At 49.8% G+C, this 71,351-nt stretch overlaps 5 protein-coding genes across 5 annotated transcripts in view; 1 reads left to right on the top strand and 4 right to left on the bottom strand.

Annotated features, from left to right (window-relative positions):
• EIF3E (eukaryotic translation initiation factor 3 subunit E) overlaps window positions 1–9,327 on the bottom strand; it is a 28,360-nt gene extending 19,033 nt beyond the window's left edge. The window contains exons 1-7 of the mRNA XM_078604821.1: window positions 9,180–9,327; window positions 8,026–8,143; window positions 7,210–7,327; window positions 6,359–6,401; window positions 5,014–5,118; window positions 3,870–3,995; window positions 3,230–3,354 (exon numbers count right to left, since the gene is read on the bottom strand). Of these exons, the coding sequence (XP_078460947.1) occupies window positions 3,230–3,354; window positions 3,870–3,995; window positions 5,014–5,118; window positions 6,359–6,401; window positions 7,210–7,327; window positions 8,026–8,143; window positions 9,180–9,269 (725 nt within the window). The 5' untranslated portion in view covers window positions 9,270–9,327. The remainder of the gene's footprint in view (window positions 1–3,229; window positions 3,355–3,869; window positions 3,996–5,013; window positions 5,119–6,358; window positions 6,402–7,209; window positions 7,328–8,025; window positions 8,144–9,179) is intronic.
• A 14,472-nt stretch (window positions 9,328–23,799) lies between these two features.
• Window positions 23,800–29,397, bottom strand: LOC144726510 (growth/differentiation factor 6-B-like). Its single transcript, XM_078605307.1, has 3 exons — window positions 29,154–29,397; window positions 28,207–28,530; window positions 23,800–26,340 (listed from the first exon to the last, which is right to left on the bottom strand). The coding sequence occupies exons 1-3, from the start codon at window positions 29,395–29,397 to the stop codon at window positions 25,541–25,543; spliced, it is 1,368 nt and encodes a 455-aa protein (XP_078461433.1). The 3' UTR covers window positions 23,800–25,540.
• Window positions 29,398–35,757: 6,360 nt separating this feature from the next.
• Window positions 35,758–40,625, top strand: MRPL15 (mitochondrial ribosomal protein L15). The gene is made up of 5 exons (XM_078604820.1): window positions 35,758–35,917; window positions 37,423–37,583; window positions 38,161–38,320; window positions 38,733–38,856; window positions 39,581–40,625. The coding sequence occupies exons 1-5, from the start codon at window positions 35,816–35,818 to the stop codon at window positions 39,919–39,921; spliced, it is 888 nt and encodes a 295-aa protein (XP_078460946.1). The 5' UTR covers window positions 35,758–35,815; the 3' UTR covers window positions 39,922–40,625.
• Window positions 40,626–42,410: 1,785 nt separating this feature from the next.
• Window positions 42,411–48,951, bottom strand: LOC144726268 (pancreatic progenitor cell differentiation and proliferation factor-like). The gene is made up of 5 exons (XM_078604822.1): window positions 48,800–48,951; window positions 47,213–47,286; window positions 46,503–46,595; window positions 44,847–44,928; window positions 42,411–43,733 (listed from the first exon to the last, which is right to left on the bottom strand). Exons 2-5 carry the CDS (start codon window positions 47,265–47,267, stop codon window positions 43,721–43,723), a joined length of 243 nt encoding a protein of 80 aa, XP_078460948.1. The 5' UTR covers window positions 47,268–47,286; window positions 48,800–48,951; the 3' UTR covers window positions 42,411–43,720.
• Window positions 48,952–63,623: 14,672 nt separating this feature from the next.
• RMC1 (regulator of MON1-CCZ1) overlaps window positions 63,624–71,351 on the bottom strand; it is a 22,449-nt gene continuing 14,721 nt past the window's right edge. The window contains exons 13-15 of the mRNA XM_078604823.1: window positions 70,601–70,669; window positions 66,641–66,867; window positions 63,624–64,999 (exon numbers count right to left, since the gene is read on the bottom strand). Coding sequence (XP_078460949.1) covers window positions 64,996–64,999; window positions 66,641–66,867; window positions 70,601–70,669 — 300 coding nt within the window. The 3' untranslated portion in view covers window positions 63,624–64,995. The remainder of the gene's footprint in view (window positions 65,000–66,640; window positions 66,868–70,600; window positions 70,670–71,351) is intronic.

A 71,351-nucleotide genomic window follows, 5' to 3' on the forward strand; every position in this document is an offset into this window, starting at 1 on the left:
TAGGCTAATGGAATGAGACAGAACACACAAGACACCCAGTAAAAACAAAACTGAAAAGAATAAATTACTGAATAGAACCGTGACCCAGGAATTGTGACATTTCATCGAATCGCAAGGCCCTGCTAATCACTACGTGCCGATTTTAAAAACCATAGATGATATACGCACGCGCTCGCCATTCAAAAGGTTATCGCGTATTCATGTACACTTTTTTGGGGGCTGTACACAGCAAATGGAAGACGTTTCATCACCACTGATGGCACTGCCAATTTCTGCTGTGACCCACTGGCCATGTTGAGAGATTCAATTCGCCATCGACGCGCTCGATCACGTCCGACAGAGGAAGCGGTGCGAGGTCGAGCCTTGCTCGCACTCATATGGGAACGATCTGAGAGGACCAGGTGTTCGAGGCGTGGGTTGTGCCACATAGCCAGATGGCAGCAGGGCAGTGTATTCTTGCATCCATCTGTGCGGAGCTTCGAGTGATACACCCTCCTGCACCCACCCCTGTATCCATTTCTCTAGTTTACTCTCAGAAGCAGCCAAACTCGCAAAAATGGAATTTAACCAAAACTCCCAAAGCAGCAGGACCCTGCTGAAACGGCAGCGAGGCTCTTCTGGATAGGTAGAGCTCATTATTATTGCAGAGGGCTCAAAGTTGGCTCGGCACGGGCCGTCCAAGCATGGGCTTGCAGTCGCTTGGAATCCAACTCGTCACTCTAAAAGAGGTTAAGCCAGTGTTTGGAAGTGCAGGGATTGGCGAGGAGGGAGAGGGTGGTGGTAGGGAGTCAGCAAGAGAGCGCGCTGCGGAGTGGATGAGCGGTGGGGGGGGGAAGGGCGTCCCGTTACGAGCAGCCACGCGAGTAACCCTAGCCAAAGTCTCGCGTGACGCCATCTCTTCTTAAACTATTTAATGAGCTACCTCATGTTCTAATCGATTTGTATCGCTCCTCTCCATGCAGCCTCACCGAGGTGGTGGGGGAGGGGGATGCAGCAGCCTTAACCATTTGTTGCACGGACGTTGGCCTTCAGTCTCCCACTTGCAGCCAAATGAAAGCCTCGTGTTACAGGTGCGGGTGAGTGAACGTGCATCGACTTAACAGTGTACATGTGTATGTGTGTTGAACTTCTTTCGCACTAAACATGGCCAACCGCGCTAATCTGAGGTGCGTGTACCTGCTGCAGTGTGTAAGCACCAGCACTGGGGAAACAAGTGGTGGGGCGTGGTGCCGGCCACACGGCACCACCCACCATCCCGTGCACCGTCACAGTACTTGCCACAACAGTCGTTGTAGACTATTAGGGATGTCTTTGTTGAAGGGTATATGATTTTTGTGTTGGTGTGTGCATTCGTGTTTGTATATAACGTCTGTGTGAGTGCACACTATTTTTAGGTTTGTATGCGTGGGTGTGAGAATGAATGCACGCGTGTGCATGATCATGAAAACCGTCACTCCGTGTCCGAGTATGAGTGTGCATTCATTTTTGTGAGGGTAGTGTTTGTGTGTGTGTGTACACGAGTTCACGTTAGTGTTTGTACGTGTGGATCAGCATTTGTGTAACAGACTGCGCATGTGTCAACGTGTATGCATGAGGGGAACCTAGGTCGACTCAGCCATAAATTAAGACCTGGAGAAGTGTGTAAACATCAGCACCAGGGAGATAATGGTGGCTGGGCGTGATGTTGGTCACCCACCCCCGTCGTGTGCCGTACCGGCCTTCATAGCTGCTCGCTAACAGCAATTTTCCCAAGGGTGGAAAGTTACATAGGGGGGATATTTGTCCTTGTATGAGGGAGAGAGTGGTGGTGTACTGGTTATGGCATTGCGCTACAAACCCAGCAGCATAAATTCGATTCCTGGCTAAGGCTAACAATGGTGACTAATAAGGAAAGAATGGGGTAAGTGTCAGATGCATTTTTTTATTTAATCAGAATTTTATATTTCTGAATATTTAAGGGAATTGTGCACGCATGTAAAATGCCTTACGCGCTCCCAACAGTGACGTCACCCGATGCCACGCGACAACTCCTTTAGATGGGGGAAATTGTGGAAGTGATGGCACGTGTTTCCGGATCAATTGTAAATGAGCAAAACATTCTCATTATCTGCCCTTTTGTATCAAGGCCTGATATTCCAATTTGTCAGATTATCTCAAAACCGGGGGCAAATCGCTCGTGGCAAGTGATATCTGGACTTACCCTAGGCCTCACTTAAGTCAACCGATTAATATCAGTGCCCGAGTGTGGTTTGTAAATATGTAAAGTTGAACTTCTTTCGCACCGTACATAGCCAACCATGCTAATCGGAGGTGTGGGTGGGGGGGAAAAAACAGCAACCTAAAAAGCAGTTCTAAAGAAATTCGTTTTCAATCTAGATTTAAAAGTGCATAGCTGCAGTGCCTTCGAATATGGAAAGGAAGGACATTTCCAGACGGCTGCAGAAGTGCATCTGAAAGCGTGCGATGGAAGTGACCGTCTTTGTGGCCTTTGGGGAGACAAAGGCGACAAAGTTGGCCAGGCATGGTGGTGTGCATCACACCACCCCCCCTTCGTGTGCCATTCCCGCTTTAATAGAAGTCCAGGAGCCCAGACCAGATATTTCCGTAGTCAGTGCCAGATGAGGTGGCATAACTTTAGCGGTTCCAATCTCATTTAACATGGCCAATAACAGTGAATCATGCAATAACCATTTTAAAAGAGCGAGTTATCAAATCATTTCGTGAGACTCAAATGTTTCTACCTTAGGTGGTACCCATTTATGCTGGGCGGAATGTGCTCGCTAACAGCAGTTTTCTCATGCACATGCAAGACTAAATATAAAGCTTTGTGTGTGTGCTATGGGTTTTATGGATTCAATACATACTATATATATTGAACCTTATAACCGAGACGAGCGTCCTACGGTTAAAACCCAGCAAGTTGGCACAGTGGGGAGCACAGGTGGTGCATCTGCCAGTCACGTCAGTCAGTTAACTCATAACATGTGGGTCTTTCCCGTGACCTCTCACAGAGCCTTCCACATTTCACGTGATAACATCTAAATGCAAATGTCTGGCACAAACGCCGTGGTAAGGTCACCGGCATTTAGTGGTGGATAGCAGCTGTTGTTCGAAGAAAGGATTACAGTGGATCCTTGTAAGACACGACACGCCGTCCAAAAGTTTGTGCCCTCGTGTTACATCAGTCCTAGTCATTTCATTTCCCGAGTCCCGGTGTTATGCCACTCACTGTGGCTGGTAGAGGAAGAGGTCGATGATGTTGTCACGCCCCTTTGTGTGGTTGAAGAACACGAAGAGGGACCAGTGGATGAGCCACGTGCGCTGCTGCAGCGCCTGCAGCGGGGAGCTGACCGACTGCGGGCGGAACACGGCGACAACGGCGTGACAACGCGACAAGAGCGTGGCAATGACAACACGGCAACAACATTAATGCATTGTAGCAACACGACAAAAATTGACAACCACATTCAAAAGTGCAAGGGTGCCACAGCCATCTTTCAGCACATGATACAACTGCCACCTAGTGGCAAAATCTGGACACAAAAATATATTGGACACGATTACTGGGGGCAGTGGAGTTGAGATGCACTCAAGAAGGCTCAAGCAATCAACAGCTCCGTCCGTCTCTGTGGCTCCCAAGTAGCCATTACGAGCCTATGGAGACACACCAAGCCTTGGGGCTTGAACCCAAGGTTTTCGCCGTGTGTTTTCTGCGGCAACTAAATGGACAATATAGGCCTAACGAGATACACCCACGGCTTCACCCAAAGATATCGTCCGTCCGGTACCTCAACGGCATAGACACGGTCATTGTGAACCTAAGTCCCATGCCCTAAGCAAGCCGCCCCATGTCTCTCCCAGCAACGCACGTTGTTATCGATGGTGTCCTTGAGCCGGGACAGGTCCTCCATGGCCGCCTCCCAGTTCTGCATCAGGATCTCGGACGCCAGCTTTCCCCACAGCGAGTTCAGAGCATTGCGGTCGTTGGCAGGGACCTGGAAGGGGGTTGGGGGAGTAGGGGTGGGGGGTGACAACCGCAGTGGGCGGGGGCGACCGGTGGTGTCAAGGACCCCAGAGTGTAGCCAGAGTCAGGCACGCTAGGAGGAGGCTGTGTCCCTAGGCTGTGTCCCTAGGCCGTAACAGAGTATCAGAGTATTGTTTTTTGTTTGCATTTGACTGCAAGTATTGTGGTTAATGTAAGCATGATTCCTTGCAAAAGGTGTCAGTTTTGTTGCCAGAAAAAAGGGGAAAAACCCTATTAGTATCAGGACTGTTGGAGTGTTGTATCGTAATAAAGAAGTTACCTCTACAAGTGTCTCCGGAACCCATTACATTTTATGCGCAGCGACACTAAATTACCAGCTCACATGCCCATTCTACTAAACAAGCACACAGCTCATAAGCTTAAACTGTTTCGAGCTTAGGCTATCGCTTACACAAGCGCCTTTTAACACGAACGCGGTGATGCATGTGGTGATGTAAATGTAAATCCACCCCTGGATGAGGGCTTCCCCACTATGTGCTGGTTGTGGAGGTTATTTAACCATACTTCACTATACTAAACCGCGTGAATTGATGAAGCCAGGGAACAAAGACAAAAATACAAAGATCTCCCCCCATGTAGCATTAACAGATGTGTTGGAGGAAGTGCTGTTTGCGACCACCTATGGAGGCGGGCACAGCACACAATGGGGATGGGTGGCCAACACCATGCCTGGCCCGCCTTTGGACTCTCAAGTGGCGATGTTAACACATAGCACTGCATACTCATTTCAGGCCGAGTCACTCGGTGAGGCCCAGACTGGTTCAGATAATTCGTCACTGCTTTTGGTGGCCACGAGCGGGAACCGCACAAGGACAAAGATCCCCCGTATAGCCTTAACAGACTGTTGGGGAAAGTGCTGTGAACGAGCAACTTGAAGGCCAGTACGGCACACGAGGGGGTGGGTGGCCAGCACCACGCCCAGCCGCCTTTGTTTCTCACACACGTGCAATGCGAGTGGGGTGTGGTACCAGCACACGGTGGAAGTAGAGGTACTCCGCTGCTCCCGAGTAGTTCCCGCATTCGTACTGGAACTTGGCGTACTTGTAGAGCGTGTCCAGGTACTCTGCCCGGAACTGAGTCGTTGCAGGACAAAGTCCGTGACGGGGAGGAGAGGACAAGCCGTGATGAATCAACTCTCACAATCAATATTAGCTTTGGCTACAAATCACCAGCATTTTCCACTTAAGTAGAATAACTCAGTTTGTTTAATCACATTAGGATATTTAGAGCAACTTTTCCCATTTTCCCAAATTAAATTTTTTTATCGAACCACGTGGCGTCGGTTTCAAAAGCCTGTAACGGTGATTGGAGGCTACTGCCAATTCTGCCATCGACGCCGAGACTAAAGCTTACACCCTATAGCTTTACTCGTTTAAATGTGAATGCATCTCAAATCGCAGATCTAAATGCGGGAAACATAACGGCAGTGGCGAAAACACGAGAGAAAAAAACTAAACCATACACATCAAGTGACAACAGAAAAGGGAACCGCAGAAGAAGCCAGCTGACAACCCCATACACAAATGACAGGGGAACTAGAGCCGCCAATCATCCTTGCAGCGGCTTTTGGCCAACCATCGAATAAAGACGGTAACTCCATTGTGTACTTTCGGATGCGCTTCTGCGGCCATCTGAAACGCTCTTCCTTCCCATATTAGGAAGCCACTGGGGTTATGCACCTTTAAATCATCTACATTGAAAACTGATTTCTTTAAAACTGATTTTTGTGTATAGTTTGTTGTCCTTCCTCCGCACCTCCGACGAGCACGGTTGGCTATGTACGGTGCAAAAGAAGTTCAACGTCCATACATTCAGCAAGGCCAATGAGGAAACCCAGCTTGGTCACGAGGCTGCTGTTGCTAGCCAAGCGCGGTCACTAAACAGAGTTGGTCGGCACTGGGTTGATGTTGGTAGTCGTAGGTGGTCATGGATACTTAACTTCATAGTCAAATTGAGCTGGCTTTGATGGTCACTGGAATGGTGTCGGTAATCATGAGAACTGATTTGGAAATGAACAGAGTTGTAATTGGTAGTCGCTGAGCTGGGGATGTCCAATGGTGTAATGTCATAGAACCGGTTGGTATTCATGGGGCTGGTCCTGGTAGCGACACGAACGAGTTGGTGGCGACTGAGTTTGTATTGGCGGTCACTAGCAACACGAGCTCTGGTGGGCAGGGCTGGTGTTGCTAGTCACGAAGGGTGCTTAAGCATAACACCGTGGTGGTCACGTGAGCAGGGGAGAGCAATGCAGCTGCGGCGGGATCACTGTGTCCCCTGTTGCCTCAGGAAAGGGACGCGGCCGCCCTCGCTCACCCCGTGGTTCTCAGCCAGGTAATCGAAGAGCTGCCGTCCATCCCTGCACGAGACACAATCACGCGACACACCAGACATCAGCTGTGGCTGCCATTGTAGCTTGGTTCGCGATGTAGTTGGTGATATATTTCGTGATGTAGGTGAAGGTGTACATGGGCGATGTAGGTGGTTAGGTACGTGGTAATGTACGTGGTTCTCTTAGCTGAAGCAGGTGGGATGTAAGATATAAAATATGATGCACTAGTAATGCAACTACAGAGATAGTTTGTCATGATCACTGATATTGTCATCATCAAGCTCATAGTCATTTAAATGGCGATATAGCGAATGCAGCAAATAGTGTAGCTGCGATATATTTATTGACGTAGCAGACTATATAACTTGGGAACTGGCTAACAATATAATTGATGAGAGATATGCTGATATAGGCATGTGTATGTGTACATTGTGCATTTGTACATGTGTATATGTGTATATGGTGTTCACGTAAAAGTTTGTATGCATGTGTGCACACGGTGGCTCAGTGGTTATGGTTCTGCACAAGCTCAACTTCAGGTCAGCAATATCTGAGGTTGTTATGTACCTCCCCTAGGTCGACGAAGCCTTAATTGAGCACTTGGTGCATTGTGAGAACTTCAAAAGTTGAGAGACAAAAGTAGCCAGGACTTTGGTTCGGACAACAGGGCCCACTCATGTGCCATTCCGGTCTTAACAGGGACTCGCTCACAGGTTATCTGTGAACCTTATTGGACATTTGTGAAAAAAAGCTTTATAGCTCATCGGATTCCTCCAATATAAGTAAATATTCTGATTGTGATATTCTGAAGCATGCGCGTGCATGCAGACGTCACCGTGCGTTCTGGATCTGCCTCTGGACTTCCGCGTCTTCGAACATCTTCACTATGGGCTCCGTCTCCGCTTGAAGCTGCTTCAGTTGAGATACAACCTGTGCTCGTTTCTCCTTGAGAGCTGCAAGGCACAAGCAACATCACACAATGTGGATGTATGTAGTGTCTAAATGTGACCACAGCTCGAGATGCTGTACAGAAACAGAGGGAATTTATCTCATTAGGCAAAGGAAAAAAATTACTTTAGCCTGTGCTTGAATTAGGGCAGGATGTCAAGAGCAGGGATGGCTGGGGAAAATACTTTTAGACTATGGCGGCGGGAAAATTAGCAACCTCCCACTGAGCGAAGGTTGACCAGAGGCTTTCACAGAAAGTTTTGATTGCTGGGGGAACAGAGCGCGAGAGGGGGGAAATAGGTGGGAACAAATCCAGTGGGGTATTTGAAGATTGCGAGTGCAATCTTTAAGTTGATCAGAGATTGCATAGAATGGGCCGCTATTGCGGTGATGTGGTATCTTTACAGGTGTAGATCAGAAGTCTCGAAGCGGCATTTAGAGCTTATAGGCTATATGTACTACCACCACTGTGTGGTGGTAAATACAGTAACACGGTTTAGTGGTCTACGCAGTGCACTTCAATCATGGTCCACCGGCTTGGATTACTTGTTTAGGACTCCCACCATGGTCACGAGTGTTTCGTTTTTTTTGTCCTTCCCCGCACCTCCGATTGGCACGGTTGGGTACGTACCATACGAAATAAGTTTTACATATATAACAATGACCAAGTGTTGCATGGACCTGGCCGTCGTCTCTCGCTTACTCTGTGGGATGTCTTGGTTGGGGTACAGGTTCTTATTTACGTCCATGGCAAAGTCAACCATGTTCGTGTTGCTGAGTAGATCCAGCTTCCCTTGCAGCAGCTCCTTCTCATCATAAATCTAAGGACACACAAAAACGCACGTGTAAACACACGCGCACACACACGTGTGTGTAAATCCACACAGGTGTAACCACACACGCACAGGACTAACCACGTAAGTGTAAGCACGGACACGAACATGGGTATAAAGGAATCGTAGCTGTACACACCGGTGCACGGACTGAAAAAGAGAGTGGCCTCCAACAGCCACGCTAAGAAACGTATAAAAGCTTACAAGAATGTCTGGAGACACGTCCAAAGCCGTGCTGCCTGCAGTGTATAACAAAGAGTCATGTACAGTACACCCCCCCTCTTCCTTTCACAATCAACTGCTGCACGACGGAATACCCACACGGTTTTAGGGATTTGGCAATACAGTACTGTACTGTACTTCCAGGCACTGGTCAGTGTGGGGGTTGTGCAAGAGTTGGGGGGGTTCAGGTATGCTCCATCGATGTTAGCCGAGGCCGGGAATCGAACCTCACGTGGCAGGATGTATAGCGCGGTGTTCGGCTAACAATGGACTCAACAAAATGGGACCTTTTTTTTTACCGGTATCAAAGTATTTTTTCAGTGCACTAACCACTGCACCACCGCTCCACCCGGTGTTTGCCTTTGTACATAACGGCATATATTCAATGTTTAGAGCGTTACCATTCACGTTACAACTCCGTAATAACTTCTGTGGGTTAATAACCGCATCGGGGTAAACATTAAAATTATAAAAGCTTATTGATAAATTCCACACGTGCGCGGCGACCATTCACACAGAGGCCTACACAGGGCTCCCCATTCAGATTCCCTACACCACATAGGTCCGGCGGCTCAGTCCCCGGCCAATCAAAGCCGAGCAGCGGAACCCCACGTGACCCGGCTCCTCCAATGGCACGCGGCGCTCTTTAACCTTATCCGCGCTACGAAATCAAAACGCGGTTTCGGGCCGCTTCGCTTAGAGCGAAGGGAGGAGAGAGCCGAGGGAACGACGTGGGGAGGTTAAAACCTCCCGAGATGAAGGTCCATTCGCCTCGACGGCTTCCCCCGCGCGCGCGCGGTACCTCTTTGACGGACAGAAATTCGAGCAGCGGGAAGACGAGATGCCTGTCCAGGCAGCGCCCGATGTTGGTGGTCAAGTCGAACTCCGCCATCTTGGCGCGGAGGGGAGGGGGCAATGAGACCTTGCGGGGGGCGGAGTCCCCTGACGTCACTTCTGGGTGGGGGTGGGGGGAGGTATTGGGGGGAGGGGGTGTTGGTATTGGGGGGAGGGGCGGTGTTGGTATTGGGGTGAGGGGGAGTGAGGGGAGTGAGGGGGTATTGGTATTGGGGTGAGGGGGGGTGAGGGGGTATTGGGGTGAGGGGGTGTTGGTATTGGGGTGAGGGGAGTGAGGGGGTATTGGTATTGGGGTGAGGGGGGTGTTGGTATTGGGGTGAGGGGGGTGAGGGGGTATTGGTATTGGGGTGAGGGGCGGTGAGGGGGGTGTTGGTATTGGGGTGAGGGGGGGTGAGGGGGTATTGGGGTGAGGGGGTGTTGGTATTGGGGTGAGGGGAGTGAGGGGGTATTGGTATTGGGGTGAGGGGGGTGTTGGTATTGGGGTGAGGGGGGTGAGGGGGTATTGGTATTGGGGTGAGGGGCGGTGAGGGGGGTGTTGGTATTGGGGTGAGGGGGGTGAGGGGGTATTGGTATTGGGGTGAGGGGGGGTGAGGGGGGTGTTGGTATTGGGGTGAGGGGGGTGTTAGTATGGGGGTGAGGGGAGGTGAGGGGGTATTGGGGTGAGGGAGGTGAGGGGGTATTGGTATTGGGGTGAGGGGGGTGAGGGGGGTGTTAGTATGGGAGTGAGGGGAGGTGAGGGGGTATTGGGGTGAGGGGGGGTGAGGGAGTATTGGTATTGGGGTGAGGGGCGTGAGGGGAGTTGTTGGTATTGGGGTGAGGGGGTGTTGAGGTGAGGGGAGTTGTTGGTATTGGGGTGAGGGGGTGAGGGGGTGTTGGTATTAGGGTGAGGGGGGTGAGGGGTGAGGGGGGTGGTGTGAGTGGTGAGGGGGGGGTGAGTGGTGAGGGGGGGGTGAGTGGTGAGGGGGGGTGAGGGGTGAGTGGTAAGGGGGGGGGGGTGAGGGGTGGGGTGAGTGGTGAGGGGTGGGGAGTGAGGAGGCGTTCGATTCCAACTCACGGTCAACACCAGTGACGATTATTCTGAACCGGTCCTGGGCCTCCCATAGGTCGACTCAGCCTCAAATGAGTACCTGGTGCGGTGTGTAAACATCGCCACTGGGGAGACAAAGGCGGCCGGGCGTGGTGCTGGCCACCCACCCCCTCGTGTGCCGTGCCGGCCTTCATAGGTGTTCGCTAACAGCACTTGCCCCTACAGTTTATTAAGGCTATACGGAATGTCTTTGTCTTTGGGTGGAGAGGGGGGGGGGTGAGAATTTATCCCAAGGGATGATCCAGAGATACGAATTCTCTCGATAGATAATTTCGCGAGTAAAACTCAACACGTTCGTCAATGACACATTTTCGAAACGTGCGTTGAGATGATTTCGCTTATGCCCACAACATACAGCCCCACAGCCTATAGCACCTGTTTAATGCATGATGGTGGCCGCCCAACCATGCACCATCCAGGCTCGGTCCCTGCTTAGCTTCTGAAATATGACGAGAATAATTTGATGCTTTGATCTTTGGCGAGGCGACCTTTGTACTGGTTTTAATTCACCAACACTCATAATCAAGCCGTGTAGTAGCTCCACACACTATTGCCACTGGCAAATACGAACCTTGCAGAAACGCTTAGGCCAACGGAGCATTTAAAACAAATTTCATATTCCTTACTCTTTTTATTGGAACGGTTAATTTGTTTTACATTCATGAGGTAATGGAGTTAAGAAAACATTTTCTTTAAACTGGGTGACGTTTGTAGACTTGGGGGGGGGGGGAAGGGTAAACAGCGGTTGTAACTATTCTGGAAGAAAAAAAAACCCCCCACGGTTGTCCAACAAAGGATCGTGTGATTCCCAAAACCAAACGCGCAAAGCCTCACAGAACCTAGTGCCACCGACGCAAACAACAAAGACAGCCAACAACGCACGCCCAGGTGACATTTGAGCCACAAGGTTGTCGACGCAGCACCATGATACGACTGGAGTGGTGACAGGGGGGGGGGGCAAGTATGGAGTAGGTATGCAGCGTATTCGACGCATAGGGGCCCAGTCGGTCACAAGGGGGCCCGAATTAACAGATAAACAAGTAGAAAATGTGAAGGAAAATTATTCAACAAAAATATTCATTAAAAAAAAAATTGTCTCTAGTCTACCCGATTAAAGCATCTGGCTATCATATCAATAGGGCAGCATAAATTGGCACGATCCACCCCCTTTGAGTCATAGACCGATGGGGCCGGCATGCAAGTGTAGTGGTGGTGTTGACGTGCGCCGACTGTGACAGTGATGGATCACGGGGCGGCGCGGGGTGCGGGGTTGGGCACCCGTTGTGGGCGTGGTGTGGACGCGCGCGCCGGGAGTGACAGATGACGGGGCGGCGCGGCGTGGGTGGTGAGGCACGCTGAGATGTGGGAAAACGGGATCGTAGCCAGCGCCCAGTGATTGGTCGAATAAGATGGGTGCTCGCAGCGACGTCCGCAGGTGGGGTATAAAGGGGGACGCGCGAGAGCACTCGGGGAGAAGTTAACCAGTTGAAGACCAGAAGACGGAGCTGAAGACCTAGTGCCCCGAGACCCCTAGCCCCGCCGTCCTTGTAGGGACCGGGGCCCTGTGCGGCTCGGAGGCGAGACTGTGGGACCCAGGGTCCGACGCCCACGTGGGTCGGGCTGGGGACCCACAGTCAAGACGGACACCCCGGGCAGGGAGTGTCCCGAGTAGCTCAGGGGCGTTAGTCGCCGAGTAGCTAAGTGGGTGTTGGTCACCCGAGAAGCTCAGTGGGCGTTAGTCGCCGAGTAGCTAAGTGGGTGTTGGTCACCCGAGTAGCTCAGTGGGCGTTAGTCGCCAGGGTAGCTAAGTGGGTGTTTGTCACCCAAGATACTAAGTGGGTGTTTGTCACCCAAGATACTAAGTGGGTGTTTGTCACCCGAGATACTAAGTGAGTGTTTGTCACCCGAGATACTAAGTGGGTGTTTGTCACCCGAGATACAAAGTAGGTGTTAGTCACCTGTGAACGAGTTTGGTAAAATAAAGAGTGTGTTACCCGTGAAGTCGTCTCCCGCCGAGTTACTACATTACAACTGGCGTCAGAAGTAAACCTGTCTTCAAGAAGTATGGACACGAGGAAGACTACCCGTACCCACGAGCGAGGTCGGGACGACGACGGCGTACCGGGGACACCAACCTCGGGAGGAGAGGACGAGGAGTTGCCGCCGATGCAGCACTTCGCGGTGATGGCCGACGCTCCGCTCGCCTCCGACACCAGCCTCCAAGACGCACACTCCCGGTTGGCGGAGTTGCTACTCGCCGCCGCCGCTGTCTTGGCGGACATCTCCGTTCCGGCGAGCGGAAAAACGGCTGCGGGGTTGGTGGAGAAAGCGACGTTGGAGGGATCCCGCCAAAAGGCGCTTCGCGCCAAAAGTCTGGAAGTTGCCGCCGTTTTTGAGGGGCCGCCATCGATTGGCGGGAAACACGGACACCATGTGGCCGGAGACCTCCGCTCAGTGCAGCCCACGTCATCAGCGCGCGCCGGAGCTCTCCATTTTGCGCCTGACAACCGAGCCGACATTTTACACAACTACAGCGGAGCGCGGGAAAATCTCTCCGACGTCGACGACGATCGGGTCCTCCAGCAAAGATTGCCCGCGCTGTCGGCGTTCAAGGCGGATGGGGGCGACTGGGGAGCCTTCCAACGAAGGTTCCTCGCTCATCAGGAGATGTCGGGGTGGTCCGACACCACTGCCCTGCGTGCGTTGCCAGCGATGCTCGACGACGACGCGCTTGCAGCCTTCACATCTGCTGCAAGGTCGTCCCGCTCTACGCTCCAGGCCGCACTACACCTGATGGCGAAGGTGTTCGGACCGCCCTCCACGTGTCGCCACCAGTTCTACGATCGGCGGAAGGTGGCTGGAGAAACGACGCTCGCCTATCGCACGGCACTGCTCGCTTTGGCGGACGCAGCTTTTCCCCGCATGGATAAGGAGGGGAAGGACGCCATGGTGACGGAGCAGCTGCTGGCGTTGGCCCACGAGTTGGGGGTCCCCATCAATGTGGCGGACGAAATGGATATCTGCTCCCTGGCGATCGCCACGAGCATTCACGCGTACGAGGTCCTCAAACGCAAGCCGGGGGTCGTCTGCAAATGGGCGGGGAACGCGGCACTGGCCGCCACGATCGCCGAACCTCAGCCAGCTGCGGATCAGGAGCAGGCCTTCGCTGCATCGCGTCCGGAGGAGTGGAGAACGGGAGGTCGTTCGCCCACACGTTCATCCCGCAAGCTGGAGCAACCGAAACCTACGACGTCCCTCGTCGTCTGCTACAACTGCGGCCTTCGGGGTCACGTCGCAGCCGGGTGCCGGGCCCCGCGTCAGCGCGCCACAGGACCACGTCGGGACGACGACCAGGCCCACAAGTCATCCCAACAAAACCCGGCAAGTCGCGGCACCTCACACGTTCGGTCCACAAACACGGCACATTCGGGTCGCCGCTTGGCGGTGGGGGGTTCGCGGCTGGGTGCCGGGGGTTCACTTCGGCGAGGGGGGTCCGTACACGGCCCGCAAGCAGTCGAGTGGTCCGAATTGGCCCACAGGATCGTGGCTGCGTCGGCCGGGTCGTCCGTGGTAACGGGGTTTATTGACGGGGTTGAGGTCCGGGTGCTTGTGGACACGGGTGCGTCGGCCACCATCATCTCGGACCTTATTTATAACATTCTTCCCGTCCAAAGTAGACCCCTTCTGCCAGTAGACGTGCCATTTTATGCGGCGAATGGGGGATCCCTGGGGATCATCGGCCAGATTCGGGCGACTATTTGCATTGGTGACATCAAATTGGCGGGCCCTATTTTTGTATCATCATCGCTGGCCGTTCCCTGTTTGCTAGGTACGGACTTTTTGTCCAAAATGCCCATCAAAATTCTTATAGATCAGGCCTGCATTGAGCTTCCGTCAGGTCGGCGGGTTGCGTTCTTGACGAGCCCTACCAAAATACGCACGGTTTGTGCGACGGTGCAGGCGCTGGCAACTCACACTGTACGGGTGCCCCCGGGATCGCAAATGTTAGTACCCCTTCGGTTGAGGAAGCCACTCGAGGTGGGTGCGGAGGCACAGGGGGTGCTGTTGGGGCCGTCTAACAGGGCCAGAAGGGGCCTCGACTTAGCGGTTGCTCAAACCATGGTGAGAGGGGACAGTGAGCCGTTCGTAATGGTCCTGAATACAGGGTCGCGGCCGGCCGTAATTGCGCAGGGAACGGTGCTGGCTCACGCCGCGCCGCTACCCGTTGAGGAACGGCTCGTGGCTCAAGCAGATTTCACTGTCAAGTCGCATCCTCCAAGTGATGAGGGGACTGAGTGGTTGGACTCGTTGTGTGCCGGTTCTGCTAACTTGTCCAAGGTGCAATTGGGAGCATTGAGGGGTTTGCTACTCGAGTTTGCTGACGTGTTCAGCAAACATAAGTACGATATCGGCTGCACTGACCTGTTGCGCCACCACATAGCTACAGGGGACGCGGCCCCTATTCGTCAGAATCCCTTCCGGCTCAGCCCAGCCGAGAAGGAGCATGTGCAATCGGCGGTTAATGATATGTTGGCGGCCGATATCATTTCGCCCTCTTCTAGTCCGTGGGGTGCTCCTATTGTCCTAGTAAAAAAACAAGACGGGTCCTTGCGGTTTTGTGTCGATTTCCGCCGCTTAAACAAAATCTCGATGGCGGATGCGTATCCGCTCCCCAGGATGGATGAGTCGCTGGATGCCTTGGCGGGAGCACAGTTTTTTTCCACACTCGATCGGCTTTCCGGATTTTGGCAATTGCCACTCGATAACGAGTCTAAACCTAAAACCGCTTTCTGGACACCTGGTGGCCTATTTGAATTCAACCGGTTGCCCATGGGCTTACATTCCGCTCCCGCCACGTTCCAGAGACTCATGGAATTGGTTTTGTCGGGCCTCCAATGGGATACCTGTTTGATTTATCTCGACGATATCATCGTCTTCAGTCGGACTTTTGAGGAGCACCTCCAGCGACTGAGAGCGGTGTTCCTCAGGATGCGTTCCGCTAAGCTTAAATTTAAACCGGCTAAATGTTTTCTGCTTCGGGAATCGGTCAGGTATTTGGGCCATATCGTGAGTCGTTCAGGGATCTCGACGGACCCTGCTAAGACGCACTGCGTCAGCTCATGGCCAACGCCAACCTCGGTCACGGAGGTTCGCAGTTTCATTGGTTTCGCCTCCTATTACCGTCGTTTTGTCAAGCAGTTTGCCACCATAGCCAGGCCCCTGCACGCTTTGACGGCTAAGGGTGTGCGGTTTCACTGGGGGGCGGAAGAGGAGGCTGCGTTCTGCTCCCTTCGTGACGCCTTGGTGCAGGCTCCCCCCTTGTGTTACCCCGATTTCACACAACCGTTTTTGCTTGACACAGATGCCAGCAACACGGGTATCAGGGGGGTGCTCTCACAGGTGGTCGGGGGGGTTGAACGGGTGGTCGCCTACGGTAGTAGAGTTCTTTCCCCCGCCGAACAACGCTATTGCGTAACTCGTCGTGAATTGTTAGCGATTGTGTTTTTTACACAGCAATTCAGGCCGTATCTGTACGGCCGTCATTTTACGGTCCGTACGGACCATGCGGCTCTACAATACGCTATGCGCGTGGCACAGCCATCGGGCCAATTGTCCCGATGGTTGGAGGTCCTTCAGGACTACCAATTCACGACGATTTACCGCAAGGGATTGCGACACTCAAATGCGGACGCCTTGTCGCGGTTGCCACCGTGCACGGACTGCACATGTTTGTTGGGATCGACGCGGTGCAAACCCTCGGTCGCCGGCACCCCGGGAGTTGCGCTCGCCGCCACTGACACCCCGGGAGTCGACGCCCCCACGGGGAGGGATTCGCTGTTGTCGTTGCCCCTCGTTGAGTGGGGCCGTCTCCAAATGTCCGACAGCTCCCTACTTACGCTACGTCGAAAAGTTGGCGCTCCCCAGATAGGGGATGCGCGGGTCGGTTCCTGGGTGTGCAGACAGGGCCTTTTGATGAAGTGGGACAACATGTCCCGGCGTCACGTGCTCGTTGTGCCTGTTGCTATGCGGGGTAGGGTCGTTCTGGCAGCTCATGAACGGCTCATGCATCTGGGTTTTCACAAAACGCTCGCCCTAATCCAGCGAGACTATTATTGGCCGGGGATGGGTAACGACGTGGCGAATATTCTTAAGGGATGCGTAGGGTGCGCCAAAAGGAAACCGCCACCATTGGCAGCTAATCCACCGCTGCAATCCATTCAAGTTTCGCGCATAAACGAATTGGTTGCGTTGGACATCTTGGGGCCCTTTCCTGCTACACCAAGGGGAAATAGGTTCCTGCTGGTTGGCGTAGAATACTTCACCCGATGGCCCATGGCATGGCCACTCGCCAACCAGTCGGCTGCAGCGGTGGCGGACGCCTTCGTCCAGGGTTATGTTTTGGACAAGGGCGCCCCCGAACGCTTGCTGACGGATCAAGGAAAGAATTTTTCGAGCGTTTTGTTGCGCGAGGTGTGCGACCTGTTGGGTACAAAGAAAGTGCGTACTTCCCCCTACCACCCGCAGACTGACGGGATGGTTGAGCGTCTGAACAGGACGATTACGTCTATGTTGTGCCAACAGGTCTGCGACGATCAGGTTGATTGGGACTTACAGGTGCCGGGGGTACTCGCGGCCTATCGAATGGCCCCTCATGCGGCGACGGGGTTTTCCCCATTTTTTCTTATGTATGGGCGGGAGGCCGATCCGGCCATGGACGTCCAACTGGGGATTTCCCAGCCACGTGCAAAATCAAAATTGGCAGACCACATCAAATTTAATATCGCCAAATTGACTGAAGCGCGGGAGGCGGCGAGGTTGAATTCGCGGTCTCGGCAAATTGCGAACGAGAGATTGCATGGGCGGAGGGTGCATACGCATGATTGGAAACCAGGCGATAAGGCCTGGCTGCATTGTCCACATGCACCGTTGGCTACGTCCCCCAAGTTGTTGAGACCTTGGAGGGGACCGGTGGAAATTGTGCGGGTTGCACGACCCCAGAGTATACAGATTAAATGGGAAAAACGCCGTTGGTACGTGCACCCCTCCCGACTGAAGCCCTATGCGGCACCGTGTGACCCCGTTCTGTGCCGTAACGACCGTGCGTGTGATGTGACCGTCGACTCGGGGAGGGAGGTGTCGCAGGCTGATCCTCACGTGTCTCCACCTGACCCACCCCCAGGTGCCTCGGGCTTGACGGCTGCTGACCGTCGGGAGCCTGAACCCCGCGGCACGCACGGGTCCTCGATGCCTGGCCGATGTCTTCCTGAACCGCCGGCACCACCGGACGTTCAACCGCGTCTGGTGCCGTACGACGGACCGGCAAGGCGGACTCGGGCTAGGGCACAACAATTTTCATGAAGACGTTTTTTTCTCTACACCGAGCTCGCCCGGTGTTCCCCTCTGCCGCGGTAATGTCCCGTTGTAGGGACGCTCGGAAAGAATGGGACGCTGCACGAGTCGAGAGAGAAAAAAAGAAAAAAAATTTTTTTTCCATTTATTTTTCTTTCTGCATACACATTGCTATTGTCACTCGCCGGTTTGTATATATTGTTCTATTGTCGCGGTGGCATTGGTTGATGGTTGCGGATGGTAGTGTTCGCGTCGTGTTGTGTTGTTACGTTAGTTGTTGTTCTTGTTGTTGTGTTGTGTTACGGGGCACACAGGGGGGTTTGTATATTTTTATAGCAGCCGGGTCGGCTGCGAGCTATGTGGTAGGGGGTGATGTAGTGGTGGTGTTGACGTGCGCCGACTGTGACAGTGATGGATCACGGGGCGGCGCGGGGTGCGGGGTTGGGCACGCGTTGTGGGCGTGGTGTGGACGCGCGCGCCGGGAGTGACAGATGACGGGGCGGCGCGGCGTGGGTGGTGAGGCACGCTGAGATGTGGGAAAACGGGATCGTAGCCAGCGCCCAGTGATTGGTCGAATAAGATGGGTGCTCGCAGCGACGTCCGCAGGTGGGGTATAAAGGGGGACGCGCGAGAGCACTCGGGGAGAAGTTACCCAGTTGAAGACCAGAAGACGGAGCTGAAGACCTAGTGCCCCGAGACCCCTAGTCCCGCCGTCCTTGTAGGGACCGGGGCCCTGTGCGGCTCGGAGGCGAGACTGTGGGACCCAGGGTCCGACGCCCACGTGGGTCGGGCTGGGGACCCACAGTCAAGACGGACACCCCGGGCAGGGAGTGTCCCGAGTAGCTCAGGGGCGTTAGTCGCCGAGTAGCTAAGTGGGTGTTGGTCACCCGAGTAGCTCAGTGGGCGTTAGTCGCCGAGTAGCTAAGTGGGTGTTGGTCACCCGAGTAGCTCAGTGGGCGTTAGTCGCCAGGGTAGCTAAGTGGGTGTTTGTCACCCAAGATACTAAGTGGGTGTTTGTCACCCAAGATACTAAGTGGGTGTTTGTCACCCGAGATACTAAGTGGGTGTTTGTCACCCGAGATACAAAGTAGGTGTTAGTCACCTGTGAACGAGTTTGGTAAAATAAAGAGTGTGTTACCCGTGAAGTCGTCTCCCGCCGAGTTACTACATTACACAAGCAAGACACATGATAACTTAATTGTGAGTATTGTATTGCACATTTTCATTGTTTGTATTAATAATGTCACTGTGAGACTGTCTTCCTCTAAACCGAATACGCGGTACAACTAAACTAATATATACTGTATAATAAAAATAAAACGTAATAAAATAATTCTCACGACGTTTCGGCCACAACGCAAGCAGCCGTCCTCAGGTGAAAACCGAAACAACCAAGAAGATGAATCCCTGCAGTCACGAAAGCTTTAAATCGAAATATACTGAATAGTTAGAGCCTGCATATTATTGTATACGGGTTCAAACATCCGTACCTATTTCAGTAAAAGTGAGTCGAGAGAAAGGATGGGGGCCCACAGTGGCATCTAATGGCATACCCCGTTGAACGAGATAGTTGCGACCCTGAGTGGTAATGTAGTGGTGAGTGGCAAGTGTTTGGGAGCGCTTCCTCCCAATCGCATCCTATCGTGTCTGTGGAACGTGTCATAAAAATAACATCCTCCAGATCCTATCCCTAAATTTCCGTGCAACAAGGTTCCAGCAGAATCAATGGATTGGACTTATCCTATGAATTAGAAAATACGTGATTTCAATGTATTCATGTGCCCAGCAAACACGAGAACGTTGGCCCAATGTTGGTCTAACGTTCCATATTTACTGGGTAGGTAAAGTAAGTCGAAGCCACTTGCTTTTCCAACGTGAAGTCGGACTAATTACTTCGGGTGGAGGGGGGGGGGTGCAGTGATTAGCGCGATGCACTGTGAACACAACAACCCGAGTTCGATTCCCAGTCAAGACTAACAAAAGCTTTAAAGTGATATCCGAACCAGTCTTTGACCCCTTGCCCTTGCGCCAACCCACACTGACCAGTGTGGTGAAGTATGGTCAAACATTCGCCCAGTTATGTCATGGATGACGTAAGACGGGGAGGGAATGCATTCGTCCAGTCGTGGATTAATTGTCAAAGCACAAAAATAATACGTTTATCCAACAGGCCAAATGCAATTGATCTAAAGGGGGAGGGCGTTCAACTAAGTAAAACATCTCGAGACTATCAATGTGCAAATATCAATAGTGTATATGCACTCGTATTTACCACCTTTGTCATTAATATTAACTAAAATATTGTTTATTTCACCAGGTAAGGCCCACTGAGCTATACATCTCTTTTTCAGAAGTGACCTGGCTATCACAAATGATAGCTCAACGAAGTGGCTTGTCACGTGGACATTTATAGCAGCCAAATACTCTGAACGCGTGATGATTCTAAATGTGGAGGGAAAACCCGGAGGACCCAGAGAAAAATCCACACCACCAGAGAAAGCATGCAAACTCCAGATATACGGGCGTCAGGGTCGGGATCGAACCCTCGACCTCCTGTGTACCAGACGAGGTAGTTAACATTCCGTGACCATGGCATTAGCACTATCTGTGATCGTATCACCCTAAATATGCACGATCTCATTGAAGCTTGGCAACTGAGCAAGGATCGATGAATGCTTGAACGGGTGACCACCAGGGTTTGCCAGGTGTTGTAGACCTGATGGTTTGTGTGGCCAAGAGATGTCAATGCTGAGTATCAAGCCCCTCGTGTGAGTAAGAGGGCTTTCTCCAGATACCACCACGTACCAAACTAAACACTCATTCATGGGATTGACCAAACATCCCAATGTAGCAGTACTCAGAGGTGTGAGGAACCACAAACAAGAGGCAAAGTCAGAAGTCACGTGGTCTGCCAGTGCCAAATTCCCCCCCCCACACCCGAAGCGCTGTGGTCCTCTATATATGAAGTTGTTTTTGGCCATTTAATTGGTGTTTACGTGTGGGATGAAACCGGAGCATCCGGAAAAAAACCCACGCATGCGAGAAGGAGCAACGCTATGAGACATACAGATGGAACAGTGCGGAGTCCACATGTTGCTGTGTCCGTCTTCTGCTGGCAAGCCAGGGTGGGTATGTGGCACCTCCTCGCCACCCAAGGGAAGGGAGTTTCACAACATTTGTGCGGTGATCCACCAACCCGTTGCTGCCGCGGCAGTGCTGACTTGCAGGGAACGCGCATAGCCACCGCCGCATTCCTGGATAATGAATTGGCATATAACAAAAAACATATATGTATACACACACACTAATAGGCCCAGATGTCTGTGGCCCCTCTTATGAGCACTGCACTGCACTTTTGTAGCTTATAAGGCGGTGGTAATGACGAAGGTGGCGAGAGGTTTTGGGGAAGGGGTTGTTTGCGCAAGCCACAATATGAGCTTTCAGGTTAAGTGCACAGAGGTCGTCACAAGATCCATAGCTCCAAGTTACCAGAAACGTGCGTAAGCAGCTGCCAAATATTATTAAGAAAGTTGAGCATGCACGTGCTTGAACATTCCTCCACACTTTCTCACGCACACACACACAAAGACAAAGATCCCCCTTTATATACTGCTCGGCTAAATACGTACCGCTCGCAAGCACCTATCAAGGCCCGGCATGGTGCACGTGTGTTAGTTGGTGCGTGGAAGTGGAGACTCGTAGAGGTATGAGGAGTCACATTCTCCCTAATGGTGATTCAATGAATTGTTGTGGTTAAGGATCGGGATAACAAATATAGTAATAGATTATTATAATTATTATTTTAACTGCTGCGGTGAACGTAGAAGATTTCACGGTTTGCAGGGGTGACGTGAACCAATTACGTACAACATCTTTACAGTAATTCAAAAACATCCATTCTTACTAATTATTTGGTATGTATCTTGAATTTCTTTCGCACCGTACGTAACCAACCGCGTTAAGCGGTGGTGCAGGGGATGCTACTGCTGCGTTGTCAGTGGCACGCAAGCACAATTGAAAATAAAACTCAACACATTTGTCAATAACGGCAGTGTTATTGACATGGCCATTATTCATAGCGAGCATGTCCTATGAAGAAGGGGCATTGTCCGAAGCGTCGGATTTTATTATTTGTTTCATATACACAATGCAATGCATATACGCAATGTAATACACAAACGACATCTATCATAAGCCTAAGGAAGGTATAGTTAATCCCGATTAGTTTGGCACGAAACTTACACCGCGCATGAACCTGGATTTTCTCTCCTCTAAGTTAACGAACGCTCGAACCCATTTTATTCTGAGTCGACCTAGGTGAGGCACACTCAGGCACGGTCCTGATAGAGACCAGCGACTCGTTATTATGTGTCTCATGATCAGCAATCAAACCCAAGATAATGATGCGGTGAGAGAGCTGATTGCCACCACCATCATTGTCATTATCGTTATACTGGTAGGAACCCACTGGTTCCACCAGCCCACAGGGGATTATTGTGTCCGTCCGTCCGTCCATCGTGCAGGGAGGGGCTGGGTGGGGAGGGAAGGGCTGGGTGGAGAGGGGAGGGTGGGGAGGGGCTGGGTGGGGAGGGTAGGGCTGGGTGGGGAGGGGAGGGTGGGGAGGGGCTGGATGGGGAGGGTGGGGAGGGGCTGGGAGGGGAGGGTGGGGGTGGGAGGGGTGGGCCTGGGTGGGGAGGGGCTGGTCACCCCGTGGTGCCCTTATAAAACTCAACGTTTAACATACTCACGCCGGCTTGTGGCCGCCCTCACAGTCGGGCATATTTGCGGAATACACCACGCCGCCGTTGACCCTGGCCATTGACCGAGCAACCGAATGTTCCTACCAGCTCCCTCCGCAGGAATGTGTTCTTCCATTATCATCCACTGTTGGATGAAACCCTCCAGAGACCGTCGCAATCTCTCACAATCCCACGATGCAACAATATCATCCAGCTCCTGCGCACGAGCTGATTTATTTGCTCCTTCATGAGGGCCGTACGTCTTCTTGTGAGAGTTACTTTGGATGCCACCACCACCACAACCACCGCACATAAAACCCCCAACTGCCAAATACACAAACACATTTGAACAAACGCTGACTGTTAAACGGCCCTTCCACCAAACAGTGCAACACGCAGGCTTAACAAGCACACCTCTGTGCACGTATTTGACTCAACTTTAGCTTACATACGTGGCCTGATTTATACACTGTATATAAAAAATAGGCTCAGTGTGCCCCATGCTTTCACTCTTGCCTATAATAATATCCCAACCATCATCATCATCACACACACACACACCTCGGCAATTGTACATGTGGCTATGGTTCACTGATGAGTGCTAAAACATATGAAGCCGATCAGAACCTCTGGTTGCGAAATTATCAATTGAAAAAAAAAACGTTTTACAAGGAATGTCCATTGATAAAATTTCATTCAGTGACTAAAATAAAAATTTCCATTGCTCATGCTCATACTGTGGCATACATTTCTGTTACAAGCACCTATGAAGGCTGGCATGACACATGAGGCACCACACACACACCCTGCCGTCTTTGTCTCCCGAGTGCTGATATATGTGATCACAATCCATTGGGTATTAATTCAAGCCTGAATCGACCTAAGGCAGGCACACCCAAATTGAGATACCAATTGGTCACTGACGTTGTACTCCACGACCAGAAGTGAAACGTGGGTCTCCAGGATTGTACAGCCCTGTACTCATCATTTCACAATCCTCTAAAATCAGCTCCACCTTTTATTAACCAATATTTTTACTACCTTACACAAACTTACAAACACATACCACAGTACACACCACGGCTGTAATTATAATAAAATGCCCCCCCCAATATATTGCTATAATAAAAATAATAATTGCTATGCTATGTAAATAAAAACAACAATTTGTTAAATATTGGCCACAATATCTAGACTTATCTTCATATAAATCAATGCATAGATTTCCGTTTATATGATTGTGGTTATGGTTGTACTTTATTAATCCCTAATCTCAAACATTACATACAATGAAACAAGAAATGGTAAAAAAAGGAAAAAAAAACAGAGAAATGTAATACAATACACTATTAGACATTGTAAAAAATAAATAAAAAAAGTCCATGCCATGTGTTAGTGAATTTTTTCAAATATTTTAGGCAGGAAATGAGTTTTCAAATTTAGATATTTTTCTGGGTTGGAACCCCCAGACACCCTGGAAGATTTGATCCCCCCCAATGTTGACTCCATGGCTATGGCCTTGGTACACACACACGCATATACTATACACAACAACGGCGATCCACCACTCATTGGTGATGACTTCATTCTGGCACTTGTGCCAGGCTATGTGCACGTTCAGGCCATCACGGGAGGTGTGGAAGGCTCGCTGCTGCCAGGTCAGGGGACATGCCCAGGTACCAAGGGTTGACTGAGATGATCGGCACTACCCTCCCCACTGTGCCAACTTGCTACGTTCCAGTACGATACAGAATATACGGGCCTGACCCTGCTGACGAGACTCAGAAAGTTGAAACGTATCTAAACTTTTATATAGACAAAGAATAATCCACATTTAATGAAAAAGGGCGTTTGTATTTGTACTCCATATTCCACGCTTTATTTAACCAGGCAAATACCCCCCAACATTAATTCTCTTTACAATGGAGACTGGGGGGGGGGACAAATGTTGGATAGAGACATTCATTAATATTTGGCTATAATTAAATTGCATGTGATTTATTGTTAATCTACACAAGTGATGTAACAATGCAACCACAAAAGGAGAATACAGAGAATGAGTCATTTCCCATTCCAACCACCACCACCATCATCATCAACGTCTCCACCACCTCGACAACTTCCACCAATTAAACTAACTCCACTATCACTAATACTTCCAAGTTAAACATCACCTAGGTCCCATCACATCCGGGACATCAGACATTCGGTCCCATCAACCAGATGATTACTCCAGTGGTCAAGTCAGGTGCTCAGTCTTTACGCTTTTTGTGCAGATATGGGTCCCAAAGTTATTTTTTATTTGTCCTCGGAACTGGAATATACCGTGAAAAATTAGAATGTTATTTTTTTGTGTGTGCAGTCATTGGTGACCGGGATGAAAGCAACAACACTTCACACTCAGGAAACCGCTTCAATCTTGGTTGACTGGACCTGGAATAAAACTCATGTCTTCTCAATCAACAGTGCCGGCTCAGAGCACCTGACATTAACAGCATCAGCCTCCTGATTCGTAGTGTAGCGTGGTCGCCGTGACTCCAGCTGATGCAAGGCATGAAATGGGACCCCCTGTCCAATTCCCCCCTCCTGTGGCCTGTGGGCCCACACTACACCATGGGTGGCGAGATGTTAACTGCCTCGCCTGGTATGCAGGAGAGGACGTGAGTTCAATACGGACCCTGACGCCTGCTGTGTATTTGGAGTTTGCATGTTCTGCTCGTCCTCCGGGTTTTCCCTACACTTTTGGAAACATGCGTTTCGCGTATTTGGCTGCTGTACATTTCCACATGATAAGCCACTTCGTTGAGCTATCATTTGTGGCCAGATTGCTTCCGAAAAAGAGCTATATAGCTCAGTGGGCCTTACCTGTAAAAGAAAAAAAATAGTTTATAGTGTGCTTGTACACTAAATAGCCATGCCATCGATCGTGAGCTCTCAGGCCACCTTAAGTCTCTGTGTCACAACTCCTCTCCGGAAGTTAATTTCTCATGGAATATTTTAAGGGGGCCTTCGATCCACAGTCTTCCAGATTGTGGAAGGTGTAGCGGATAAAACGTTTCCAGATGTCAGGCCCGCACAACTACGGCTGAAATTAAAGCCCTGCTGCACCCGACCGACGCACATTCGTCTCAACTACCTACACCCACACGCCTCCACCACCATGCCTTCGTAATGTTTGTACACCACATTTCCTCCACCACCGCCGCCGGCACCACCGCCACCGCCACCACCACCACCACCGCTGCCATCAGCCACCAGCAGTACTCCGGCGGGGCCGAGCCGCGTGGGCACGCAGCAGCCGGGCGGCGGCGGCGCAGAGGCACGACCTCCCAGCGAGCTGAGCAGCGTCTGGATGACGGCGTGGTTGGTGGAGGGGACGTGCGCCGGCAGGGGCAGGTGGCAGGGCCCCTCGCAGCGACGCGCCTCGTAGTGCAGCGGCGCGATGATCCAGCCGTCCCAGCCCAGGGCGCGGAAATCGACGCGCAGGGGACGGCGCGAGCACCGGCTGGAGCCAGCGGCCGCACCGGCGCGGCTCCTCGTCCCGGCTCTCGCCAAATTCGCCGTGGGTTTCTTCCGGCGAGCAGCTGGAGAGGGAGGCCCCGCGGGGGGGCGCCTGCTGCCGGTCTTTCGCTTCGAGCGGCCGACGTCTCTCGACGGGCTTTGGTTGGCGATGGAGAACGCCGCCGGGAGAGAGGTCGATGGTGCGGAGTTATGGGAGAAGGCGGAGGGCGAGAAGGATTTGGCGAACTCGGAGAAGATGTTGCCGCGTCGCTCGGCCCGGCTGTAGATGACGAGGAGCGCCTTCTCGACGGCACCGCGCCTGGCGCGGCTCAGTCCGATCTCGGAGGGAAGCAGAGGGGCACCACCGTCCACGTGGCTGGAGGCCGTGAGCTCCAGGCAGAGCAGGCGCGCGGCGGGGACCGGTCCTCCTCCTGAGAGCGATCGTCGTGTTCACAGAGACACAATAACGAGAATAATTGCAATGATAATGTGATTGTAGACAGCTTACAAGAGTGTAATAATCCTTCTTGAGACGGCTTCGGAATCAGTCCTTTTTATTTCCACTTCCACAATACACTTTACTCACTCACTCTCCGTTGCTGGCAGACAACGGAGAGAGGACAGACTTTACACTAAGTCCCCACCGCGCACGTGGCACCCAGAGCCCCCGTACACGCGTGACCCTGCTCTTGTCGGTTCCCAGTCTGCTCCCGATCGTTCTCCCTCACTCTCTCTTAATCCCTTCGTCACGTGGTCCCCCCAGCCAATCCTCCATGGACAGCCTTGACCATTCTCGATGGTTCCCTGTCAATCCCGGGACCACGCCTCTCATCCGGCTCCCCATTAGCTGGGGCCCCGAATGGCTAGGCCAATCACTCCTGATGACATGCCGTGATCACGCCGGGGCCATGCTCCCTATCTCAACCCTTATTGGCTACAAAGCAGGACCGGCAAGCCAATCCCCACGTGAACCCTCTATGGCTGTTATTACAAGAGCATTACGAGAGTTGGAGAGTGAAACACAAGAGACGGGTCAGATGGAGCAGCAGTGGCGTGACACGCCGTTCGCAAACAGCGTCAAATTGTTCAGCAGAAGCACCGACAATGAGCTGTGCATTGCCACCAGCACCACCAATATCTCCATTGTCGTAACCACTGTAAGGAGGTCCATCACCGCCTCCACTACCACATCAATTTCGTCGACAAAACTACCAACGCCTCTGAGTCAACAGCACTAATACCCTCATTAACATCTTCAACACCACCAGTACCAACACTACCTCCATCATAATCACAGCACCACCATCCACCACCTCCAACCACCACATCCACTAATTAAACCATAAATCGTTTTTTTTATTTTACCAGGTAAGGCCCACTGAGCTACATAGCTCTTTTTCAGAAGCGACCTGGCCACAAATGATAGCTCAACGAAGTGGCTTATCACGTGGAAATGTATAACAGCCAAATACTCAACGCACGTTTCTAAATGTGGAGGGGAAAACCGGAGGGCCCGGATAAAAAATCCACACGACCACGGGGAGAGAGCGAGACATACAAACTACAAATATACAGCAGCAGGCGTCAGGGTCTGGATCGAACCCACGACCTGTTGTATACCAAGCAAAGTCGTTAACATCTCATAGCCACCGTGATGATGATGAGAGAGAGACACGGAAACTTAAAATATACAGCAGCAGGCGTCAGGGTCTGGATCGAACCCACGACCTGTTGTAGATCAAGTAAAGTCGTTAACATCTCATAGCCACCGTGATGATGATGATGATGAGAGAGAGACATGCAAACTCAAAATATACAGCAGCAGGCGTCAGGGTCTGGATCGGACCCACGACCTCCTGTATACCAAGCAAAGTCGTTAACATCTCGCCACCGATGGGGCCATCACCACCGCCCCATACCACCCCATACCACCACCATCACCACCGCTGCCCCATACCACCACCGCCCCATACCACCACCATCACCACCGCTGCCCCATACCACCACCGCCCCATACCACCACCATCACCACCGCTGCCCCATACCACCACCGCCCCATACCACCACCATCACCACCGCTGCCCCATACCACCCCATACCACCACCATCACCACCGCTGCCCCATACCACCACCGCCCCATACCACCACCATCACCACCGCTGCCCCATACCACCCCATACCACCACCATCACCACCGCTGCCCCATACCACCCCATACCACCACCATCACCACCGCTGCCCCATACCACCCCATACCACCACCATCACCACCGCTGCCCCATACCACCACCATCACCTCCAGCAGCAGCAGCAGCAGCAGGTCCCATCGCTCCGAGGACATCAAACACCTCCCACCGCGGAGTTCCCAGTCCAGCTGCTGTCATTAGCTCTACCACCCTGGTGGATGTGGTGGTGGCGGTGAGCGGGCCACTCGATCCGCACGGCCTCAGCTGCAGCAAGGCTCGGCGAGACACACGCGGGCGGCGGGAGGAGGAGAAGGAGGAGGATGGTGCCGGGCGCTTGCGGAGAACACGAAGCTGTGCGGCCAGAATTGTGTCGCCCCGCGGCAGGGCAGAGACGTTGAAGAGGAGCTGCTGCCTCGCTGGGGAGTTCGCTGAGTCTGGCGAGAGCGGACAGAGAGAGAGAGAGGTCGTCCACGTTTTGAATTCTTTCACCGGTCGGTTGAATTCTTTCGAAGTTTGGTTCAACGCAGCAGCAGCAACAACAACAACCGCCGTCGCACATTAAGTGGCGGTGATGTCACCACGGCACTTCAGAATCATGTGTTTTAGACTGGAGGAATCAGATGAGCCGTGAAGCTCTTTTTCACAGATGCCAAACTGGGTGCACATTCAGGCCACGTGAAGTGTCGAATGCTCGCTGCAGACAAGGAGATCAGGGGACACACACCCCCCTCCCCATCCCACCCCCAGGTGTTACGGGGTGACTGGCGAGACTGGAAGATGCACAGGATTAAATTTCGATTGAAAGATTTCGTGACTGCAGGGATTCATCTTCTTGGTTCTTTCGGTAAAGTCACGTAGAAGGGAAATAATAAAATAATAAAACATAATAAAATAATTATCAGTGAGAATTAATTCTCAGTGAGAATTATTTTATTATGTTTTTTCTCAGTGAGAATTATTTTATTATGTTTTATTATTTTATTATTTCCCTTCTACGTGACTTTACCGAAAGAACCAAGAAGATGCACAGGATTCATTGGGTGTTTCCACAACGCACCTGTACCCAGATCCACGAAGCCGGACACTGTGTTGCAATTGACAGCCACGTTGCTGCAGCTGATGCAGCTGCTCCAGCTGCTGCTGCTGTTGTTCGTTCCGGCAACTATCGGCGATTTGAGCAGCTCCATCATGAAGCGGTGCGGGGTGACGGTGCCACGGGACGAGCAGTGGCACCGGGACGAGAAGAGCAGCAGCAGCGGTGGCAGCAGCAGCAGCAGCCTCCGTACACAGCAAGGGGACATGGTCTCCCTGCTGATTGATGCTGGCTATGTAGGCGTGTGTGTGTGCTCTAAGTTTGTGTGTGTGTGTACTCGGTGTGCGTAGGTGATGTATGTGTGGCGGTGCTGGGTATGCGTTCTGTTGGTGCGAGGTGTAATTTAATTTGTGTGCGTGGTTTTGGATTTAGTTGGGGTTGGGTTTGTGTGTATGTATGGTCGGTTTTCTGCTTGTGCCGGGTGTGCAGGTGTGTGTGGTTGGGGGTTGTTGCGTGAATGATTATGTGTGCATGATGGGTGTAAAGTTGGTTCTTGCTGTGTTATAATGTATGTGTGTGCTTGGTAAGTGTGCTGTGTGTGTGTATGCTGTTTGGTTTATAGATTGGTGTTGTGCCCTGTGTGATTGATACCATGTGTGTGTGTGATGGGTACTGTGGGTGTGTCTGCGTGTGCTGGGTGTGTGGGTTGATGCTAGAGATGTGTGTGGTTGGTGATGTACGCGTGAGTGATGCTCCTGTGTGATCAGATTGCCGTGTCTCTCTTTTGTTTCTTTACACCCGGGTCGCCGGGGCTTTCTCAGTCCATTCGTCTGTTGTACTCGCACTGACTGAGCGCATCACCTGTTGACCGTGAAGTATAATCAACGTCAACAATAATACAGGAATGACAAACCATGCCTTAGTAAAAGATTAAAAAATATAATTTCAAAACATCACAAAAATGCAATATATACCATCACTTTGTCAATCATATTATATTAATACGTTAAATTCATATTCATTAAATTCAGAGCTTAATTTTAGCTGCAGCTCGCTGGAGCTGAGCTCAAGGAAAATTTTTTTTCTGGCTGTTGGAAGACCCTGGAAAATATTCCATGAAATTAAGCCTCGATTAAAATGTTATAATACGGTACTCATTAATACAAATTTTTTTTTATAAGAACGCACAAGTTTAAAATACTGTATTGATACTACGAAATATAAAGAATTTCATAAATAATCATCATTTAATTTAAACATAACATAACACTATTTTATATTAATGCTAAATTGTTTTCTTTGTAAATATTTATACTGCACAAAGTAAAAAAAAAACAATATAGGCTACAAACATTGTTGAAAAGTGGATCTTACTGGTATCGTCCAAAGCTGAACCAAAATGAGCTGTACTCTTAGAAACACAAGGATGAGCCAAATAATAAATGCATCGCCAAATTTGGAGTGACGAGTATCCACTCATACCTGCACACACACACACACTGCTCCTTGCCTGACTGTGCTTGGAGTCTGTCTGCTTCTGCTGAGGCCCCTTTTATTTTATACCGACCACGCAATGATGTAAAACCTGGTTCCTTTACTCCAGATGCTGTCGAGAAGCCAGCCAACCATAACACACATGCACGCGCCTGTACACACACACACTGATGCCAGCAAGCATACAGCCCAGCTTTTAACCAGGCACTATAACAACCAACACATATACTCTTATACTGCTGGATGAGGGCCTCCCAAAACGCCCATAAAATTGGGGTCAATTGACTATACTTCATCTTCTTGGTTCTTTCGGTAAAGTCACGTAGAAGGGAAGTAATAAAATAATAAAAATAAAAATAATAAAATAATTCTCACGACGTTTCGGCCACAACGCAAGCAGCCGTCCTCAGGTGAAAACCAGGTTTGTCGAGACGCTGTCGTTGTGGCCGAAACGTCGTGAGAATTCTTTTTTTATTTTTATTTTTATTATTTTATTACTTCCCTTCTACGTGACTTTACCGAAAGAACCAAGAAGATGAATCCCTGCAGTCACGAAAGCTTTAAATCGAAATTTGACTCTACTTCACCACACTCTACTTGAGCATAGACCTGGCAACATAGAAGCACAATACAGCAATAGATTTTGCTGCACTGCTCTATGCAGCCCCATGACGTCGTCGCTTTAAGATGTTCTCTGTTCATTGCGGCATGGCTCACAGGGCTATAATACATACAACTTGAAACTGTTTGCGAATGGTGGTTACTGATCCAGGCACGATCCAGGCTCAACGCTTCCGAGTTGTGGAGTGGTCGGGCGCAATGCAGGTTATATATGGCCATAGACTAATACACGGTACTACTCATATAAATAAGACAAACATTTCCCTATAGCCTTTATATACCGTTGGGATAAGTACTTTCAGCGAGTACCTATTAAGGCCGGCAAGGCACACGAGGGGGTGGGTGGCCAACACCACGCCCGGCCGTATTTGTCTCCCCAGTGTCGATGTTTACACACCTCACCAGGTACTCATTTGAGGCTGTGCCGATCTAGGGGAGGCCCAGGTAATCGTCATTGGCGTTGGCCGTGAGCGGGAATTGAACTCAGGTCGTCGGGTTCGTAGTGCAGCTCGCTAGCCGCTACACTACCGCTCCATACACACACGCACAGAGGGATAAAAACGCCACTTGATGTTGATGAGGCGCACTTTTTTTTAATTCACTGCCACTTTTGACGAAGTCAACATCTGTGCACGTGTGGCAGCAGCATGGCCGGAGGAGACCGCTGTGTTTGCGAGTACACTCGTCAACACGTCGACTCAAACCCGGTGCAAATGTTCGTGGCAGCCGTCAACCATCTCCACACGTGCACAGCCCCTAGTTGACATTCCACTAATGGATGAGGGCATCTCCACCTTTTGAATGGTGAGCACATGTAAAAAATCATCCATGGGTTGTTTTATATTTTTTGAAATGCCGCAATTCGGGGGTCACAATTCCATTCAAAATTGTATTCTTTTTAGTCTTGCCTGTACTGTTTGTCTTGTATGTTCTGTCTCATCCTTTAAATTGGCCTAGAGGTGACATTTGCGATTTCTCACGTAAATGCAGCAAACCAATTTCTATCCAAAATTCGCTATATGCGGTTTGAATTCAATCATATGCGCCTATGCGTTCGGACGTGGGACAACAGTGTAGCTACTGAATGCGCTACTCGGCAGGCAGCCCTCTTGTTGCAGACCATTGTCGGCTGTGCCCACCTTTTTGGGAACGCATATACCGCATACAGCGAGGGAAACCCGCTATATATTACAGCCCTTTGTCAGGGCACAGCTGCACAAAGGCCTCCTTACGACGCCGTGGTGGGTTATGTGGGTTGTTGGACCATACTTCACCACGCTGGTCAGTGTGGAGTTGATTGTGGGCAAGCATAGCCGTTGGAGCTTAGGAGCACAATTACAGCGTGTCGATGGATTTTGAAACACAACCGTTTGCACCTCGGATTAGCACGGTGGGCTTGATACAATGCGAAAGGAGTTCAACATACATACGTATATCCCCGCAGCAACATATAACAACCTGTTCTATGCATTATGGTGGTCAGTCTTCCAAGCACGATCCATCCTCAAATCCAACTTAGCTTCAGAAATCTGTTGGCCACAGGCTGGAACTCCAGCATCCATCATCTATTTAGTGACGTTAGCATCCCCACATCTTCATCCAACGTCACTCCAGCATAGCCCTCAACACGCTCACCAACCTCGACATCAGCATACAACCAACCTCGCTTATCACCTTGCCATGTGAACACAGGAAGAAGACCCCCGTGATTTGTATGGGAGTACCGACACCACTACTTCAACAAGTATCATCAATATACAACGGGTACGTTTTGATAGTCATGCCAAAATTAGAACATTACTGGAAAATTACTCAATTTGGATTATGCATATAGCAGAATTCATTTGCCCCCCCGACTGGCAGCAGACCAATGCACGTTTTCAGGCTCAGGTGCCGCACAGGGACAGCTGACACTGGGGGTGCCTGAGCTAGACCAGATAAAAAGTCATCGCCCGCTCTACTAGTAGCAGTCTAATGTTTATCTTCTTGGTTCTTTCGGTAAAGTCATGTAGAAGGGAAATAATAAAATAATAAAAATAAAACATAATAATTATATTATTTTATTATGTTTTATTTTTATTATTTTATTACATAATACAATAAAATAAGTATATTATTTTATTTTATTATGTAAGCAAAATAAACAAAGACGCCAAGTTTTCTTTGTTCTTTCGGTAAAGTCACGTAGAAGGGAAATAATAAAATAATAAAACATAATAAAATAATTCTCACGACGTTTCGGCCACAACGCAAGCAGCCGTCCTCAGGTGAAGAACAGGTCTGTCGGAAAGACAGCGTCTGAATGAGAATTATTTTATTATTTCCCTTCTACGTGACTTTACCGAATAAACCAAGAAGCTTTAAATAGAAATTTAAGTCTAATGTTTAGTTTGCAGGCTCAGGTGCCGAACCGCCTTGTGCCTCACAGAGACGGCTGCCACTCGGGGTGCCCTTCCATATGTGTCGTGACATAGCGCTGACTGTTGGGCAGCAGCAGCAACTGCAGGTGGGCGCTTAGCGCGCACGCCGCTGAGCATATACGCGGGTGAGCAGGCAGGGCGGAGGAACTGGGGCAAGGGTCATGATAGACCTCGTGTGGAAGCCCCTGGAACCCTCTAGAGGGTTCGAGAAGGGAGGCGCGGCTAGGGCGGAGCCAAGCTGCGCCGAGGGGAATAAAAGCAGCAGAGAACGAGAGCTCCGGGCTGCCGGTTCTGGAATTGGACTCGTCTCGTCGTCGCTATCGTCGTTGTCGCCCTCGTCGCTGCCGCCTTCACCCGATCATTGCGCGGCCGGACAGTAGTTGGCCTTCCCGGTCGACGCCGTCGGTGTAACGCGGACAGGGTCGTGTCTGGGACGGGGCGCGCGCCAGCGAGGTCGTGTGTGAGAGAGAGGGGGCCCGGGTGGTGGCGTGAGCTCGGCAACAACAACAGCAACAACGAATAAAGAGGGCAGAGCGCTGCCTCCTGGGAACACCTCGTCTCCGGCTGATTGTGTGCGTCGCACACCACCCGCACACGCACGGACGACACTCCATGTGTGTAGAGATGAGACGTGATGAAGGGATAGTATAGGGTGCGATCTAAATCCATCTCTAAAACAAAACAATTGATATTAAATCCTTTATATTAAGTTCACTTGCTTGCGCGCTTACGACCGTGCAAATCTTTCGGTCGTTTTTTAACCCACTTCCCGTGATCCAATCGAGCTGACATTTTGCACACAGACTCGTTGTGCGTAACAATTTATTTTCGTGAAAAAAAATCCAAAATTTCCCACTTTTTAGGATTTTTTTAATATTTAATTTAAAATACCAATGTGATAGAAATGAAACTCTTACTCAAGAAAAACAGAAATGAATAAAAAAATAAAATCGATGCCACGCATATAAAGGATTTATAGTGAAAAACTTTGTTTTTACGGGTTAATTTTTTTGGTATTACGATATTGCTATCGTCGGGACGACATAGACGTCGGCAGAGGGCAGTGCAGGAAAACCCCATTTTATAAAATTTACATTCACTAACGCCGCCCAGCCTTTACTAACCCATACTGACCAGCGTGGTGAAGTATGGTCAAACAACCCCCACGACCTATACGGTGTGGGGAGGCCCTCAACCAGTAGTGGGATTGACAAAAGCGATACATACAAGTGTAGTCGTGTACATACGCCTGTATGCACGTCTAGCCAATCTCTACTGTCACCTATGGTAGCGTGTCGGTCATGACAATGTGCTGTGCAGATTGGCCCATCATTTATGTGCGATGAAGATGGGCCGTTTCCTGAAACGTCGCCTATTAAATATTGTTTTTCATTTAAGCCTTAAATTGTAAGGCCACACACGGTGTTGTTATGTACGAATGTGTTGAGTTTGAGGCTTTCGCGACCCATGTCCATAGATTGCGTAAATATAAATGTGTCGTTAAACCCGCCACCACCCGACACAGCCAATGAGTAAGGTTTGTCACATAAACAGAGCGTGGCCAATTCGTTACTAGTATATCACACACTGGTGTGTTGGAGAGCCAAGCCACAACATTTACAATCTGTTTTCTTGGGTCTTTCGGTAAAGTCACGTAGATAGGTTCAAAGAAAATAACAAAAAATAACAGAATCTATCTACGTGACTTTACCGAAAGACCCCAGAATATTAATTCCTGCAGTCACGAAAGCTTTAAATCGAATTTTAAGATCGTCTATTTGTTTGTGTTTCTCCCCTTGTGATTGGACTTTGTAGGATGAACGTTGTTATTTAGAAAGGGGCAGGTTGTGACCAATAAAGTCTTAATTGGTCTGTAATAAGGTAGGGTGACTCATAAGGGGGTTGTTTGGCAGCGATGCATTCGAGGATTATTTATTCTGGACTCGAGCACGTGTTTACGTATTACGACAGCGACAGTCGTCACACTTTACGACAGCGAGTTGTCAAAGTAGCTGCCTTACGGCTTCCCCAAAACAGGCCTTCGAGCTTTACGACGCCCGGTTAATAATTTTGCGACAGTTGTCCAGGGGGGGGGGGAGATTGTTGCTTTACGACTGCTCTACGGCAGCAAGTTGCACGCCTTTGCCCGGCATGGCTTCCAAGGACGTGGGGAGATCCGCGCTGCGCGCTCTCCGAGATTTGCCGCGCGTCTCCCTCATCAACCTCAAGCCCAACCCCGGCTCCCGCAAGAGGGTAACGCGCGCGGCGCCACCGTCGCGGGGACCCATGCCGACGAGCGGGAGAGCGCCTCTGCATCGACACTTTGTCACCGCTTAAGGAGTTAGGCCTCGGTCGGGACCACGGTCTCGCCTGAATTCTCTGCCGGATTCGATGAGCGGTCCCGGCAGGAGGCGTTCGGGGCGGAGGTTATAGAGCGTAGAGGTCAGAGGATTGGGCGGTTGTCCTTTTTAAATCCTTCATATTAAGTTCGCTTGCTTGCTTGCTTGCGTGCTTGCTTGCTTGCTTACGACCGTGCAAATCTTTCGGTCGTTTTTTAACCCACTTCCCGTGATCCAATCGAGCTGACATTTTGCACGCAGACTCGTTGTGCGTGACAATTAATTTTCGTAAAAAAAATTTTTTCCAAAATTTTACACTGTTTAGGGAAATTTTTTTCAATATTTAATAACCAATTGCTTAATGCTGGCAGACAATCATCTGACCCATAGGTGGCAGCCATCTCAAGCCAGAGGACGAGATGACTCTAGCCGCCACGCATATAAAGGATTTAGAGTGAAAAACTTTGTTTTTACGGGTTAATTTATTTTGACTAAATTGAAATGCCTTTGCCGGCAGACTTTGCCATGCAAAGGAATTTAGCATATTCATGGGAAACGCATTTCCCATGAATATGCTAAATTCTTCTTGATATGCACATTCTTTTTGTTAAGGCGCTCTTCTTCCACCTCCAACCCAGCTTATATATAAGCTCCTAGCTTGGCAGTGTCTCATTCTTCACCTGAAGACGGCTGCTTGCGTTGTAGCCGAAACGTCGTGAGAATTTTTTTTATTTTATTATGTTTTATTTTTATTATTTTATTACTTCCCTTCTACGTGACTTTACCGAAAGAACCAAGAAGATGAATCCCTGCAGTCACGAAAGCTTTAAATCGGAACTTTATATACTGTCAAAGCTAATAATTTCCATAGCTGGAATTGAGTAACGCCACATTTTTTCTTTTGTGCGTTCGTTGGTGACCGGCCTGAGACAATGATGTCTCTACACTCTGTTTACTCAGAAGTGACCAAAACCCGGATTCAAAGTCAGAATTTCAGCTGCGGCAGCTCAGTGTCTGCAAAGCGGCGATTAGAACCTCGTTTGATACCCGCAAGAGACGGCCAGACCCAGGGGCTTGAACTCAGAATCTGAACAGCCCTCACACGGCCTCTCCCGACACAGTACACTTAGTCACATATTCACTTTAAGATGTTTTTTGTTCATGTTTTTGTTTGTCGCGGTTGCACCCGATTCAAGAGCCGAATGGCTCACAGGGCGATACCTAATAAATTAACTTGAACTTGAACAGTAGTTATGAACCCCTTATGATTTTCACGACACCCAGGCTGAGGACTCGAACTGACGCATGATTTAGGACTTGAGCATTGCCGATTCATCCATTGTCTCCCGACACGGCCACTGTGAACCCCCCAGCCACCTGCGTACGATGCTGAGCTATGCCGTGTTGCGTGTCGCGCAGGAAACGCAGAGGGGCCGTGGCCGCGTTCACCAGGGAGGCAAGAGCGGCCGCGGCCACAAGGGGCAACGACAACGCAGCACGCGGCCGCGCCTGGGCTTCGAGGGCGGGCAGACGCCCTTCTACATCGTGGTGCCCAAGTACGGATACAACAAGGACCACAGGTACGTGGTGGGTCGCAGACCTTTAAGAGGGTGTTACGGTGCTATGATCGCGCGTACATCTTTGTGTTACCCACGTATGCCCACGTGTGCCTACGATAGCGTAGTGGTCGTGCATTGTATACGTTTACGCATTCTAGATTTGAAGCTTTCGTGACTGCAAGGATTCATACTCTTAGTTCTTTCGGTAAAGTCACGTAGGTAAAAAATGAAATGAAAATTAATAAAAAATAAAAACAATAAAATCACGACGTTTCGGAGGCAACACAAGCTTCCGTCTTCAGGTGAAACTGTCACACTTGATACAGATTTTTTGCTGGGTTTGATTGCTGTTTACACCTAACGTTAGCGGTGAATATCTGAACCGTTCGCGGGCCTCCGTCAGGTCCGCTCAGTTTTTAAATCAATACCTTGTGCAGTATATATATCAGCATTGAGGATAAAACGGCGACTGGATATGGTCCTGGCCTCACCACCCCATCGTGCACCATACCAGCTTTCTTTCGTAAGTGATCACTAACAGCACTTTCTCCAACAGTCTGCCAGGCTATAAGGTGGATCTTTCTATTTGTGTGCGCAGCCTCCGCCGCCAGTACCAGCCCCTGAGCCTGGCACGGCTGCAGTACCTAATCGACCTGGGCCGAGTTGACCCGACGCAGCCGATTGACCTCACTCAGCTCGTCAACGCTCGCGGTCTCAACGTCAGCCACCAGGAGTATGGCGTCCAGCTCGTGGAAGAGGTACGCATTCGCGCAGAGACGCTTGACGACACAGTGATGCACTGTGATGCACGGGGACATGCAGCAACACACAGCGACGCACAGTCACATTGGAAAGCATAGAAATGCACAGTGATGCACTGTTAACGATGCAGACATGCAGCATTGGACTGTAACATACAGCGATAAACGGCAATACACAGCTTTACACTCCTGAGATAGGAGCCATACCAACCCGCCCCAATCACTCGCCAACCCACCAATCCACCAATCTTCACAGCCAGTCAACCATTCGCCCACCCATCGACCCACGCAGTCACCCAGTAGTCACTCCCCCATCAATCCACACATCCATACACTCACCCTGCCCACCATTGGGCTGTGTGGTGTTAGTGGGTTGCTTGTTTCACCGCGTGTCTCCCTGTGGCTGCAGGGGGCGGACACGTTCCAGGCGAGGGTGAACATTGAGGTGCAGACGGCGAGCGAGCTCGCCATTGCCGCCATTGAGAAGAACGGCGGCGTCATCACCACTTCGTTCTACGACCCACGCAGTCTCGGTACCAGGACCGCATGGCACCGCATGGCACCGCATGGCACTGTATGCCACCACAGCACACCACACAAGGTGCATAGAATGATGCATTGAAGCAAAAATGATTCCGAGTAGTGAGTGCGTATGTGTTTGCGGTAGCATCGGTGTGGACGTCTATGTGTGTGTTGGTGGGTAAGCGTCTGTGTTGTCTCTGTGTGTAGCAGTAGCGTAGCGGTTAGCACGCTGCACTACAAACCTGGTGACACGGGTTCGATTCCTGCTCATGGCCACCACCAGTGACGATTATTTTAACCATTCCTGCGCCTCCGCTAGGTTGAGTGAACCTTAAATGAGTACCTGGTGCGGTATATAAACCTTGCCACTTGGGAGACAAAGGTGGCCGGGTGCGATGCTCGTTACCCACTCGTATGCCATGCCGACCTTCATAGCTGCTCGCTAACAGCACTTGCTCCTACAGTCTGTTTAGGCTACAAGGGGGGTCTTTGTCTTTGTGTTGTCTGTGCTATGCTACGCTTTACTGGACAGGACAATACCACTTAGCAACTTGCAGGCCAGCCCACTAAACAGGCACATGTACTAAAATATAAGAATTACTCACTGACCTTTTCACCCATTCGCTAGCCAAAACCCACCAAAACCCATGGACCCACCCACCCAAACCCACCTCTCCCCTTCAACTCATCCACTCACCCACCTTTCCTACCCGTCTTTTCGCCCACCCCCCACAGAGATCCTGTGCAGGCCCGTGCTTTTCTTCATGCGGGGGCAGCCCATCCCCAAGCGGATGCTGCCTCCGGAGGATCTGCTGCCAGGCTACATGAGCGGCGAGCGGCGGGGCTACCTCGCCGACCCGGCCGCCGTGGCCGAGGCGAGGCTGTTGCTCGCCCGGCGCTACGGCTACGCGCTGCCCGGCGTTTCCCCCACTGCCGCCATCGTCGCCCTCCTGGCCGCCCGCAAGGACCCGCGCCAGATCTTCTATGGGCTCGCGCCGGGCTGGGTCGTGAGCCTGACTGAGCGCGCCATCTACAAGCCCACGAAAGAAGAGTTGTTGCAGTACTATGCCTCGTGAGGGCTGGGGGTGGGGGGGATAGAAGCCAGGGCGGTGGGGGGAGTTGTATAACAGGTAATTTGTTTATCGTAGGGCCGATGGCGTAGATGCAGAGCAACAGCTACAACTTCACATTCAGACGGTCAAGGCAGATGACTGCGTCAGGAGCGGCGGAGTGTCTCGCTGTGACGTCTCCTCCGTATTTGTGGATCGGGAATTGCGTCGTTATGCGTTGTATGGTACGTTCTGGATGACCACAGTTGCACACCGGAAGGTTTTGAATGTTCCATTTGTGCATGAGGTATCCGCATTACTGCCATTCTTGTGATGAAGGTAGAGGTAGACTGGTGCCTTCTGGCTGCACTGCCGTCTGTTCTGCCCACATGGTAATCCTGCAGTCTTCAACACCTGTTGTGAATGGTGGGCACCCTTCAAAAAACTATCCACACTCAACGCAGCTTTGCTTCTGAGGTCCGATGAGGTCATTGGGCCCTTCTAAATCGTGACATCAGAATTGCAAATGTAAATATATGTTCTGGGTGAGAGTCTAGGATCGTAGTAAAGAAGTTTAGGGGTCGACGATTTTTGAATGAGGCGAGGGGAGGTGGTCCTGCATTGTGCGCGTTTTGTGGGCACGATGTCTCTTTGCTGACGAGGCATTCATGTACAATATTCGTATGAAAACAAAACGCAAAGCACTAATAAACCAGTATCTCTCCACTTGAGGTGGTGTCCTTGTCATTTTATGCCATGTGCCACCGGTTAAATTTGGTATGTATGTATGTTGAACTTCCTTTGTACCGTACGTAGCTATACGTGCTAATAAGAGGTGTCCTGGAAGGACAAGAAACTAAACACAAACAGCAGTTCAAAATAAATTATTTTAATCTAAATTTAAAAATGCATAACTCCAGTAGCTTCATCTTCTTGGTTCTTTTGGTAAAGTCACGTAGAAGAGAAGTAATAAAATAATAAAATTAAAACATAATAAAATAATTATAAAAATAATAAAATAATTATATTTTTTTGTTATGTTTGTATTTATTATTTTATTACAAGAACCAAGAAGATTAATCCCTGCAGTCACGAAAGCTTTAAATCGAAATCCAGTAGCTTCCTAAAATCGGAATAACGTCCCAGACGGCTGCAGAAGGGCATCTAAAAGGTCACAGATTCTGTTGGTGTGCTCATTGCCCAACGCGTTTACATTGTGGACATTCGCATTAATCGAGACTCGACTGCACGAGGCAGAGTTTCAGGATCAAACTTAGTGGGTTTCAACTTAGTGACCTTGGTAGGAATGCGGCGACATGTTGAGCCGTGAAGACCAGCGGGTCGTGAACATGAATTCATTTTCTTGGTTCTTTCGGTAAGGTCACGTAGAAGGGAAGTAATAAAATAATAAAAATAAAACATAATTAAATATTTCTCAATCAACCGTCCTCACCTGAGTACGGCTGCTTGCGTTGTGGCCGAAACGTCGTGAGAATTATTTTATTATGTTTTATTCTTTTATTATTTCCCTTCTACGTGACTTTACCGAAAGAACCAAGAAGATGAATCCCTGCAGTCACGAAAGCTTTAAATCGAAATTTAACATGAATACATTGTCAGTGTCGTCGATATTACAACCCCGGAGTGACCCGACATGGCATGCGGAGGTATTCATCCAGCAGTGGTGTAACAAAGATCTGACATTTTTTTATGAGTTTTATATAACTTTAGATTTGAAGCTTTCGTGACTGCAAGGATTCATATTCTTCGTTTTTTTTCGGTAAAGTCACGCAGGTGACTGTCGTGCTGTGACGGTTCCACCTGAAGACGGAGGCTTGTGTTGCCTCCGAAACGTCGTGATTTTTTATTTTATTTTTATTTTACTTTTATTAATTGTAATTTTTTTACCTACGTGACTTTACCGAAAAAACCTAAGAATATTTATATAACTTTGTCCGTGCAAATTTTATCTCAATCTCCGAAGAACCACAAATGAGCTGGGAAAGGCAGTCGGCACGCGGCGAGTTAGAGCCAACAATTTCCTCAGCTCAATAACATCAATAAAACACATTCCTGCTGCGGAGGGAGCTGGTAGGAACGTTGGGTTGCTCGGTCAATGGTCAGGGTCAAACGACGGCGTGGTGTATTCCACAAATATGCCTGACTGAGGGTGGGCACAAGCCGGCGTGAGTAGGTTAAATGTTGAGTTTTATAAGGGCACCACGGGGTGACCAGCCCCTCCCCACCCAGCCCCTCCCCACCCAGCCCCTCCCCACCCAGCCCCTCCCCACCCAGCCCCTCCCCACCCAGCCCCTCCCCACCCACCCCACCCAGCCCCTCCCCACCGAGCCCCTCCTCACCCTCACCACCCAGCCCCTCCATGCACGACGGACAGACGGACACAATAATCCCCTGTGGGCTGGTGTAACCAGGAGGTTCCTACCAGTATTAATCAGCGTCATAACGAATGTTGTCTACATCAAAAGCAAAAATAATAGAAGCCTGTACACTTGTGCTTTTGTAAAATGAATGTTTATTCGGTAGGATAGTTGCAAAAGGTATGTACAATTCGTCAAGTGTAAAAGTATGTATGTATATATTTACAAAGCAGAACAATAAACACGGTATCATCCACCCACGACAGAGCCGAGCTCACGGCACACACGGGCTTCCACAGGAAGTTTCGCAGAGCTTCAACAAACGACGTCACTTTACATCAGCGATGTCAACACGGGACAACAGACGTTGAAAATTACAACACGATAGACACACAAAGTTCACGACCCCTGCTGCTTGCCCAATAACACTGAAGGTGGCACGAATACAATTGACAACACTAACCCTGACCTCTAACCCTGACCTCTAACCCTGACCTCTAACACCGACTTCTAATACGCTAAGATGAACCATAACATTGACTAACCCAAAAACTAACATTTACCCTCCCATAATATCCCGATCGCGTAGTCTAACACTAAACCTGAATGCTATCACTAACCACCTTACCATAACCCTGACACAAATACAAACCCTAAATCAACACTATATTCCTAACCTTAAACACTGCTCATTTAAAAACAACGTAAAAGGCACAGCATTACACGACACATGTACACGTGTGCAGCAGCAGAGATGACACTCTACACTAAATATATTGCACATCAGTAACTGGCAGCTGAAACTAATGCAGCTGATAAGCCAGTGTATGTCTGCACACACAGCATGGTTGAGTGTGCGTTCAGTAAAATAACACGCAGCAGGTAAGAGCCATGGCCCAACTCTTGCTTCAAACGTTGAATTGATATGACAATGTTCAAACGAGGCACTTGGATGACCCTCAGCCAGTGGTGGAAAATCCACATTTGCCATGACAGGACAAGTCCATTCATAAGTCAAACAGTTGAACGAGTATATTTATTTTAAAAAAAGTGTTAATTTATAGTTTTTTTTTTCAAACGAAATAGTCCAATTACTTGTGCTTTAATGAAAGCAAGTAAAACCACTTTTTCCTGAAATTGCAAAGTAAAAAAAACTCGTTATAAAATCTGCTTTTGCATTAAATTTCACGTGTGTATTTTGAGTCAATGTAATTAGACTAGTTATGCATATACATGCCCTTACATTGTCCTTTGCATAAAAAAAAAATACATTTGAAACAACGTGGGTATGTGCAGATGAGTCATTCGGATGGTTGATGGGCTCTAGATAGGACGCCAAGACTACCATCATTACCGCCAGCCATGACCACCACCACCATCTCCAGCATCAGTGCCATCATCTTCACATTTGATTCCCTTGGGCTGGGATGCAGCTTTCGGCAGCGACGTCAAGCTTGGTGTCTGCGGGCGGGAGATCACGTAACACGGTTATGATACACAAAGACAAAGATCCCCCTATAGCCTTAACACACTGTTGGGGCAAGTGCTCTGTCGCTCCCCACACAACGATCCCCGCACTCGCCTTTAACAGGCAACACACACACACACGATCCCCTATCACACACACACGATCCTCTATAAACACATACACACACGATCCCCTATAACACACACACACGATCCTCTATAAACACATACACACACGATCCCCTATAAAACACACACGATCCCCTATAAACACACACACACGATCCCCTATAAACACACACACACACGATCCCCTATAAACACACACACACACGATCCCCTATAACACACACACACACACGATCCTCTATAACACATACACACACGATCCCCTATAACACACACGATCCTCTATAACACACACACACACGATCCCCTATAAAACACATACACGATCCCCTATAACACATACACACACGATCCCCTATAACACATACACACACGACCCCCTATAAAACACACATACACGATTCCCTATAACACATACACACACGATCCCCTATAACACACACACGATCCCCTATAACACACACACGATCCCCTATAAAACACACATACACGATCCCCTATAAAACACACACACACACGATCCCCTATAACACACACACGATCCCCTATAAAACACACACACACACGATCCCCTATAAAACACACACACACGATCCCCTATAACACACACACGATCCCCTATAAACACACACACACGATCCCCTATAACACACACACACACACACGATCCCCTATAACACACACATACACACAAACGATCCCCTATAAAACACACACACACACGATCCCCTATAAAACACACACACGATCCCCTATAAACACACACACACACGATCCCCTATAAACACACACACACACGATCCCCTATAACACACACACACACGATCCCCTATAAACACACACACACACGATCCCCTATAACACACACACACACGATCCCCTATAAACACACACACACGATCCCCTATATAACACACACACACACGATCCCCTATAAAACACACACACACACACGGGGTAAGCAGCTGTGTCCCTTACTGGGCAGTGATGATGGGAGTCGCCCCGGCTGAGAAGAAGTATCTATCCCACCAGCGCTTCTCTGCGGTCGCGGAAGGGAGATCTGTGGTGCACAGGGAAGACACGTGGGAAAATTAAGACGGGACTTGGAAACTTGGTGGACCCGAGACGTGGAATGTCTCGCTGCGATGCTGTTATTTCTTAGGATCTTTACTGGGGTCTGTAAACTTGCACGTACGCACGCACGCACGCATCGGCAAGCATACACGTACATAACAAAGACAAATGTCCCCCGTATAGCTTGTAACAGACTGTTGGAGCAAGTGCTGTTAGTGAGCACCTATGAAGGCCGGCAAGGCACACGACACACGAGGGGGTGGGTGGCCAACACCACGCCCGAATGCCTTTGTCTCCCTAGTGACGATGGTTCCACAACCTGCACCAGGTACTCATTTGAGGCCGAGTCGACCCAGGGGAAGCCCAGGGCCGGTTCAAATATTCACCACTGTTATTAGAATCAAACTCGGGTCGCCGGGTTCATCCACACACATGCCCACACACTCAAGACACGTCGACACACACACAACAGTGACGTGACCACTTGTTTACGAACTTTAACACAGATGCTGTAACACACACACACAGAGACAGACACACTGCGATGCAGTCGCGTGTTTATGGACTTTTGGACAGCCTAACCCACACGTATTGGCTTACACACACACAGAGACACGTAAGCACTCGAGTGAGCCATTGTGTACCCGCGTCAGGGTCCAAATTTTGGCAGATTCCAAAATGACCCCACAAATTACTCAATTGGGACCAAACGTAGTGACCATTGCCCGCGACTGACAGACGAATGCCCCGGATCCCACTTGCAAATGAGACTCTTATCCTGGTCTACTGAGCTCTCACCGGCTTAAAAGTTCAACTTGAACAGTGACCCAAGCACGTGTTTATGAACTTGAACAAAGATAAATATCCCCCGTAAAGGCTGTAGGGGCAAGTGCTGTTAGCGAGCAGCTATGAAGGCCGGCAGGGCAAACGAGGGGGGGGGGCAGCACCACGCCCGGCCGCCTTTGTCTCCCCGATGGCGATGTTTATACATCGTACCAGGTACTCATTTGAGGCCGAGTCGATCTAGGGATGGCCAAGGACCGATTCAGATAATTTTCGCTGGTGTTGACCGTGAGCGGGAATCAAACTCAGATCCACCAGGGTAAACGGTACACCGGCCTTCATTAGGTTGGTCGCTAGCAGCACTTGCCCCAACAGTCTGTTCAGGCTATACGGGGGATCTTTGTATTTGTCTGTCGTTTGTGTGTGTGTCAGAGGTCGCAAACGGGTTTTGATTCCTTACCCGTACCCGTACCCGGCCGCACCAGGGTCGCAAATGGGTACCCGTACCCGGCCGGGTACGGGTACCCATTTGCGACCCGTTCCCTACCCGTACCCGTACCCTACCCGAAATGAGTGACAAACGGTTACTCACCAGTGACTCACGGCCTACCCGTACCCGTACCCGGCCGCACCAGGGTCGCAAACGGCTACCCGTACCCGTACCCGGGTACGGGTAGCCGGGTATCGGGTAGGGTACGGGTTTCGGGTACCCGGTTGCGACCTCTGGTGTGTGTGCGTCTGCCGGCTGATGTAGGGCGGTGCTGTAGGGGGATGTACCTGGGGTTGGCGGAGGAGGAAATCTCTCTGAAGGACCCTGGTCCCAAGACCCAGCGGAGGAGGAGGAGGAGCTGGCATCAGATCCGGCTCGTACTGAGGTCACGGGGAAGAGGAGAGATTAAAGAAGGGGAGTTAGTACAGATCAATACAAAGACAAAGATCTCCCCCGGGTAGCCTACGTGGACTTCTGTGGCGAGTGCTGCTGCTGCTGCTACAGAGTTCCTGTACAGCACAGGAGTAGGTGCGGTATAACCAGCAGCACACTTTCACAATAATCATTAGCAATAATACAATTGTCATAATTGACTCACGTATTATTATTACTACATAAATAAAACATCTCAATACCGTAGTTATTAACACTGCCTTGCAACTAACACGTAGAATTAGGATGACGTTTCGGGCAATTGCCCTTCTTACTCCTTTTGCCGTATACTCTCTATTCGTATCTACAGGCCAGAGACAAAGATCTGCTGTCAAGAGTTGGGGCAAGTGCTGTTAGCGAGCACCTATTATGGTGGGAATGGCGGTGTGGCGAAATAATCTCGAAGTAACATTAACATCTAATGATCATACGTATCATCGTATATATATATACACACACACACAAATACCATCGGATGATGATGGTTGGTGATCGTGAGAGATGGCAAAGGTTTGGGATGGCTTTCATCCAGCAGTGGAGTGAGCATGTTTACGATGTTACTCACTTCTGTAGAACTCTCTGCGAGCCAGGAGGGAGTTCGCGGATGGGATTGAAGCCATCGCTCTGAGACTTTTGACTCTGTGACATAAAACAACAACAGCAGCAGCAGCACAGGGATTAGAACAACAACAAAAATATAAAGGTTCCCGGGGAAGCCTCACACAGGCTATTGGGGCAAGTGCTGATGGGCATGGGTGGCTTGCACTACGCCCCGTCATCAACCACAGTCTCTTTATTTGAGGTTTTTTTTTTAAACACGCAGCACCAAGAACTCCCATTACAGATTCACATATCACGCGACCACACACAGAGGCAAAGATACTAACACACATACAAAGACAAAGACCCCCCGTGTAGCCTTAACAGACGGTTGAGGCAAGTGCTCGCTATTAGCGCCTATGAAGGCCGGTTCGGCACACGAGGGGGTGGGTGGCCAGCACCACGCCCGGCCGCCTTTGTCTCCCCGATGTTTACACACCGCACCAGGTACCCATTTGAGACCCACTCGACGTGTGTAAAAATGCTTAAAGTATAAACACACACAAACACACATTAACACACACAAACACACATTAACACACACAAACACACATTAACACACACAAACACACATTAACACACACAAACACACATTAACACACACAAACACACATTAACACACACAAACACACATTAACACACACAAACACACATTAACACACACACAACTTACGAGGCTAGTACGGTATCGGACCCACGCGTTTGTGCGTGCGAGTGAATGTGTGATAATGTGCGGGGAGCGGTGGTGCAGCGGTTAGCGCTGCGCTGCGAACCCGGCTACTCGAGTTCCATTCCCCCCGCTGACGGCCAAGACCAAGTGACGATTTTCTGAACCGGCCCTGGGCCTCCCCTAGATCGACTCGGCCTCAAATGAGTACCTGGTGCGGTGTGTGAACATCGCTGCCGGGGGAGACAAAGGCGGTCGTGCGTGGTGCTAGTCATGCACCCCCTGGTGTGCCGTAATGGCCTTAATAGGTGCTCGCTAACGTCACTTGTCCCGACAATCTGTTAAGGCTACACGGGGGATCTTTGTCTTTGTGCGTGCGAATGAATTAATAAGTATAGTATCCGTGTGTTCATGATAAAAAAACGCACAAACAACAACACACACGCGACACACTACAACGTACACTCCTAAGATAGCACTCAAAACACACCCACTGACAAAGACATCCGAGTTCAGCTGGATCAACCAAATTTGCCACGAAGAAGAAGCTATTTTAAACACACGCGTTGCAGCCCAACGTTGTGGAGGTCACAATCAGAATCTGGATTTTTATCCTGGAGAAATCCGATGAGCTATGAAGCTCTTTTGGGGGAGGGGGGGCGGGTCAGAAAGTTACAACGAACAACACAGGACACAAACAAACACACGGAGTGCAAAGTCCAGGAAATTAAATCAAATCGCACAAAATAAATACCGCACAGCCATGTCAACAAACACACACACGCACATATAAACACTCGACCACACACCCTCACCTCGCCAGGTCCACAATGCACAACGAGAGATGATCAAGAGAGAGAGAGAGAGCGACAGAATTGGACTCACCGGCTCTAGCTAAGTGGGTGTCTGTGTGTTGATGTCGGACCGGTCGGCTGTGTTCAGTGCGTGCAAGTCCGTGCCACTAGCGCCACTCTTATACCCGGAGCACGGGAATCTGACACCGCCCAAGGCACTTCTCCCCCCACCCGTCACCCTCCATCTCCCACCCTTGCCCCTATCTCACTCCTCGCCTCCCTCCCTCCCTCCCCGCCTACCCCGTCGCTGCTTCATTCCCTCTGCTTGCATCATTCCCCTCCTCCTCTTCCCGCCCCCAATTCTTCATTCGTACGTCCTCATCCCTCCATGCCCTCCCGCACCTCTTGATTAGCACGGTTTGGCTACGTGCGGTGCGAAAGAAGTTCAACATGCACACGGATAAAGCCACTTTACACTCACCCCAGCTACGTCACTCACCACACACTCACCCAGCCACATCACTCACCACCCACCACACTCACCCAGCCACATCACCACACACTCACTCACCACACACTCACCACACACTCACCCAGCCACATCACTCACCACCCACCACACTCACCCAGCCACGTCACTCACCACCCACCACACTCACCCAGCCACGTCACTCACCACCCACCACACTCACCCAGCCACGTCACTCACCACACACTCACCACACACTCACCCAGCCACATCACTCACCACCCACCACACTCACCCAGCCACGTCACTCACCACCCACCACACTCACCTAGCAACATCACCACACACTCACTCGGCCACATCACTCACCACACACTCACCACACACTCACCCAGCCACATCACTCACCACCCACCACACTCACCCAGCCACGTCACTCACCACCCACCACACTCATCCAGCCACGTCACTCACCACCCACCACACTCACCCAGCCACGTCACTCACCACACACTCACCACACACTCACCCAGCCACATCACCACACACTCACTCGGCCACAATCACTCCCCACCTACCACACACCCAGCCACAATCACTCACCACACACTCACCACACACTCACACAGCCACATCACGCATCACCCACCACACACTCACCCAGCCACATCACTCACCACACACTCACCCAGCCACACCACCCACCACTCACTCAGCCACATTACTCACCACCCACCACACTCACCCAGCCACATAACTCACCACACACTCTCCCACCCACATCATTCACCACTCACCTAACCACACCACCCACCACTCACTCAGCCACATCACTCACCACCCACCACACTCTCACCCAACTACACCACCCACCACTCACCAAACCACACCACCCACCACTCACTCAACCACACCACCCATCACTCACCAAACCACGCCACCCACTACTCACCAAACCACACCACCCACCACTCACTCAACCACACCACCCATCACTCACCAAACCACACCACCCACTACTCACCAAACCACACCACCCACCACTCACTCAACCACCCACCCACCACTCACCAAACCACACCACCCACATCACTCACCCAACCACACCACCCACCACTCACTCAGTCATCCAACACTCCCCCCTGTCGCCTCGTCTACGAGCTGGATGCTCTGACCCACCACCTCATTGGCTCCCCTCCCGTGGAGGTGGGGAGAGGGGCGAAGGGATGAGGGGTGAGGCGCGAGATGAGCGAACACGAAAAGTTGTCGTTGCATGAGGGGAGTGGGTGAGGGGAATGGGTGAGGGTGGGTGGTTAGGGGATACGTGAGGTGAAAGGGGGTGAGGAGACGGATGAGTGAAGAGGTGAGGGATATGTACATGGGGTACACGAGTGGATGGGGTGAGGAGGGGGGGGGGGTGAGAATGACGGCGAGGGGGGGGGAGGTTATGGGGGTATGTGAGGTGAAGGGGGTGAGTAGAGGGGTGAGGGAAATTTGGATGGGGGGGGGGGCATAATGAGAGGAGTGGTGAGGAGGAGGAAGCGAGTTAGGGGATATGTGCGCGGATGAGGGGTGAGGGGAGGGGGAGTGGGTGAGGGGAGGGGTGAGGGGAGGGGTGAGGGGGGGAGTGGGTAAGGGGAGGGAGTGAGGTGTGGGTGTGTGGTGAGGGGAGGGGTGAGGGGGTAGTGGGTGAGGGGAAGGGGGAGTGGGTGTGGGTGAGGGGGTAAGGTGAGGGTGTGCGGGGAGTGGGTGAGGGGAGGGGTGAGGGGTGAGGGGAGGGGAGTGGGTGAGGGGAGGGGAGTGGGTGAGGGGAGGGGAGGGGTGAGGGGGGAGTGGGTGAGGGGAGGGGTGAGGGGGGAGTGGATGAGGGGAGGGGGGAGTGGGTAAGGGGAGGGAGTGACGTGAGGGAGTGCGGTGAGGGGGAGTGGATGAGGGGAGGGGCTAGGGGTGGGGGGCTAGGGGGAGGGGCTAGGGGGTGATCACGACTGCGCCGCGTGGTAGACACGCGGTGACGTCACTGCTCGTAGTAGTTGGCCATTGTGAGCCACGCGTGTAGGCACGGAATGCGAGTTAGTGGCTTCATAATAATCAGTCACGCTCTTCACAGCAACACAGACTAAGGATAGTGTAGAGTCTGACTGCATGTAATGAATGGTTAATGATACTGCACTGATTAATTTATAGCCATCATTGGCAGAAACACTACAATCAGCATCCCCACCACCAAACATTACCACCACTACCTCCATCACCACCACCTCCATCATCATCACCACCACCACCAGCATCATCACCACTACCTACACCACCACCTCCATCATCATCACCACCAGCAGCATCACCACCACTACCTACACCATCACCTCCATCATCACCACTACCTACACCATCACCTCCATCATCACCACTACCTACACCATCACCTCCATCATCACCACTACCTACACCATCACCTCCATCATCACCACTACCTACACCATCACCTCCATCATCACCACTACCTACACCATCACCTCCATCATCACCACTACCTACACCATCACCACTACCTACACCATCACCAGCATCATCACCACTACCTACACCATCACCTCCATCATCATCACCACCAGCAGCATCACCACCACTACCTACACCATCACCTCCATCATCACCACTACCTACACCATCACCACTACCTACACCATCACCTCCATCATCACCACTACCTACACCATCACCACTACCTACACCATCACCAGCATCATCACCACTACCTACACCACCACCTCCATCATCATCACCACCAGCATCATCACCACCACTACCTACACCATCACCAGCATCATCACCACTACCTACACCATCACCAGCATCATCACCACTACCTACACCATCACCAGCATCATCACCACTACCTACACCATCACCACCACCGCGAACATCACCGTTATTAGCACTATACCTTCACCAGCATCATCACCACTACCTCCACCACTATCACCATTAGGACGACCTCCTCCACTATCATCACTACATTAATTATCACCACCACCACCACAACATCCAGCACCGGTATTACCATGCGCTTCTGCGGCCGTCTGGAACACTCTTCCTTCTAATATTATAGGTGACTTTACCGAAAGACCCAAAGAATATGAATTTTACTGCAGTCACGAAAGCTTTAAGTCAAGAAAACAAATTCCTTTAGAACTACCTTTTGTGTCCAGTTGTTGTTGTTATTGTTGTCCTTCCATGCGCCTTCCGATGAGCACGGTTGGCTACGTACGGTGCGAAATAAGTTCAACAATCTCCCCCCCCACCACCCTGATGTGTTACTAGATCCTTGGCCCTCAAATAGGATGAGCACTAGAATCACGTCTGTCTCCCTCCCTGACCTCTCCCCCCCCACTCCTCTCCCTCCACGCATGGCTTCATTTCAGCTGGAACTGTCTGGGGAAGCAGTCGGAACGGTGGGAGGCATGGATGGAGGGAGTCGAGGGGGGGGGGGTGCTGATGTCTGGAAAATATTCATGCTCCCCTCGGCCAAACGCTGCCACGACACGCAGGCAAATGTCGAGCGATGGAGCGCCATGCATTGGCCATCCGCGTGGCGTGGGAAGAAGGCCCTCCATGCGGCAGTGGGTTGACAAACATTGGTTTGCACTGGGTACACGAGCATGTGTTTGTCGGTGTATTTTTAAATCCTTTATATTAAGTTCACTTGCTCGCGCGCTTACGACCGTGCAAATCCTTCGGTCGTTTTTTTAACCCACTTCTCGTGATCCAATCGAGCTGACATTTTGCACACAGACTCGTTGTGCGTGACAATTTATTTTCGTGAAAAATGTTTTCCAAAATTTGCCACTTTTTAGTAAAAAAAATAATAATAATTCATATTTCATTTAAAATACCAATGTGATAAAAATGAAACTCTTACTCAAGAAAAACAGAAATGAATAATAAAATAAAACCGATGCCACGCATATAAAGGATTTATAGTGAAAATCTTTGTTTGTACGGGTTAATTTTTTTCACTCCTCGAGTGTCGTCGTGTTGCCGGCGCGTCGCTGTCAACAATTGTTGCGTTGCTCGTTAGGACCCTGGAAATGTTGCCCAACCGATAATGCGCATTGCTGCTGCTGCTGCTGCGTTCAGCGGCGCGTGCGTTGATGCGACCACGCCATGCGGTGACCGTGACTCCGCGCGCACATGGCGACACCCCCCCCCACCACCACCACCGGGCCTCCCGTGTGTGTGTGGAGTGCAACAGCAAGGGGAAGGTATTGGGGGGGGGGGGTGGGATGAAGGAGGTGAGTTGGTGGTCGATGGGAGGTCGCTGGGCGGTGAGATCCGTGTTTATTTTTGGGGGTCGCTGTGAGTCAGGCATTCAATAGGCGCGGCGGGGTTTTACTGTCACCGGTGAACCGGCGCGCACAGGATTTGAGGGCGGTGGGAACGTGTCTCGCTTGGGTTGGGGTTGTGGGACTTGTGGGGTGCGCCGAGAAGACACACGCGAGGGACGCGCCAGGGGACGTCTCATACAGAGACCGAGTATGGATGGATGGGGGACGAGCGAGCGAGTGGGTTTTCTGAGCGAATTCAACGTGGAAAAACAAAAATGCACTTTGGACTACGGGCAGAGTGGTTCCCGCTCCAATTGCCATTTGAACTTTATGGCAGAAGTCAAAATCGTAATGAATTAATGTATTTTTTTTTTCTAGATTTGAAGTTTTAGTGACTGCAAGGGTCCATACTCTTTGTTTTTTTTCGGTAAAGTCACGTGGGTAAAAAAAGGGAAATAAATTTAATCACGATGTTTCGGAGGCAACACAAGCTTCCGTCTTCAGATGGAACCGTCACAGCAAAGTTGCTGTATCAAGATGATACAGCAATTTTTTTTGCCTACGTGACTTTACCGAAAAAAAAGAAAATGTATTTTTGACGACTCCGCCTGGCGCGGATCATTCTGTTGTCATGTCGTGTCCAAGCGCAGCAGCGAGGACGAATGCGCAGAAGAGCTGAACAAGCGAATGCACTCCATGCTCGGGTATGGGCAGGATCTTAATAAGTCTTATCCAAAGCTGCTCAAACTGCCTGCACGACTTAAGTCCTTTATTTGTCATCACGGTATGCATAATACAGTGGAACTGCTCTCTTATCTTCATTATTATTTGTGATCTACCAATGTCTGCAGCCAGGATCAATCGATGACAATCCTATTACCTGCAGATATTCATTGGGTCTTTTTGGTAGGTTCAAATGAATAAAGATAAATATAAAATAAACAACAAAACTACGACGTTTCGATCACAACACAAGCGATCGTCATCAGGAGGGTGCGTCGTGGTCAAATCTTGTAATCTACATTTCGTTTACTTCCCGTTGTCCAATCAATCCCTAATTTTGCACACGTACTCAGATCCGGTGACAATGCGTGCCTGTATTAAAATCCCCATCAAATAATCAATGAATTGCCTCCTTTCAAGCAATACAAATTTTTGTATGGACGGCATATTAATTATATATTTTTGTGGAGGTGAAAAACGCCGCGGTTCCTACTCTGTGGAATCTGCTCGCAACAAAAAAGCAGGTGCCGCGATGTCTCTTGTGATCAAGACGTGGTCCACTTTCCGCTGTCCAATCGAGTTCTTTACTTTTTAGTGCACTTTAAAATAAAACCGTTGTTTTAAAAAAAAAAAAAACCTTTTTTTAAGGAGTTTATTACAGGTTTAAAACGGGTTGTGTATTTAAATAGAGGTACTATAGGTAAGTAGTTTTCAGTTTTTTAAAGACATCGTTTAACAAGACAACACTTGCCACCATCCTTCAGAGAGCAAAGTTGTTGTTTACATTATAATGTAATGTTTATGCGAGAGCCGGGGGCTTATGGGACCCCGGAGTCTCACCAGAAGGTTCATTTGAGGCATTGGTGCTCATCTCCTGATCAAGTCCATCCATAGGACAATGTTCATTATCCCCCACAAAACGGTAATGATAGATTTGATTGTAATTATTTTATTTATACTGGTAGGAACTACCTGGTTCCACCAGCCCACAGGAGATTATTGTGTCCGTCGGTCCGTCGTGCAGGGAGGGGCTGGGTGGGGAGGGTGGGGCTGGGTGGGGAGGGGCTGGTCACCCCGTGGTGCCCTTATAAAACTCAACGTTTAACCTACTCACGCCGGCTTGTGCCCGCCCTCACAGTCGGGCATATTCGCGAATACACCACGCCGCCGTTGACCCTGGCCATTGACCGAGCAACTCAACGTTCCTACCAGCCCCCTCCGCAGGAATGTGTTTATTTTATCAACTCCGGAGAGAGGGGGATGATGGATTGAGTCCCAACCAAGTTTTGAACTCGCAACCCTTCAATTGCGAGGAGTGGCTTGCTCTGACAGCCATCTGGAGGATCGCAGACAATGGACAAACAACGGGAAGAGACTACACTGAAGCGATACACAGCACCACACGATATTTTCTTTATGTTTGTCCACTTCGTTGGAAGTTTTTTTCTTCATAAACTCATGTATAAGATTAAAAAAAACATTTTTATGGTCATTTACAATAGTTTCACAACTCACAACAAATTGCCCGTTCAATAATTATAAACATCGTTCATCAGTATTTTAATCAAATAAATTATTACGAGATTATTAGTTTTCAGTTCCGCACATCATTTAGAGTACTGTTTTTCAAAAAAATTAAAATATTCAAAATATATTTCACCCTGAACATCCCTTGAGGAGATGACTTCTCATTTGCAATTAACGTGTCCAGACTCGCCGCCCCCAGTTCCTCAATCTCATTCTAGATTTGAAGCTTTCGTGACTGCAAGGATTCAAACTCTTAGTTCTTTCGGTAAAGTCACGTAGGTAAAAAAATAAATTAAAATTAATAAAAAATAAAAACAATAAAATCACGACGTTTCGGAGGCAACACAAGCTTCCGTCTTCAGGTGAAACTGTCACAGCAAAAAATCTGTATCAAGTGATACGTCGTGATTTTTAATTTTTTATTAATTTTAATTTCATTTTTTACCTGCGTGACTTTACCGAAAGAACTACGAGTATGATTCCTCAATCTCATCCTAATTTGCATAACCCCTCCCACCCACCCCGCCCCCTTCCACCCACCCACTCACCCCGCCCCCTCCTCGTTCGATGTGGCAGGGACCCTCTGTGCGTGTCACCTTGAGGCAGCAACAATCCCAAAATAGCACCGGCTCCACGCTCCCTGCAGCCGTGAAGAGTGACGTGGCCGTGCGCTGAAGCGTTCGCTCCTCGCCGCAGAGCAGAGATCGCAAACGGGTTTTGATTCCTTACCCGTACCCGTACCCGGCCGCACCAGGGTCGCAAACGGGTACCCGTACCCGATACCCGGCTACCCGTACCCGGCCGGGTATCGGGTAGGGTACGGGTACCCGATTGCGACCTCTGGGATGAAGCCATGTTGCAGGCGCGGGTGGGTTGATTCTAGGAACCTGAATTGTGAGAAGAGACAAGACGTTGGAAAATGAGTGACAAACGGTGACTCACCAGTGACTCACTGCCTATCCGTACCCGTACCCGGCCGCACCAGGGTCGCAAACGGGTACCCGTAGCCGGGTATCGGGTAGGGTACGGGTATCGGGTACCCGGTTGCGACCTCTGTGTCGCAGAGGTTCACAATTCGATTCCCAGCGGCCATCTTCATCAATGTGCGCCACGCGGTGGCTAGGAGATGTTAACTACCTCGCCTGGTCTTCTTGGTTCTTTCGATAAAGTTACGTAGAAGGGAAATAATAAAAATAAAACATAATAAAATAATTCTCACGACGTTTCGGCCACAGCGCCGAAACGTCGTGAGAATTATTTAATTATGTTTTATTTTTATTATTTCCCTTCTACGTGACTTTACCGAAAGAACCAAGAAGATGAATCCCTGCAGTCACGAAAGCTTTAAATCGAAATTTACCTCGCCTGGTATACGGGGGAGTTCGTAGGTTCGATCTCGACCCTGACGCCCTGCTGCTGTATATTTGGAGTTCGCGGTGTCTCTCTCCGCGTGGTCGCGTGGATTTTTCTCCGGCTACTCCGGGTTTTTTCCCCTCCACATTAAGAATCGTACGTTTAGTGTATTTTTTGCTGCTATAAATTTCCGTACAATGAGCCACTTCTTTGAGCTATCATTTGTGGCCAGGTCGCTTCTGAAAAAGATCTCTGTAGCTCAACGGGGAGCGGTAGTGTAGCGCTACGAACCGGGCGACCCGAGTACGATTCCCCCTTACGGCCAACATCAGTGACGATTATCTGATGCAATCTTGGGCCTCCCTTAGGTCGACTCAGTCTCAAATGAATACCTGGTGTGGTGCGTAAAAATATCGCCGCTAGGGAGACAAAGGCGGATGGACGTGGTGCTGGCCACCCACACCCTTGTGTGCCGTTCCCGTCTTCATAGGTGCTCGCTAACACCACTTGCCCAAACAGTCTAAGGCTTGTTTGTTTAAAATATTGCGGCGTGTGTTAGCCGTAAACATATACTAGAGTGGATTATTGATGGTCCCGTGACTTCATTCGGAATAGGATGCCATGATTGCGTTTGCCGGCCGTCATGGGCCTAATTTGAAAAAAATTGGGAATATTACCCGAACATTACTCAATTAGGCAGCAATCATCGCCAAAAAAACTTGGCAGAATCCTCCTGAAAAAAAGCGCCAGTGAGGGAGGGATGGAGTGAGATTGGGAGATAGCGAGCGAGGAAGTGATTTGTAGAGATCTGAATGGATGGAGATAGGTAAATGTAAGTGGAGTGAGAGGCGGAGTGAGAGATGGAGGAAGGCAAGAGAAGGTGCTGGGGACGGTGGGAGGGAGGGCGCGAGGGCTCGAGTCCAGGGTCAGGTGGCATGGGGCTCTGTTTAGAGCAGGGGGGCCTCCAGATTGAGAGACTTTTCTGAGAATCGCTGGCACGGATAACTCACTGTGCCATGACGCCTCTCACGAACATCCACACCACTCTCTCACCCACACCCCACTCTCACCACGCTCACACACACACACAAAACACTCTCTCACCCACACCCCACTCTCACCACCCTCACACGCACACACAAAACACTCTCTCACCCACACCCCACTCTCACCACCCTCACACACACACACAAAACACTCTCTCACCCACACCCCACTCTCACCACCCTCACACACACACAAACCACTCTCTCACCCACACCCCACTCTCACCACCCTCACACCACTCTTACCACTCTCACACCATTCTCACCACTTCCACACACACACACACACACACAAACCACTCTCTCACCCACACCCCACTCTCACCACCCTCACACACACACATAAAACACTCTCTCACCCACACCCCACTCTCACCACCCTCACACACACACACAAACCACTCTCTCACCCACACCCCACTCTCACCACGCTCACACACACACACAACACTCTCTCACCCACACCCCACTCTCACCACGCTCACACACACACAAAACACTCTCTCACCCACACCCCACTCTCACCACCCTCACACACACACACAAAACACTCTCTCACCCACACCCCACTCTCACCACCCTCACACACACACACAAAACACTCTCTCACCCACACCCCACTCTCACCACCCTCACACCACTCTTACCATTCTCACCACTTTCACACACACACACCACTCTCTCACCCACACCCCACTCTCACCACCCTCACACCACTCTTACCACTCTCACACCATTCTCACCACTTCCACACACACACACACACACAAACCACTCTCTCACCCACACCCCACTCTCACCACCCTGACACCACTCTTACCATTCTCACCACTTTCACACACACACACACACCACTCTCTCACCCACACCCCACTCTCACCACCCTCACACCACTCTTACCACTCTCACACCATTCTCACCACTTCCACACACACACACAAACCACTCTCTCACCCACACCCCACTCTCACCACCCTCACACCACTCTTACCATTCTCACCACTTTCACACACACACACAAACCACTCTCACCACCCTCACACCACTCTTACCACTCTCACACCACTCTCACCACCCTGACACCACTCTTACCACTCTCACACACACCACTCTCTCACCCACACCCCACTCTCACCACCCTCACACCACTCTTACCACTCTCACACCATTCTCACCACTTCCACACACACACACAAACCACTTTCACACCGACACTACTCTCTCAAACGCCACTCTCACATACACACCACACTCACACCACTCTCACACGTATTAACACCCTGTTTTACACACACACACAATCTCTAATCACAGACCCTCCCCCCTCCGTATAGCCTTTATGTTTTGGCAACTGCTGTTAGCAAGCACCTATTAATTCTGGCACGGCAAACGAGGGGTGTATGGCCAAGGCCACGCCTGGCTGCCTTTGTCTCCCCAATGCTAATGTGTCAATAATACTCACCGCACCAGAAACTAATTTAAGGCTGAGACGGCCAAACATTCACTCACACACACCCTGTCTTACAACACAAAGATAACCCGTAGAGATTTCAACAGAATGTTGGTGGCAAGTGCTGTTGGCGAGCACACGAAGGCTGACACAGCACGCACCTATCATCACACACACACAGTTACCGAAGCCCCACATGCTACATACAGGGTAGACGCGTCTTAAAATCCGGAGAATACTGAAATAAGACTGGCGACGAATTCCAGTTGGGCTTAAAAATAGACAAAGATCCTCCGTATAACCTGAACAGACTTAGGGCAAGTGCTTACGGTCAACACCAGTGACGATGATTTGAATCGGTCCTGGGCCTCCCCTAGGTCGACTCAGCATCACAAAAGTACCCGGTGCGATGTGAAAACACTGCGACTAGGGAGACAAAGGCGGCCGGGCATGGTACTGGCCACCCACTCCCTAGTGTGCCGTGCCAGCCTTTATAGGTGCTACTGCTCGCTTAAAAATAGACACACATGCGCGCGGAATACAATCTCAAAATATATCCACAAACCATCTGTGCGAAGTCGCTCCGCGCAGCTATTTCGTCTAATGCAAGGGACATACTGTGCCCCGGTGTTCCTCCCTCTAAGAATAGCACGGGTGTGACCGTGCATCGGGGTTCATCGATTGAGATTGATTCTCACAACCAGGGCCGGCTACAGTGGGGTGAGGTGCCCCGGGTCAAATCGCATTGTGGGGGTTCCCCACACCCGCCGACGCCTTTAAACCAAGAATAACACAGTCGGGTTTAATTGTCTTTTTATATTAAACCCGATCATCTGAGATTGTGAGAAATCCGGTTTAATTGGTTCTAATTGCAGAACCGCACTTCTCAACGATGGGGCTTCATCCATTCCCCAAGCTAAGGAACTCACTGGCGCCCACGATTGTGGAGAAGAAGCTCCTCGTGTTCATCAAGACCAACCTGCCCGCCGCATTCTACGACTACCCCGTGCCCGACGCCCCCCCCCCCCCCCGAGTACGATAGCAGCACCGACGAGGAAGCAGCCTAAGCCTTGGATCAAGTTCAAGTTCATGTATTAGGTATAGCCCTGTGAGCCATTCAGCTCTTGAATCGGGTGCAACCGCAAAAAATAAAAAACATGAACAAAAAACATCTTAAAGTGAATATGTGACTAAGTGCAAACAGAAAATCCAAGAAAAGACGGCAAAAATATTGCAGGAAAAACACCGTACACCAACGCTGTGAGTTTCGTATTCATGAAACCAGGTTTTAATTCCCCGAAATCGGGTTTAATTGTATTAAAGAAAAAAACCCGATGCCTGCCGCTGGAAAAATCGGGGTTTTTTCCACCCCATGCTTTAAACTAAACTGGACGTTTTACATCCGACACTGACGTTGGAGCGCGGGGCTTGGGGCGGTCGTACCCGATTCACCATACTCGTGTGGGACAGCTATGCTCACAGAGCCCACCTGGATCGATGCAAGAGTCACACGGGAGTGATTTGTTGCTCAAACGAGCCTTGAGGAGGTGACCATTTGCAGTGTTTAGTCTCGTTAAAAAGATAGGAAAATGAGGTTATTGGGAAAGTTTCGATTTAAAGCTTTCGTGACTGCAGGGATTCATCTTCTTGGTTCTTTCGGTAAAGACACGTAGAAGGGAAATAATAAAAATAAAACATAATAAAATACAATTCTCACGACGTTTTGGCCACAACGCAAGCAGCCGTCCTCAGGTGAAGAACAGGTCTGTCGGAAAGACAGCGCCTATTAGATTTTATTTTTATTATTTTATTATTTCCCTTCTACGTGACTTTACCGAAAGAACCAAGAAGATGGATTTGGGAAAGGTTAAAATAACACTTCCAGAACCCTCCACTGCCTATGATTAGAATGAAGACAATTTTCAGGGTTTTTTTTTTTTGGGGGGGGGGGGGGTATGGGTCAAAGGTCACACGTGTCGTACATTGGATAAGCAGCACAGTATTCGATACCGTACGGAACCATGGGTTTGAGGGCAAACCGTGAAGGCAGCCACACCAGAGTTCAATTCACGGCCACGGCCCAACATCGGTAGCGACTAATAATGTCTTAAGATTGCGAACCGGCGTAGTTGAGTGTGCTCACTACACTCAACCGGTACGGAGCTGCAGGCCTCCACGGCGGTCTGGAACGGTCTCTTCCAACTTAAGTCCGTGCTCAGACGTAACAATCGGCGCTTTTAAGACCGGACTGAAAATATTTTTCTCTTCTGCTCCTCGTGTTTAGTTTATTTTCATCGGTGCCATCCATGGCTCCATCTCAGCTTTTTTTTTTGTATGAATACGGTGCTTTACAAACCTTGCATCGCCTGAAATAATACCCCATGAGGTGGTTATGATATAAGGCTGTAATTAAGTCTGGACCAGAGATTCAAATTCCAGCACTCGCGATCCTCAACCCTACAACATCTTACGCGCGCACAGCGAGACCTCAATCTTAAGTAAAATAGGCTTACTCAAGAACCGATTCAGGCTCTCTCTCTAAAAAAAGACAGCCGATTGAAATTAAGATTTGAGATTCAAGTGCGTGTATGTACGCGTGACGTGCGCAGCAACGTTCATTGCCGAACGTCACGTGGGGCACGTTCTACAATCATCAGGCGCGTGCAGTGCTGAACGACTCGGTGTGCAGTTGAACGGCGTTACAACGGTAAGTGCAGAAAGAAGGATCGTGGTGAATTGCGAGGACTGGAGTTGGACAAATCCTGGCCTACTCTTAGTTTTTTCGGTAAAGTCACGTAGGTAAAAAATTAAAATTAATACAAATAAAATAATTTTAAAAAATCACGACGTTTCGGAGGCATCACAAGTCTCCGTCATCAGGTGGGACCTTCACAGCCAGACTTGATACAGCAAATCTGGCTGTGACGGTCCCACATGATGACGGAGACTTGTGTTGCCTCCGAAACGTCGTGATTATTTTATTATTTTATTTGTATTAATTAAAATTTCATTTTTTACCTACGTGACTTTACCGAAAAAACTAAGAGTATGAATCCTTGCAGTCACGAAAGCTTCAAATCTAGAATTAAATCCTGGCCTAGGCTAAAATACTTGTATGTACAGCACACAGCAGAGCTGTGGATTTGATTCTCGTTGATTAATTTAACCACGGGTGCCTAAAGAGTGGATTCGAAAACCATGTTGTCAGCGATGCTGGTGCATGGCTCTAACCATTGCCATCATGAACACCCCCCCCCTCCCCCCGTACCACCTAGAAATTTCCATCTCCTAAGCAAACACATACTGCTTTTAGACATGATTTCCACAACACCAGCCCCCAGCTCCTCCTCCACATCTATCCTCGCCAGCCACCCCGTGTCTGCCTGCCAACATGTCCTATCTGGGTCTCCCTCTCTGGGGCAAAGGGGACTGGGCCGGAGGTTCTGGGTCCAAGGACGGGGATGGGTCTCTGCCCAGTGTCTGGAAATGACTGGGGCTTGGGGCACACAAAGCTCGTGCGTGTGGATTGGAATATTAAAACGTTGCGTCAAGGTCACATTGGACCCATGATCGTCATTATCATCATCGTCGTGCTTAATCATTGGCGTGGTGTCACCATGACAGTCGTCATCTTGAATTAAATCGTCAATTATTATCTTATTCATGGTTCTTTCGGTAGTCATAAAAAAATATTATTTTATTATTTCCCTTCTACGTGACTTTACCGAAAGAACCATGAATATGAATCCCTGCAGTCACGAAAGCTTGATATCAAAATGATCATCTTCTTCGTGTCATGGTCAGCATCATTTCTCGCACCTCCGATTAGCACGTTCGGCTACGTACAGTGCGAAATAAGTTCCACATGGATACATCACTGATTTTGAGCTAAGTAAATAATCTCTGCCAAACTCGATAAAAACCCATGTCAAATGTACGACCTCCGACCGCCAAACTCGACTTCCTTCCATGTCAAGTGTGCGAGCATCGCTTTGTGAACGAAAGCACGCGTCTAAAAAACATTTCCCGGAAAAAGCAATTGGCTACGCCAATTTTTTATTTGCGTTAAAATTCAAAACCGTACAAAATCTGAGCAATCCGAACTGTGCACCCTCGCCGCATTTTATTATGTTATTACCGTTGCACATTAGCGAGCGTTCGTGACGCTCGTTTTTTCGTACAATATTGCACGTCTCGCAAATAAATGGCAATAATTTATTTTTTTAAATGTCTCGTAGACAACTCAGTCAAACTTTACGTTATTTGCTCCATTAAGTTACGGTAGCAGCAGACCTCTGGCCTGGCAGAGGATCGTCAGGTCAGTGGGTCAGGGAACTTGTCCCGAAAGACTAAACCACACTTCCATAATAATAACTTGCAACGCGCATGATTTCGCAAACCGACAAAGCTCTGAGCGCTACTCGGAGGTGTCTGGCCTTCAAAAGGCCTCTCCCACCCAACGCTCGCACGGTGCTTCATCCGCACTGCACAGTGGGCGGGTTCCCCCGCCTGTCAGTCAACCACAACAAAAATCAACACAGTTCAGTCCTGGGCCTTGGTAGAGCGGCTGAATCAAGGGGGCAATGCAACAAAAAAAAAAAGCAACGACTTATCTCGGTACATATCTACAAGAGCTCTTATCTCAGTAAGCATCTAAGGGAGATTTCGATTTAAAGCTTTCGTTACTGCAGGGATTCATCTTCTTGGTTCTTTCGGTAAAGTCACGTAGAAGGGAGATAATAAAATAATAAAAATAAAACATAATAAAATCATAATTATTATGTTTTATTTCTATTATTTTATTATCTCCCTTCTACGTGACTTTACCAAAGGAACCAAGAAGATCTACAGGAGATGTTCATCACTTTGGGTCGTGGCTTTTAGAGAAAGAACTTATGATAATTGTATTTAAAATTACATTTTGTACAACTGTTGGTCACTTGGCTGAGACATCAAATGCGTGACACCCGAGAACCTGGTTTCACCCGCAGTTGAGCTGCTAAAACCCATATTTGTAACCAAGCTCTCGGTGGTTCTGGCTGTGTCTCCGACATGGTCATTATGAAGCCCTTTTGAGAGAGCGCAAAGACACCAAACCACTGGGGCCTGAGCCCAGGATCTCATCGGTGCTGGTTCAGCAGCTCTGCCACTGCCATTGTGGACCGTCGGAAACTTCCCGCCACCTCTTGTTTACCGACACAATCTACAGCAGCAGGTTACTGCTGATTTGAACATCATTTGAACATAAAGACACTTTGAGAACACTGTCTGCAGGAGTCTGGGAGGGGGGGGGGGTTCAGATGGAGGGATGGAGGGAGGGGACTTCACGTGCACAGGGCCAATGCTTCGTTGCCGAAGAGCTCCACGAAATGCTGCACATACTCCTCACAGTGTTCACCTGCACACGGGGTGTGGGGGAGCACAGGGGTTTGTACACACACCAGCGCACACAGCTAAGAATGTACAACTAAAAAGACAAATATTCCGTTTAGCCGACAGACTGTTGGGGTAAATGCTGTTATTGAGCACTAATTAAAGCCAGCACTGCGCAGGCAGGAACAGCGAGCGTCCTTTTTTTCTCCAGTGCCGATGTTTACACACCACGCCAGGCACTAGTTTATGGTTGAATCGATCTAGGTGAGGCCCAGGACCGGTTCAGACATTTGTCACCGGTGTTGGTTGAGGACAGGAATCGCTGGGTTTGTAGCGCAGTGCGTTAACCGCTACAACACCGCTCCCAACACTCACAAACAAAGATCCCCCGTATAGGCCTTAACAGACTGTAGGGGCAAGTGCTGTTAGCGAGCACCTATGAAGGCCGGAACGGTACACGAGGGGGTGGGTGGCCAACACCACGCCCGACCGCCTTTGTCTCCCCAGCGGCGATGTTTACACACCGCACCAGGTACACAATTGAGGCTGAGTCGACCTAGGGGAGGCCCAAAACCGGTTCAGATAATCGTCATTGGTGTTGGCCGTGAGCGGGAATCGAACCCGTGTTGCCGGGTTCATAGCGCAGCGCGCTAACCGCTACACCACCGCTCCCCACAAACACATACATGCACACATACATACATAAAAACAAGCCCACATTCATACACGCACATTTACAGACACGCGCACACAGTGACACTTCTATATATACGGTACATACCACACTCATACTAAGTGACACTCCATACATAGATACACACATTTACAGACATACAAAATTAAGACACAGGATGTTGTGATGCAGACACACACAAGATATTAAAATCTGGAACACCCCGCCTGCCACCGGACATCCGAAAAGCACCGAACGTCTCTCAATTAAATGGTCTGTGCAAGCCATACCTATTCAGACTTGACTTTACATAACGTCAACATTCAAAAGTCAAAACTGCCTCTTTACTTGTCATTTACTTTTATACTGGCAGGAACCACTTGGTTCCACCAGCCCAGAGGGGATTATTGTGTCCGTCCATCGTGCATAAAAAAATGGGAGGGGTGGGGCTGGGTGGAGAGGGGAGGGTGGGGAGGGGCTGGGTGGGGAGGGGAGGGTGGGGAGGGGCTGGGTGGGGCTGGGTGGGGGGGTGGGAGGGGTGGGGCTGGGTGGGGAGGGGCTGCTCACCCCGTGGTGCCCTTATAAAACTCAACGTTTAACCAACTCACGCCGGCTTGTGCCCGCCCTCACAGTCGGCCATATTTGCGGAATACACCACGCCGCCGTTGACCCTGGCCATTGACCGAGCAACCCAACGTTCCTACCAGCTCCCTCCGCAGGAATGTGTTTTACTAAATACCCTTCTTGTGTGATTCGTAGCTCAGTCGCAATTAACTTTGTTCAGCCGGTGTTAGAGCTGGTGATGGTGGCGTGACGGGTTTCTCCCATGCCCCCCCACTCCCCCACCGTACCGCTCCCATTCCGCCGCGACACGCACCGATGCCTACTCATTTGAGGGCGATATCGGAACGCAAGATAAATTAAAGATCGATTGATCAATCGATCAATCGATCCATCGATCTCCCCCCCCCTCCCCCCTCTTGCATAGGGCACCGGGGCTGAAGCGAGGGTTGCCGCGCAGGGCGAGCGTTGCGCTGCTGGAAGAAGCGGAAGACGGTGAAGAAGAGCGCGCCGTCCTCCGTCGCGCGCGCCGCCTCCAGGAACTTGCGCGCCGACGCGCCGTCCTGGCTGCCCGCGGCGCGCACAAAGCGCACGGCGCCCAGCACCTGCTGCCTCGACAGCAGCACCTCCACGATCTCGTCGTTCGCAGTTCCCAGCCGCTAACCAACGGGGGGAGAGGGGGGGGTGGCGATGAAGGGTGGGGGGGCGAGGGTAGCGCAGAAAGCAAGGGGTCGGCAATGGAGGAGGAAAGGTCGTTAGCTTCATTATTCTTCTTGGTTCTTTCGGTAAAGAAGTCTGCCCAATCCACAGACTCAGCGAAGGCCCTCAAGACAACATTCGCTAAATTTTGAAAAAGAATAAATCCATTCTCATACACATACGCGTTGAATTTCGATTTAAAGCTTTCGTGACTGCAGGGATTCATCTTCTTGGTTCTTTCGGTAAAGTCACGTAGAAGGGAAATGATAAAATAATAAAAATAAAACGTGATAAAATAATTCTCACGACGTTTCGGCCACAACGCAAGCAGCCGTCCTCAGGTGAAGAACAGGTCTGTCGGAAAGACAGCGTCTGAATGAAACACTTCCAGGCTTGGAGCGTATTTTTAAGCTGGGTTGGAGGGGGAAAAGCGCCTTGACAAAAGAATTTGCTTATCAAGAGGAATTTAGAATATTTTATGGGAAATGCAGATATGCGATTAGTCAATACTTCATTATTGCTGTAGTTATCATTATCATTGTTGTAATGGTTGTCACTCTTATCTCAGTCCGCCGTTGTTATCATTTCACCACCGTCATCGTGAATGTAGTGAGTGAGTTATCCGACTTGTAGTGAGGATCATCCTACGTATTTGGAGTCTGCGGTGTCTCTCTCCCCGTAGTCACGCGGATTTTTCTCCGGACACTCCAGTTTTTTTCCCCTCCACATTTAGAATCAACATCACGCATTTAGAGTATTCGGCTCCATTAAATTTCCACGCGATAAGCCGCTTGGTTGACCTATCATTAGTGATAGCAAGGTCACTTCTGAGAGAAGAGCTATGTAGCTCAGTGGGCCTGACCTTGTCAAATAAAATAAAATAAATAATAGTTTAGATAGAACATTTACAAAACAAATGGAGAGACAACGGACCTTGCCCCGAGCTCAAAGACAGTATCTCAGCGGCGTTGGCTTAGTGTTACCAACAGGGCAATTATTAAAGCTCCACGCAAACAGTGAGCGAGGCACCCAGACCCCCCCCCCTCCACCCCCGTAAACTTTCCACTCGTTGTACGTACGTGTGTTATTCATGTGGATGTATGTACGAATGTTTAACGTCTTTCGCACCACATGTAGCCAAGCGTGCTAATCGTAGGTGTGGGAAATTGGAGGTGCGTCTGCATCGATACCTCCTGCCGCTGATCGGAGGTGCGGCATTGCCGCTCGTCTGAGCTCAGCTCGACGGACCGATAAAGCTTTGCCCCCTCTATGCTTTCTCAAACGCGACGCTGTGTTGGTAAACACGTGTCCTGTTACCCACTGGCGTTGGGCTGCCACGGAACTTGGCACACAACTGAGTTGGGGCTCGCGACCGGTGTCGCAAACCACCATCGTTGTAACTTCAGGCTCGAGGCCATAAATCTCCCGTGCAATCGTCGGAGTGAACATCTGTTGCACATTTTGAAAATAACTGAAATGTTTCAACGTTTAGCTTTTTTTTCCCAGAAAGCCTCGCCGAGTTGCGAAGTCATGTGTTCAGTAGAATCCGCCACGGCGATGTTTGGCCGAGTTAATTTGTAAAGTATGATGGTTTCGTTTGTTAGAGTTGTTTTGATATCTTCTGCAACGCTGTTGTTTTGCTACGGTTTCTGTTTGCGTCACTGCGGTAATTCACTTTATTGCTTTCAGAATTTTTGGGGACTCGGGTCCACTCGTACAAGTGAAACTTTATCCTGGTCTCTTCTTCTTGGTTCTTTCGGTAAAGTCACGTAGTAGGGAAATAATAAAATAATAAATATAAAACATAATAAAATAATTCTCCCGACGTTTCGGCCACAACGCAAGCAGCCGTCCTCAGGTGAATAACAGGTCTGTCGGAAAGACAGCGTCTGTGGCCGAAACGTCGTGAGAAATATTTTATTATTTTATTATTTCCCTTCTATGTGACTTTACTGAAAGAACCAAGAAGATGAATCCCTGCAGTCACGAAAGCTTTAAATCGAAATTTATCCTGGTCTCTAGAGTTATTTCGCCTGGTCAAACAAATACCATTGAAAATTGAACACCCAAGGTTCCACCCATAAATGTTGAATAATCCACTGCTGTCCCTGCCATCCCGTCGCCACACCGCAGCCAATGCCGACAACCACCCGGTATTCCCAGGCAGTCTCCCCATCCAAGTACTAACCAGGCCAGGCCCTGCTTAGCTTCCAGCAGAGGTGTGGACTCGAGTCATGTGACTTGGACTCGAGTCAGACTCGAGTCATGAATTTGATGACTTGCGACTCGACTTGGACTTGCATAACAATGACTTTGTCCCACCTATGAGATGTGGACTCGAGTCATGTGACTTGGACTCGAGTCAGACTCGAGTCATGAATTTGATGACTTGCGACTCGACTTGGACTTGCATAACAATGACTTTGTCCCACCTCTGGCTTCCAGGATATGATGCGAGTGCATTCTGGGTGATTTCGTTTTAAGTTGATGAGGAAGTCAACAGTAAAGCCTTTAAGAGGCTGCTGCATCACTTGAAGGGATCTCCGAGGTAGCGCTGTGATATCCGCTTCCACGAGCCATTCTATGATGCAAAGGGTCACCACTGCCCGGCAAGAGATCCGAATGGTTTCTTCGTTTTGTGACACAATAATATTAACGTCGTCATGTTTCGTGTTATACAAAGCGGCGGCATCGTTCGTGGTGCAAATTGCAGCTCTCACAAATCGCCGAGCAACCACAGACAAGCTTGGACGGCAGTCGCCAGGACATGAGGAGCCAGCACTACCAACAACTGCCCAAGCTCTGGCGCTCTGTAACTTAAGCTGTCTTTCCGACAGACCTGTTCTTCACCTGAGGACGGCTGCTTTGCGTTGTGGCCGAAACGTCGTGAGAATTATTGTATTATGTTTTATTTTTATTATTTTATTACTTCCCTTCTACATGACTTTACCGAAAGAACCAAGAAGATGAATCCCTGCAGTCACGAAAGCTTTAAATCGAAACTTAAGCTGTGCTCAGCCAATTAATCGGTATTTATTACACGATGCCAGTAGCAGAATAAGGACATGAAGTTGATTTCTAAAAGAGTTCTGCTCTGAAGGTGAATGAGAAACCGGCCATTCCCTTAGGTTTTTTCGGTAAAGCCACGTAGGTAAAAAATAATAATAAAATAAAATAATAAATGAAAATAACTAAATTAAATCACGACATTTCGGAGGCAACACGAGTCTCAACACGAAACGTCGCGATTTAATTTAGTTATTTTCATTTATTATCATTTTATTTTATTATCATTCTTTTTTACCTACGTGACTATACCGAAAAAACCTAAGAGCATGAATCCTTGCAGTCACGAAAGCTTCAAATCTAGAATGTTCTGCCATCCCCTGACCACCTCGCATTCAACGAGGCTTGGCAAGGGTGGTGTCACACCCGTCACACTCATGAGAGGTACCAACGATATGCTGATGAAGATAACGAGCGGTGGCACAATGGTTAGCGATGTGGGGAGGGCGGCGCTATGCCTCTCTAAATACAATTTACGCTGAACCACCGCTTGCACATTTCCTGAGATTCAGCGGTGAACGGGGCACGCACCATGCAACTTGCAGACATCTTGCAACGGGAAATGGATAAGAGGTACAACGCAAAAAAACGAAACGGTGACTCCTCTTTGTGTCAGCGACTCGATACCTTGAGCATGTCCAAGGCGAGCTGATGAGCAGGTGGATAGATGCTCTCCAAGGAGAGCATTAGGCAGGCCTGCAAGTACAAAAACAAAGAGCCCCCCCCCCCCCCCCCCCGTATAGCCATTAGCGGACTGTCGAGACAAGTGCTGTTTGCGAGCAGCACCTATGAAGGCCGGCACGGTACACGAGGGGGTGGGTGGTCAGCACCACGCCCAGCTGCCAGACACACGTACATATATACACACACGAACATGGAAACGCACGCACAACACAATGACAAATATACCTTTAATTCTAGATTTGAAGCTTTCGTGACTGCAAGGATTCATGCTATTAGGTTTTTTCGGTAAAGTCACGTAGGTAAAAAATAACAAAAGTAAAATAATAATAAATGAAAATAAAAAGGGGCACAGCAAAACAACGACAGTTATTTTGCTGTGCCCCTTTTTACACCCGGTGAAGGAAGCTTGTGTTGCCTCCGAAACGTCGTGATTTTATTGATTTATTTTCATTTTTTATTATTTTACTTTTGCTATTTTTTACCTACGTGACTTCACCGACAAATATTCCCCCATAGAGTCTGCAAAGGCTGTTGGGGAGAGTGCTCTTCGCGAGCACCTGGTGCACGAGGGGGTGGTTTGGCCAGGACTACGCCTGGGTGCCTTTGTCTCCCCCAGCACTCGTGTTTTACACCGCACCAGGTTCTCATTTGAGGCCGAGTCAGCCCAGGACCGGTGCAGATATTCGCCGCCGAT

Source organism: Lampetra planeri, chromosome 23, assembly GCF_965212315.1.
Source record: "Lampetra planeri chromosome 23, kcLamPlan1.2.h2, whole genome shotgun sequence".
Classification (NCBI taxonomy): domain Eukaryota; kingdom Metazoa; phylum Chordata; class Hyperoartia; order Petromyzontiformes; family Petromyzontidae; genus Lampetra; species Lampetra planeri.

What these genes read in the sequence shown, in the direction of transcription:
- LOC144726268 (XM_078604822.1), bottom strand. Translation starts at nt 47,267, where the DNA reads ATGGCTTCAATCCCATCCGCGAACTCCCTCCTGGCTCGCAGAGAGTTC. An exon ending in TCGCAGAGAGTTCTACAGAA is followed by an intron (nt 46,596 to 47,212) that starts GTGAGTAACATC and finishes CCGTGACCTCAG; the next exon opens with TACGAGCCGGATCTGATGCC. An exon ending in TCCTCCTCCGCCAACCCCAG is followed by an intron (nt 44,929 to 46,502) that starts GTACATCCCCCT and finishes TGTGCACCACAG; the next exon opens with ATCTCCCTTCCGCGACCGCA.
- MRPL15 (XM_078604820.1), top strand. Translation starts at nt 35,816, where the DNA reads ATGGCTTCCAAGGACGTGGGGAGATCCGCGCTGCGCGCTCTCCGAGAT. An exon ending in GCGTCCAGCTCGTGGAAGAG is followed by an intron (nt 38,321 to 38,732) that starts GTACGCATTCGC and finishes CTGTGGCTGCAG; the next exon opens with GGGGCGGACACGTTCCAGGC. An exon ending in CTACGACCCACGCAGTCTCG is followed by an intron (nt 38,857 to 39,580) that starts GTACCAGGACCG and finishes CACCCCCCACAG; the next exon opens with AGATCCTGTGCAGGCCCGTG.
- LOC144726510 (XM_078605307.1), bottom strand. Translation starts at nt 29,397, where the DNA reads ATGTCCCCTTGCTGTGTACGGAGGCTGCTGCTGCTGCTGCCACCGCTG. An exon ending in CTTCGTGGATCTGGGTACAG is followed by an intron (nt 28,531 to 29,153) that starts GTGCGTTGTGGA and finishes CGCTCTCGCCAG; the next exon opens with ACTCAGCGAACTCCCCAGCG. An exon ending in TGCTGCTGCTGCTGCTGGAG is followed by an intron (nt 26,341 to 28,206) that starts GTGATGGTGGTG and finishes GATCGCTCTCAG; the next exon opens with GAGGAGGACCGGTCCCCGCC.